Below are 72,089 nucleotides of genomic sequence, written 5' to 3'. Positions count from 1 at the left end.
TCTACTAAAAAAATGAGGCCGAGGTTGGGACCGAAGTGTGAGTTACTAAAAAATCAGAGGGTGATCCCTCCCCCCTTAACCCTCCCTCGTCGTTTCGAGCATTTCTTAAATATTTATAGCGATTATTTATTTTGGTCAAGAAATGCCATTTTGCGTACTTGTCATACTTGTTTCACCTATATTTCGTAATGCGCCATCTTTTTTGCATCATTAATAGTGATCGATGTTTTTTCTGTTGTAAGTAAATATTTTTATGTATTTATATAAAATCAATGAATAAGTTATTTTCATTTTTATAGAAACGTTTCAAGGATTTTCTATTATGCAATTTTTTAAATTTCAGAAAATTATTCTTAAATTTAAAAATTTAATTTGAACGTGTTTGTAAAGCTTCACAAAAGATTAAACAATCACATTTTTCAATATTATGTGTGCAAACATCAGATCAAGTAGTATATTTATTCAGTTATTAACTTGGTGTAAATATTGAGTTTAAAGAACCTCGCTCTTTTTATGACTATTTCTTTTTTCAGCAAAATGTATGTCACTGTTATAGCTTTTTATGAAAAATGTAAACTTTTCTTTTCATAAATTTTAAATAAGTGCAAAAATATTCCTATTATGATTTAATATTGCAATTTACCTGTTACCTTTTTTGCAATCTTTTCACTTTAATTGCGTAATTTGTTGACGGTTTCATAGTTTTATTCTTTTTTTTGAATGATTAAACAACATAATTTAATGTTTTTTAACTATTTTAGTGTACCTAAATCCATACATTATTACAATATTACTGAAATCTTAGTTACATGTTCAATTAAAAAAAAAGAAAAAAAAAATCAATTGGTTATTAAACAGTCTCTTTGTTTTTCTTCCTTTTTTTTTTGGCTGTTGTTCTTGCTCTTTCATCATACAGCAGCCAAAAAAAAAAAAAAAAAAGAAGCATACTACACCCTATACATATTGTACGTAGTACGATCCAAAAGCTCGGGGACAAGCTGTATAGAACCTTACCCAGAATAGTTCACATTACCGAAACACATCCACCTTTAAAAGGTCACCTTGAGGGACTATGTACTTCTGCGAGTGTTCATAAAACTTTTGGAATCACTCCTGGAAGCCATTTTTCGCTATCTTCTTTGATGCAGCTTTATCTTCACCTGACGGAAGAAAGCGGCGTCCATGCAAATGTTTTTTTGCTGGGAACAGGTAAAAGTCACACGGAGCTAACTTCGACGAAACGTTATTTTACTTGTTTGTCATATCAGAGTATTGACCAATCGAAACGTGCATCCTCAACATGAAAGTCGCCTTCTTTCCCACGATGAAGTTAAAAGCAGCAGCGCAAGAGGCCTTACAGGAGGTTGCGTCCAAGGTGACTATTTTGTATATAGATGTGCTTCGGTAATGTGAACTATGCAGGGTAAGGTTGTATACAATTTGTCCTGAACCTTTAGATCATACTACGTACGTATGTGTTTTCAACTTACTATTTCATAACGTTTTTGAGTGACGCAAGTTTACGCGCATGAAGACATCACAAGAGAATTTACGATAACTAACTGAGGAGGCATTCAAAATGGATATTTCGGTCATCTATATGTTCTTAAATACATATGCATGTACAAATGTGCCGGAAAAACTTGTGAACTTTAAACCGTAAACTAGAAGTTTAGTTCGAAATCTGTTTTTTTTTTTTTATGTGATTATACGATTCCTTATTCGTAGAAAGAAAGTAAAATGAAATGAATCAGCGATCCTTTAAATCCTTGATAATCTTATCAATTTATTTCTGTTTGATTTTTTTTTTTTTTTGCCATCGGCCGACGGCATCGGCCATCGGCAATCGGCCATTTGGAGGAAAACAATCGGCCATCGGCCATCGGCCGTCTTTGAACAATCGGCCAACAATCTGCATCGGCCCATCGGCCAAAAAATGCCATCGGTCGAGCTCTAGTATAAACCATGGTCCAAACGATCAGGATGTTATTCTCTCGTTACCTATTTACTACAACTCTACACCATTTCTTCTAAAGCATCCCATAATTATTTTTTTACTTCTGATCATTTTCGGGTTGAGCAGGGGAGGGGGGGGGGGGTGATCAAAAGCTAAGCCAATATGATCAAGTGACGAAGAGTTATCTTTTTTCTTTCCTTGCTTTTCCTTTCTGTCGATTGCCAACGATTTGTCCAATTAAAACCCGGTTTTACATTGATTGATCTTAATTTGCAAAATCGGTGGAAAACTTTAAAAAGTTGTTTTTTACCTTCTTTTTCTCTGCCTGACATTTTGTAGCCCTAATTACCCCTTGTAAGGCCTCAAAATGGGTTTTATATCTATTTTTCAAAATTCCTCCCCTGGGGAGAAATCCCAGGACCCCTAAAGACGAGGAGTTTTTAAACCTCACTTACAGAGAGACCTTCTATCACTCTCCTGAGGTAAATCCTTAAAGACATTTGGAACATTAAAAATGAAAAGGGGTGAGGGTGGGGGTATATCTATTTGCATCTGTATCAGTGAAAAAACAGTTACGCATAGCAAAATAAAAACCCCCTTAAAAAATAGCTTGTTTTGCCACAAACGTAAAGTTGTCCAAACTACAAAATGGGCACCATACCTGAAATAGCTTAGGGCTCTGTTAAATCTATATCTGGCCCTGCAGCTTATAGAGAAGGATATTTCGTATTTACCCGATAAAAGACACAGAATTTAAAAGTGCTGAACGAATGTTGGGACACGGCAGGATTTCAATTAATTAAATCCAGTTACCTTCATAAAAATGAGAATCACGAGAGATTTACGAAAAAAAAAGATTAAAAGAAAAATTTGTTTTAAAATGTCGTTAAGATTACTATTATCTTTTTAGGAGGAGTGCTCTGAAACATCAACGTAAAAAATGCCAGCATTATTAAACACGAAATGCAGTTTAGATAGATGGGCGTAATTTAATTTCGAAACTTTAATCTTTTCTAGCCAGAAACACGGGCGATAATGGATGCGACTTTTTATTTGAAAATTTTCAGAAATTACTACCTTCCTGCCCACTCTTTCTCTTTTATGTTTTTGATGGCGAATCTTGGAGAAAGGAGATTGTTTTCTGATGCATATCTGGAAATAATGTTCAGAAACTTCAGAAATGACAAACGGGGTGGTTTTTTTTCTGTGCAAAATGCAGTATTTCGAAACAAGCATGAGTTATTTATTAGCGCAAAGAAATTACAATACAAGTTCTTTTAATCTGCTAAGATGTTCTCACAACGACACGAAGTTGTTTATTTTGACAGAGAATCAGTTTTGCATTTTCTAAATATTAACCTTCCTTGATACTTCTTTTTTTTATGGATTTCAATAACAGCGCAGTATGACTTGTGGTTTGAGTGCAAAATAGCATTAAACGAATTTCACAATAATATTAAATTTAAAGATGTATGTAATTTGTTTCGAAAAGACTCTTTGATGACAAATACCTTTATCAAAGTCTTGTATCGTGTTTCCCCGAAAAAGTGATTTTTCTGGGTATAGTAGAACCTTGTTTATCCGGCTTTCGTTCATTCGGATCCCCGGTTTATTCGCATCAAATTTGTAGAATTTAAAATATAGATATTCACTTGAATAATAATTTTAAATTGTGATTGCAAGAACGGAACTATAAATACATCAAATATTCACTTTTTGTTCAAATTAAATATAGAGTTTCTGCATTGGTGGCACAATAAATTATTGAAATTAAAAATTACGCGTTTTACTTCGTAAAATATGCTTTTTCTAGCGGGTTTAGGGAATTGAACTTGAACTTTGCGCGCCTTGTAAAAAACTTCGTTTGGAGTATTTTTTTTAAAGATCTTTCCAACCGTATACAATTCGAAAAAAATTGGACCAGGCATTCTCGTAGAAAGTTCTATTTAGGACGAAAATGCCTTTTTAATTAATATCATCGTCAATTCTCGCCTGATTTCAAAAACTTTTATTGATGGCACTAAAACTCGGCAATAGCTACTAAACGAAAAAAAAAAAAAAAGGAATGAAGAAAATATGAAGAAAATCGGTTGAGGAGAAAACAGAGGAGAAAATGACACCGAAAGAAAACCCCTGGCCTATTAGTAGTTTAGTAGTATATAAAGATGAAACAACATGGCTTACTTTGGAGCGTCAGTCCGAGACCACTGCAGCTGAACTATACGTGATTAAGTGTTTGCAAGAAACGATCTCGTGTAATTTTCATGCAAAGCATTGTTTTTTGCTGTAATAAAAGATAAGTGTGATAAATAAATATCTTTGTGCAGACAAGTAAAGTAAGAAATAACAGCATCAAAAAGCATAGATACAAATTACTGCAGACACGTGTTTCGGCGTTATAAGGAACGCTTTTTTTCAATGTAAAAAGAAATGAACTTATGGATGAAAAGACATATGTCTTTTCATCCATAAGCTCATCCACCAAGGTAAAACAGGTTTGGGTATACACACATTGAATTCTGGTGATGAAAGGTATTGCTTTCTGTTTCATAAAATTCTTAAATATCTCACAGGACGTTTGTTTTCCATCCTGCGATACAGCAGTTACCTATAATTACACTTTTGCTTTTTTTCACGATGTCATTGTGAGTTCTTGAGCCTTTAAAGGACAGACCGACCTATCCGACATTTTGGTTCCAAGACGGCTTTGGATCCAACCTTGTTTAAAGTTACAACTTTTATTTGAAGGCTTTCATCTCATAACACGCCGAGTTTTCCGTCAAACGTTTTTAAACGTTCAGAATATTTGAAAGCATCATGAGAAACATAAAAATAAAATTTGAAGTTAAAACATTGAAAATTTGATGAAATATGAACGTTTATAGCAATAAAATTTTCAAAGCGCTTGCGTGAAAGATAGCAGTTTATAATCTTTATAATGCAAAGCGCAAGTAGATCCTGCAACTCATAATAAAATTCCAGCTCGAGATCTTTAAAATTTAAAAAGGTATCAGTAATCTTTGATGAGCTGAATTTCAATAATGGGGTCATTTCCAAAATTTTAAAAGTATTTTTTTTTGAAAGAACATGCTTAAAAACATAGGATCTAACCATTTTTTAAATAATTTGTTTAAGTTTAATATTTTAAAAAACTTACTTAAATCGGTGCGCTTTCATTGTTTACATTTCTTACCGATGACGTCACAAATGATGAAATGCCATTCTGTGTTGCAATTCACAGAGCAAAATATTTAATTCGCATCTTTACTCACGGATATTGGCAACGATATGGTTGATAGCAAGCGTAGAGCCAATTTTAATTCGCTTCTTGATTATCATAACGTGGAAACGCGGTACAAAATGCGCCAAAGAGCATCATTTGTGCACGCCTTGTTTGCAAAATCGGACATTTAAAAAAATTAATTAAAAAATAATTGTTGGGAAAATGAAAGAATTTTCTGGGTCCATGTTATTATTATTATTTTTTTTTTTGCTTCTTCTATCAATTTCAGTGACTAAAAGTACTACTTTTGACTGAAGGAAACAACCCCATTATTTTATAGGCAACGAATCGTAAGGGGTTGCTTGAAACTAGCAACACTTTCCTGTTTTCGTGCAGAGTGATTTATGATAAAACGGGTAATTTGCGAACGATCCCTCACAATTCGTCGCCTATCCAAGAATTATAGAAATTCGGCGCATTAGATCGCTGATAACTTTTTAATATTTAAAGATATCAGGCTGGAATTTTATTATGAGTTGCAAGATTATTCTGGGCTTTGGTTGATGAAGGTTATAAATTGCTATCTTTCGCGCATGCGCAGTAAAAAATTAATTGCTTTAAAACCTTCATATTTCATTAAATTTTTAATGTTTGAATTTTAAATTTTATTTTTCATTTTCTTCAGTGTCAAATATCCTGAAAGTTAAGAAACGTTTAACGGAAAACACTGCGTGTTATGAGTCTATGAGCCGAAAACTTTCAATTAAAATTTGTATTTTTGAAAGAAATGCTTATATCATCGTGGGTATAAGAGATACTTTCACGAAAATCTTTATACATAAAGGGCTAATCTCTGTCCGGATGTCCGGGGTAAACTTCAAAACTACTGGAGGGATTTTAACCATTTTTTCACCATAGATAGCTACATAATCGGGGAACAACTTAGGCTATAATATATCACTAAAAAACTTAGTTTAAGAAGGTCGTGATCGAAAACAGTAAATGTCCTGTAATTTCCACATCAAATGATTAGAGATTAAACCCATTGTTTCGAAAATTCGTTGCCTAACAACAGCAATATTAAAAGTAATCATAATGTAAATTTTGAAACAAGGCCTCTGTGGAGCAAGTATGACATTGCTTTCTTAGGAATTGCATCCTCATCTTTATACATAAAGGGCTAATCTCTGTCCGGATGTCCGGGATAAACTTCAAAACTACTGGCGGGATTTTAACCATTTTTTCACTATAGATAGCTACATAATCGGGGAACAACTTAGGCTATAATTTATCACTAAAAAACTTAGTTTAAGAAGATCGTGATCGAAAACAGTAAATGTCCTTTGATTTCCACATCAAATGATTAGAGATTAAATCCATTGTTTCGAAAATTCGTTGCCTAACAACAGCAATATTAAAAGTAATCATGATGTAAATTTTGAAACAAGGCCTCTCTGGAGCAAGTATGACATTAAAATTTACCTTAAAGAAAACTCGTGGAATGGAATATTTTACCTTTTTCTTCAGTATTGGTAATCACCGCAATTTAGCGTATTCGAGCTTTGAAGTTGCGAATATAAAACCCATTGTTACAAAAATTCGTTGCCTAACAACAGCAATAATAAAAGTAATCATAATGAAATTTTTGAATCAAGGCTTCTCCGGAGCAGACATGAGTTTAAAGTCGTTTAAACATTTGGAAACTCTACTTTTTGCATCCTTAAAGAAACATAGTAGAGAGCTTTTTTTTCTTTTGAGTGTGTACTATTTAATTAAATAAAGAGCACGGTTTTTTCTGTGATCTTTGTTTTTGTCATTTCATAATTTGGAAATTCTTCAAATGTTTATATGCTTAAATTTGTGCTTTCGTTTCTAAATGTATATTCGTTCATTCTTTATAGTTATTGCTATTTTACTTTAATGGGTAAGGAAGAAGCTCGATTTTTAATCGCGTCAAAGTGATATGTTTTGAGTTCTTTCAGTTAAAACAGAAAACGAAAGGAAGTAGCGATTGTTTCTTACATTTATTTCTGACCCAGGCAACGCCGGGTATTTTTGCTAGTATAAAAATAAATCCTGCATAGTTTGTTAATTTATTTCTGAAACGTATTGCTCATTCCCAGCTGTTTTCAGTGAAGGGTGATCAAAAAACTATTTTTGTTTTCTCAATTTTTTGCTGATCCTGATTTCATTTTTATTGGAAAATGAGAGCTGGAGTATGCCTTTTATGTGAAAAAGATTACAGAGCAAATGGTCTCTTATTTCTCAAGAAATCTGAAAAAAAAATGTCACTTTTTGAAAGTTTCCCAATACCTTTGGTCATATAGTGTATTTCTATTTAGAATTAGTGCATTATTCGCAAGTTCAATTTTGCAAATTTTCTGACGTCAAGAGAAGTTTATTTATTTTCTTTGTATTGCAAAATTTAATAATGTAATTGCGTGAAATTTTGAAATGTATCTTGCGATTTTTGGAATGGAAAACATATCTTAATATTCAGAAGCTGAGAAATATCTTACAAGATGAAATATAATTGCTTTATACATCTAAACCTTAAGAAAAAAAAATTGATTCATTTTTGATAGGCATATTTTCTTATTTTTAGAGGATTTCAGCTATTTTCCCTTCAAAGAATATTACTGATCAATTGATACTTTTCGAATAGACGTGAGTACGTCGTGTAGAGAGATCACCTGCAACTTTTTGAAATGAACGAGTTGAATGAACGGATCAAAAGAATGAACGATGCTAAGATGAACGGATCATTAAAAGGAACGACATTGCTCACCTCTAGTTTAGGGTGTTTATAAAATGACGTGAGGCGCTCAGAGCTCTCTAGCAAATGAAGTATTGGACGAAACATTACCAAATTTCATTGGCGTACATAGCAGACCATGGAATTTCGATTTTTACAATAAAAAGAAGTGCCAATGGTTCCCTCGAAGAGGAATTTTAACGCTGTAAAAGTATTATTTGAGAATATTGAAGAATTAAATGCCAAAAAAAAAAAAAAAAAAAATGCAGTACCAACCAACGAACCAAGTTTTGAACTGAAAATTTTTGTTGCTTTCCAGTGAGGTTCAATAAAATCATCAATTTGTAACAAGAGAATAACAATACCAAAAGTCGTCATGAAGAAATTTTGGCGCAGTAGCAAGGATTTCTTTCGTGAATAATATTCATGTAGGATGGTGCACCACCCCACGTTATGCTTTAGGTACTGAGTGTATATCGGCAACATTGTTTTGATAGCAGTTTTATTAGTCATGCATTTCCTACGTTATGGCCACCGTGGTCGTACTATCTTTCACCATGTAACGCTTGGACATGGGGATTTCTTAACGGTGTTGTGTGTCTACGACATGTTCCTGATATCTCAACTTTGATAACCCGAATATAGTAACAGGTAGGAGAAATTAATTCCCACCCCGCCCTGAATGTATGGAAAACATTGAGCATTGTATGCAGTACCTGGAAAATCTCGATTTTAGCGATTGAACTTTATTTGTAAGTAAACATCGTATTTTGTGAATATAATAGATGCATGTTTTGTTATTTACCATTTAATCCTTCAACATTAACAATAATACACATTATCAATTTCAAAATTTCCTCTGGTGCGATTTTTGGTATTATATATTTTTTTATTTCAGAAATCCGAATCCCATGGTCTGCTATGTACGTCCATGAAATTAGGCAATATTTCGTCCAATACTTCACTCGCTAGAGGGCTCTGAACACCCCATGTTATTTTATAACCACCTTGTATATTTAATAATGTCATAATGATGATTGTGTTCGGCAAGTATTACATTTCTAAAAGTACTGCAAACATATATTTAGGCACCTGTCATAAAACTTGGAAAGCAGTTAAAAACCAATGCAACAGATTTCTCACATAAATAGCAAGTAATCATTCTAAATCATGAATGCGAAAATTTAGTTGACAGACTTAAACTTTCAGTATAAATTGATTGAATCGAAAATTGTAAGTTAATTTCTGTATACTTAAAGGTGAAGAAAACAGCTTTATTATTGAAAACATTTTTGTTGTAATCGGTTAAACATAATACTAAGGGGATCCTCCTCTTGCTCGTTTCGCTCGCCAACACCCGTTCACCACCTGCGGTGGCTCAATGCCACCTGCAGCGGGTGACAGTTGATGGTTTAAGGCAGAGGTTCCCAACCGGTGGTTCGAGAACCCCCAGGGGTTCGCGAGGTGCAGGAAGGGGGTTCGCGAAAATTTCGGTGCAATGGCGGATTTTTCCTAGTTTGGTAAAAAATTATAAAATATTCAATTTGCACACATAGTTACTAAATTTTTTTTTTTTAAATTTGAAAACGCGCCAGACTCTTGTATTAAGCTCAAAAAAAAAAAAAAAAAATCTTTCAGCGGTTTTATAATCTTGGTTAAAAAGCAATTTTCTCATTTTTTTTTCGATAGACAACAAAAAGGGATATCCTTCCTTCTTTATTGCGAGGCGCCATGCAGAAACGTTGTATTAAGCGGTGGCGGGGATCACGATGACCTTAAAAAGGCGCCATCGCGTGGAGTCAATCAAACAATATACATAATATACATATTTCGAAAAAAATAAAGAATTCTCAAACAATGCATCATAGGGGTATTATTTCTAATCTGGTTGAAATATAACTCGGGAATTTCCATCGAATTCAGTCATCGAATGCAGACATGACAGCAAAAGGCTCCAAACTTAGAATTTATTACTGGATTTTACCCATCTGTTCGTTTTCAAAAATATATAACATCAGCATGCTCATAGTTCTGGGGAAATAGTTGTTAACAGACGTATTTAGCGATACTTTAGAGATGCTTGAAAACAAGTGATTTTGTTTGCAATTGGTTTTGCTACGTGAACTTGCTACTCTGTTTGTGAAGTTATAATCGTGTTGGTAATTTTTATGATTTAATAACTTTCTGCTGTTATGGATCGATGGTTGAAAACTGGTAGTTTGGTTGAGCGACAAATGGACAAGCAGTCAATCGATAAACCCTCAACATCAGCAGTAACTTTCGAATCAACACAGGATATTGAAATAGATAGCTGTAATGAACTGCCGCCTCCCCCGACTAAACAGAAAAGTGAACAAGGGGAGAAAAAAGGAAAAAAGCGAAAATATGACAGTGACTATTTACAAATGGGCTTTTATTTTACTGGAGAAGAGTCTGAACCTAGACCGCTTTGTCTTCTCTGCAACGAAGTTCTAGCGAACAGCAGTTTGAAACCGTCACTTCTGAGAAGACACCTCGAAACAAAGCATCCGACACACAAGGACAAACCTATCGAATATTTTAAAAGAAAAATGGAATATAATAAAAAGTGTAGCGTCTCTACGTTCCTGTTAGAATCCAACGAAGATAGTAAAATGGTCCTTGAAGCTTCATATCGAGTCAGTTATAGAATTGCAAGATCTGGACAGCCACATACAATTGCAGAAAATTTAATTGGACCGTGTGCTAAAGATATTGCTAAGTGTATGCTGGGAGAAAAGTCAGCAAAAAAAAAAAAGACCTGGTTCCGCTATCAAACAACACAGTATCACGCAGAATTACTGATTTGGCAAGTAATGTGGAGAAAGAACTTGTGAATAGAATAAAAGAGAATAATTTTGCGATCCAGCTTGATGAGTCGACTGATGTAGCAAACGCTGAAATATTACTTGTCTATGTTAGGTATATTTTTAACGATACAATTAAAGAAGATGTACTATTTGCAAAACCTTTGAAAACCAACACAACTGGAGAAGCAATTTTCGAACTGGTCAACAGTTACTTTGAAGAAAATGGAATAGATTGTTCTTTGTGTGTGGGTGTGTGCACGGATGGTGCAAAATCAATGACAGGAAAATTTGTTGGCTTTGTGGTGCGAGTAAAGAAGATCAACGAGAAAATTGAATGGACTTATTGCTGCATTCATAGGCAAGCATTAGCATGTAAGCGTATTCCCGCAGAATTATCCGCTACTTTGAATGATGCGGTAAAAATTGTAAATTTCATAAAATCACGTGCCACAAACTGCCGTCTATTTCACGCGCTTTGTGAGGAATTGAGAAGCCTTCATGTTACTTTACTTCTTCACACAGAAGTTAGATGGCTTTCCCGTGGCAAAATTTTGACACGCTTATTTGAATTGAAGTCAGAAGTCCAAGCATTTTTTGTTGATCATCCATTTCATTTGTCCACTTGCATATTCGATCCTCTTTGGATGCAAAGGCTTGCATATTTAGCTGACATCTTTTCAAAATTAAATGAATTAAATCTATCCTTGCAAGGTGCAGTTGTTAATATTTTCGTTGTATATGATAAAATTGAAGCTATGGTAAAAAATTGAATTTCTGGATCCAATGCCTGGAAATGGGTGAGTTTTCTTGTTTCACTTCTTTTAGTAGTTTTTTATCAGAAAACTCAATGAAACTTGATGAAAGCGTTAAAAGAAATGTAGTGAACATCTGCAACATCTTGAACTAACTTTTGACGAGTATTTTCCTAATAGGCGTAACGTCCCTCTCTTAAACAACTGGATACGCAATCCTTTTGAAGGAAATCCATGCTTAGAGAACACCCTGACATTACCTGAAAAGGAAATGTTCATCGAGTTATCCTGTGATAATTCATTGAAAACTACCTTTAAAGAGCTCTCGTTCATTGACTTCTGGCTCAGTGTAAGAAATGACTATGCCGTTTTGTCCAAAAAAGCAATTCGAATTTTATTACCATTTTGTACAACATATCTGTGCGAGAAAGGATTTTCCTCCTATACTTATCTCAAAGATAAGTACCGAATCAGATTGAATGCAGTGCCTGATTTAAGACTCAAACTGTCAGACATTGAACCAAACTTTCAGTTTCTTTGTTCCGTCAAACAGCCACAAATATCGCATTAAGGATTTTTTCCCCAATTTAAAGTATGCTTAAAAAAATAGTTGGTTTATAAAACTTCTTGTTTATAATTTTTTTTGTAGATGTAGTTTTAACTTTTTATTAATGTTTGCACTTAATGATACTTTACAATTATATTTTTGTTTATTGCAATCAAATGCTGCAAAAAATGGAAAGCAAACATGCTGTTCTTTTATTGTTTCTTACATGTTACTAATTTCAACATCAGGGGGTTCACGAACTTTTTTGCCTGTTCCAAGGGGTTCGGAAAGAGAAAAAGGTTGGGAACCGCTGGTTTAAGGGGTCAGGACATAATTGGCTATCCTAAGGACATCCTTAGACTGGATGGCCGGCCCGTTAAGGTTTAGAGCAATGAGACAGGAAGAAATGGCTTTTCCTGGATATCCTGTGCCCAATGGTGCCAATGCTGACCTGGTAGATATTGCCAGTCCGGAGATATATTGTTACACACAGAAGTGCACAGAAATTTATAGCACATATTAAAAACATTCTGAATGATCTCAAGGAATGTTCAGTTTAATGCCCTAATTGTATGAATTAATTTCACTGAAAAATTCATTAACATTTTTGTTTCTTTCGTATTCTTTTCTTTTTTTTTGTCACAGAAAAAAAAATGTATTTTATTACGAACTTATCTCATTCGTTACGCAAATAAATAAATACATAAAATAAAGGAATAAATGAAACGTTTTCTGAGTATTTGAAATAAAAGTTCTTTTTTCGAGTTTATTCTGTCCGCTCCTAAATCTCTTGGGCGAAAAAGTTTCTGGAAAAGTGAATTCTCTAGAGGGGACTCTTCTCTTCTTTTGTCGTCTGGATTAAAATCCCCATTTCTCTTCCCTTTGTTCTTTTCGTTGCCTTTAGTCGAGTTTCTTCATCAAAGAGCTGCTGTGAGTGCAGGACAAGTGGTCCTTGCTCCACTGCACGGAGAAAATGTATGGCCTGTTGGGATGAGGGAAAAAATCATACATAAAAAAAGCACAACCCCTCTTAAGTCAAAATTGCCATTATTACAGTCCTTTTTTCCCCTTCAAATAATGAGTGGTTCTTGATACGATGGATTTTTATTTTCATACAAAAATACCTGTGAGATAAAGGACATTATGTGTTTTTTGAAATGATACATAAAAATTTCAAATTTTAATGACTGCTACCATAAAATATTAAAAGGCAAATGTCTATAAGAAACATTTTTATCTCTACTAATAACAAAGCTGAAAGTCTCTCTGTCTGGATGTCTGGATCTCTGTGACGCGCATAGCGCCTAGACTGTTCGGCCGATTTTCATGAAATTTGGCAAAGTTAGTTTGTAGCATGGAGGTGTGCACCTCGAAGCAATTTTTCAAAAACTCGATGTGGTTCTTTTTCTGTTTCAATTTTAAGAACAAAATTATCATAAGATGGACGAGTAAATTACGAAATTATCATAACGTGGATCCGTAACATAGGCACAAGCCAATTGGTAAAATACGAAATTATCATAACGTGGAACTGTAACATGGGTACAAGCCATTTGGCGAGAAAATTCACCATATATTATTTACGAAATTATCATAAAGTGGACCCGTAACATGGGTACAAGCCAATTGGCGAGATACGAAATTATCATAACGTGGAACCGTAACATGGGTACAAGCCAATTGGCGAGAAAATTCACCATACATTATTTGTAAATATACAGGTGAACCAAAAGACCTTTTAATTTTTCTATTACGGGCAAAGCTGTGCGGGTACCACTAGTTTTAAATAGTACAATGTTTCTTGAGAGTTTCCATACCATTTTGATCAGCTGATTCCGAATCGGGTGAATGCCAAACGCTGAACTTTTCGTCAATATCCGAGATGACTACCATAAATCATGTGGAATAAAATAAGGAAAATGTACATACAATAAAATATTGGAAATTTAGAAATGACAGTACAACCAAATCTGTTTTTATGCGGTCTTTTTTTAAAGCAATTTTTTTGTGCGATTGATTTGTGCAATTTTTTTTTGTGCGATTTGTTTTTGTGCGGTATGTTAAAATTTCAATCAGATTGGGATTCAATTAATCACTGTAAAAAATTCCGAAACGTTACTGGGTATTTCCGTGTTACGTTTCGGGATTTTAATGGTTTTTATCCACTTTCTGGAAAAATCCAATATTATTGTCAAAATGTTTCCTGAATTGCTACAAGTTGGATGAATGCAGACTTTTCACTGTTGTGAAAAATATTCTTAGCTCCCAGTTTAAAAATTAACTGAGCGTATTTATTAAGTGTATCGGCTTCATTGAAATTACGGCCCGTCCATGCTAATTAAGTCCCAAAGGGAGCGAATGAGTATGAACTACGTTGCTTTGCATTAATTGCAGGCAGAGTTGGGCAAATTTTAATTGCATTGACAATTAAAGATTAACAATTGATTAATTGGTAAACGTAACCACAACAACTAACAATTTATCAATTGTAATTGTGGAAAATTACAATTAACATTTAATTGTTAATTGTAGTTTACTACAGTTAACAATTAATTAATTGTTAGTTGTAGTTCACCACAGTTAACGATTAATTAATTGTTAATTGTAGTTTACTACAATTAACAGTTGTCGATTGTTCTGTGAATTTTAACTAAAACTAACTCTCAAAAAAATTACTGGTTTTGTACAATATATTTTACAGACGACAGGTCTACCTGGGACGTGGACGCTAAACGAGTACCATATTACTATCTAACTATTTAAATACACATGTTGGCAACAAATAAAATATCAGTAACTTTCAGTAAATTACCGCCTAATAGCCAGGGCTAAAGCAAAAATATATGAAATACTCGAGTTGAACCGAACCATTGCTTCGGTCACTCGTCTGATCTGCGCTAATTCTATATTAGCTACCAGTTTGTTTGGCACTCTTGACTTCCTTAAGAGGTTTTCCATCTGCAGCTCAGTTCCTATGCCGGGCTGATGCGTGCAAATAAGCACGAAACTGCAGTCCTCGGCTGGAAATGACTGAGCTGGCGGTGTATTTCATGAATCAGTAACTCTTATTACGAGCAATAAATTATTTACTGCAGCATATGACTTTTCTCAAAAAATCTTATGGCTCCAGCAAAATACCCTCGAAAAAGGTATATTTCAATTAAAAATTAAAAAAAAAGTTTTCCGTACTAGTAAAAGTCTGAAGAACATCTGAGGGAAATTACAGGAATGCATCTGAATTACACGATTTAAAAAAAAGAAAAGAAAATTGAACAGAGCGGTCTCTGAGATCTTTCGTCCCCTATTATGTCCTTCTTTCTGATTTCCCCTGTTACAGGTTAAACTATAAAACCATGATTTGCACAACTTTAAAACACTTAATTAAAACACAAACATTTACGTGTGGAAAAAACCTTGCCAAGACGAGAATAGTTCAGGGGGTGAGCGAGGAATCAACACTGAGAACGAAAATAAGAATTCGAATAATACTCTGAACTCGGTACGCTGCGCTGTACCTACTGATACATTAAGTTAATTATTAGTTTTAATAGTTTCATAAAACAATTAAAAAAATTAATTGCAATTATTTTAATTGTGAAAAGCGATTAACGTACATTAATCTAATTAAATTAATTGCATAGTACAATTAATAGTTTAATTGCAATTGATTTAATTGCAATTAAATTAATTGCAATTAATTTAATTGCAATTACTTTTTTAATCAATTGACAAAGCAATTGAAAAAATAATTAATTAATGCCCAACACTGATTGCAGGCGAGTAAAATTCTCGTTACTTACCTGCAATTCTGGCTTAACTTCGGCCGTGTCTGCATTAATGCTCTTGGAACGTCCTTGATGAATCAAAAAGATGCCAAGCCATTTTATTATACCTTTCTAAGTTTGGTCCAGTTTTCCAGAGACACGACTGGCTTTTAACAGCAAGATTTCTGAATTTTTCAGGAGGCTTCCAGGATAATGTCAGGAAGGTTACTGAATTTTTACGGAAAACGTTCCGGGGTTTCGCAAGATATGTTACTGGCAGAAATTGGGCACATTAGCTGCCCATTATTTTCCAGGAACGTTTCTGAATCGTTTTTGCAGTGATGAAATTATCTTTAAAACCATTGCGACGTAGTATCTTCAAGTGACGACACAGGCATCTCGATGGGAAGTCCCTGTAACCTCCCAAAAATTTCCTTATTCGGGAAATTTTGTCCGAGTACTCGGCAAAAAATATCATCACTTGGTTTATTTTGATTTCATTTAAAGATTAAAATTTTGTAAGTTTTTGAGTTATTTTCCATGTGAGACTTTTTTTATGCGGTTCCTATCCATCGTATAAAAAAAAATTTTTTTTAACTGTTGCGAAAACATTATTTTTAATCTACTAGTGAAGATTCGAACAGCTTTTTAAGCGATTTTTTTTTTCAATGCGGACCCTATCCACCGCATAAAACCATGTTTGGGTGAATGTTTTTTTGCCAAAACAGCCTGTATACTAAAATAAATAAATAAAAAAACTTACAAAAGGCGTGCTATTTTTAAAACCACGCTGAAACGCAGTTACTTGATTGCCAGATACCTCATCTCATCCCACTTAAAATACATTTTGAACGTAAACTCTAATTTTTCTTCTTACTACCTCTCTTATTGTAGTGTATTTATCGTATGTTATGTATCTGCAAGACGAAATATAAACCTGATGATTTATGCATCCTTATATATTATTTCTGTAGCCTGTTTTTGGTTTCTACGCGAGATTTTCCTCAATTCTTGATCGATTTCTTTGATTTACATCCTTATATATTATTTCTGTAGCCTGTTTTTGGTTTCTACGCGAGATTTTCCTCAATTCTTGATCGATTTTTTTGATTTACACCTTATTTTAAAGCTTATCGTGCAGGCTACTGACGAAAAATAGACCCAAGGTCTAAAAATTGCTTTTTCGGGCAAAAAACCTGTTTTAAAAAAGCAGAATGAGGTTTTCGGTTAAATTTATAACTTTAACTTGCACTGTTACCGACAGAGCTGAATAGCTTGATTGGCAGAGCGTTCAATTGGTAACCAGGAGAATGCGTGTTCGGGCCCACGTCTGGACAATCTGCATCAAAAAATTAGAAAAATATCGCGCATTACATGAATAATGAATAACAAATATGAGGGAATACATGAGGTAGAAAAGCTCCTAACTGTTATGAAAACTTTGATGCAACACGGAGCTAAATTGATACTCAATTATAAGGGATTTTTTTTTTAAGCTTTGGCTCCGGGAAGAAAATTAAAGCATAATGTAAGCGAAAATATAAGTGTCAGGTTTAAGATTTCAGACTACACATTGGAACTGTTTTTTGTTCAGTAAAATATAATAAATCGTATGTTGAAATATAGATTCTTCTAATGAGTTTTTGACTATTTGTACAAATAAAAAAAATACTACCTCAATTTAAAGGGTAATATATACATTTTTCTTCTTTTTGCAAAAAAACAAAAAACAAATAGCGTATCACATATTTACTACATTTGAAAAGCTACGCTTAAAAAAGAACTTAGTTCAAATTAAATTGTATTTTAACCGTGCTGTTAAATGATGAACACGTGCTGCCATCTAAGTCATAACTGTTCAAACAGCCTGCGATAACAAATTGTAAAAATTTTCAAAAATAAAAAAAAAACTCGGCAAGAAAAAAATTTTAAAATTACCTGTGGGTTTTTTTCGGTAGAGCGTTCGGCTATAAACTGTCTGAACTTCGGGCCAGTTCGGGCTGTCCGACATAATAGCAAATTTACAGTAATATTACGCATTACATGTACTCATAACATACAACAGATAACACACGTAATAAAATAAATGCAGTGGGAATGCTATTTGGTGTTTCGACTCCTTTATGCAGGCTACAGTTATTATTCAGATAAGTTGATTACTAATCGAAGGGTGTTCTTCCCCCCCTTTTTTTAAAGCTTTGACTCCGTCCAGACCACTGAGTAGAATGTAAGCATATATTAGATATACTTCAAGGAAATCCTTTTTGTGCAGAAAAACATTTTCATTGTATGCTGAAATGTAGATTTTTCTAATAGCAGTGTTCGAACTTTTGTACAAATGAAAAAATACTACGCCAAATTAAAACTACGAGTTACAACCAGTAAATCTTTAATTATTTATTCGAATACGATATAAAACATTAAAATTTTTATCAACTTCATTAGTAAGAAATCATTTTCTACTCCTCAGCTTTCGGCTGAAAAAAAAAAAAAAACATTTTGTCTACGTTCGAAAAATTACACTTAAAAAACGGACTCAGTTCAACTGGTTTTGGTTTTGAATTTTAAGTGTTCGATTAAAAGAAAAACAAGTGCGGGCTTTTAAACCGAACAGGTTAAAGAAGCCTGCTATGGGAAATTGTTGAATATTCAAAAATAAAAACACTTATTTTTTCAACCGAATTTATTACTTCTCTAGAATGTTCGTTTCAATCGCTACGTGACATCTTCCTCATTCTTTAATCAAATTCCATTTTTTACGAATAATTTTAAATCGTATCATGCTAGCTAATGACAAAACATAGACGCATGATCTTATTATATTTTTTTCAGCGAAAAACTTTTTTACTGTGTTTTATTACGCATTCCTTCAATGAACAGCATTCGAAAAGGAAGGCACAGTTGCTAGGTTTGTTGGAGCGTGGTACTCTTAATCAGAATGGCGCCAGTTCGAATCCGTGCCACTAAATATCTCTTTAATGTTTCTTTTTTCCGTCAGATGCTCACATGGGCAGGACTGTATTTGCCACAACCTGTTTTTTCACATGCCAAATTACTGATTTTTCACGTGTCTTTCAGCCATACTTTTAATGATATTTATATTTGCAATGAAAATGCGTACAACCAAAAGGGGAGCGATGGTCAAATTATCACAACGTTGTATTTAACGAGATTTTGTTACTGATGTTTTCAAATTACATGCCTTCTCTTGTGCGCTTACTTTTTTCGGTTTTTCTTCATAATATTCTTTCTTTGAAATTTTTAAAGAGCGAAATACCTTATGAAACGGTTCGAAGTACAGTGCGGAGTTCCACACGGGTCGACTAGTTCAATTTTAATGTAGGCGTGCACATTCCAATTCTGAAGTCATTGATTTAATAAATGAAGGGAATCGTACGCATGCTTCGTCGGTTCTTTTTTCTGAAGCAGATGTGCCAATATCGTAACCACAACCATGTCCAGTGTTTCGAATACGTGTTTAGAATAAAATGACTTGATTGGTTCTATTGGGTTTCATGACGCAAGAGCCTTGATAGACTATACTGCGCAAATAAATGATTTGACCACATAAAATTGGTTTTCAATCACTACGTAAAATTTGAGCTTAGCAGTATTTAAAGTTTTGAGAGCCTTACCGAAAATGTTCTTTAAGGTTATCATCATTCAAACGCTATTCATAGCATTTTGAAGTAGATCTTTGTAAAGTTATATGTTTATATCTTTAATATATAGCTTATTAGAAATCACCCGTAGTGTAAATTATATAAAATGCCTGTCATTCTAGAAATTTTTCGTTAAATTTGAAGTGCTTGAATAAATTTTTGGTAACCAAATGTTTAGCATTGATTTAAAGCACATAAATTAAACGTATGTATTATGTATGGATTCTTTTTTAACTTTGATTATTTACATATTTCTTCGTTTAAAAATAATTCGGTAAGAAACATGCCATACATAATAGTTCACCATTATGTATGCATAGTTCAATAACCGGAAAGTACAGTAGCCATGACAGTCTCAGCTAGTTTTACGCAATTTTGTGACTCCAATTTTCCAATAGTTTGGAATCTTCGTTAATTTTAAAAATCCACCACTATGAATTCCTGAACATCACATCATTTACACACCAAGTTTGACGGAAGTACGAATCCGTATAAGGTACGGACACGCAAGCATGCAAACACTCATACATCGTTTTTGAAATGAATAGATAAACTATCCTCATATATCTTAGCCAATATGATCAAGTATTGCTCCTGACGTCCTCAAAAATGAAACTCGAGCCGATAATTTGATAATATGTTTTGGTAATGTTAAAAATACAGGGAAAGGCTTTATTGTGTCAAGGTTGAACTAGATACATTAACTCTACTAGTTTACTGTAAAGACTGTGTCATTTCAGGCGAATGAAGAAACGAAAGAATGGTCAATGAACGCTACCTACTGGAGTTGAGGGTTCATCCACTGGAGTGAAAGTTGAAATATCAACTAGCAAAATATCACCAAAAACAAGCAATTGCTTCGTTCAAATGTAGAAGCTATTTTCACCCGTCATATCTTGACGGACGATTTTCTAGTTTCCTAATAAGTAGTATCTCAGAGCGTCGCAAAGTTTTCTGAAGAAAAAGTCTGGAAAAGACTCGCGTGATCACTTTCTTAATAAGCTGGTAAACATTTTTTTGAGAAACAGTTTTAGTGTCTCGATATAGATAAATGGTACAGTAGCCTCTCGTTATATCGTGCTTTTCGGGAGACAATAAAAACGCGATATATCCAAAAACGCGATATAATAGAGGTAATTAAAAACAGCGATCCCTTCAACCTTCAAGTAACCTTTATGTGTATCTAAAATTAATCCAGCCTATTCCTATATTAAGCTGAATTTCTGAGCAAAAACAGTAAAGGAAAATTATCAAATTATCTTACCAAATGCTTAGCAAACAAAATTATATATCTAAAATATTTCAATTGTTCTTTTGGTGAAATAAGAATTCAAGTAATTATTTCTTTAAATGAAGATAACTCAAAATAGAATACGATGCTGTTTCATTATTTCCTGAAAAAGGAAGAGGAAAATATTTCTTTGAAATATAATAATTGTACCACTTAAAATTTTTCACTTTAAGCTGAGTTTTATTTTATTTATTTTTTCGGGAGCTGGACGAAAAGCGTGATATACCCGAATGCGCGATATAACAAGGTGTGGTATAACGAGAGCGTTAATGGATTTCTTTCTTTGAAGTTAACGAAGAAAATATTAGGTTTTTAAATAAAGAATAACAATTTGTGTGTTTATTTTTTTTTTATTTTCGGGTTTTAATCGATAAAAGCTGCAGCAGAACCCCCTACGCCAGACAGTTTATATAGTAATTCGTTTCGGAATAGAGAACCTAACGGGAAACTACTTTTCTGGAATGCTCCTGAAGTGTCTGACATGAATTTGCGAATTGATCAAGACTGAGTCAGGAAATATATCAAGCGTCCTGACAACTGCTAACTTCATCGTTTCTCAAAGAGTACAAAGACTTTTTGGTTCAAAAACATTAGCTATTGCTATAAGCAAATATAAATTTCAGATCCGAACAAAGTCGGAGTTTATTAATAAAATCCGATTTTGTAAGTGTTATATAAATTTGAAATGAAAACCCCACTCACATATATTCAGTAAGCTACCGCCCTATAGCCAGGGCTAAGGCAGAAATACATGAAATACACCGCCAGCTCAGTCAATTCCAGTCAAGGAATGCAGTTTCGTGCTTATTAGCACTCATCAGCCCGGCATAGGAGTGACTGAGATGGAGGTTTATTCTCATTAAAAATTACATCGTTGGAAAGAAAAAATGTTTCTCTTTTTTTTTTATACATAATCGTCATCTTTTTCTGCGCATTATTGTCGACGGTGCCCTAATTTCTGTATTGAGTGTCACAGAATTCCTCCGTCAACCCGTTGAGGAAGCGTTTCACCCCTTTTTTGACTTCGTCTTCACTCCGGAAACGTTGCCTATCAAAGCGTTCCTTAAACTTAGGAAACAAGTGGCAGTCACTAGACTCGATCTCCGAACTGCAATCAAGGACGGAGTGGTTTGTTGACTGTCATGTCCCACTCTGGCGGTGGAATTCTGTGACATTCGATACAGAAGTTAAGGCACCGTCGAAAATAATGCACACAAAAAGATGGCGATTATGTATAAAAATAGAGAAACTTTTTTCTTTCCAACAATGCAAATTCAATGAGAATAGACAGCGCTGTATATTTATAAAATTGGTGGGAACCTTGCGTTTGAATTGATCCTCGAATAAATGTATTAGTACATTGGTTTTTAAACTGTTTGCAAGCATCTAATTTAATTTTGTTATGAGTCATGATATGACTATCTGAAAAAATTTTCGTATAAATTTTACTGCTCAATAAATACTCAAAAACTAGAAGAAATACTTCGATCAAATACCCTAAAGGTCTTCATGAATACTTGAAAGAGCATCGTTTGTTTTTCTGAAACAAGTGTGGCACAAAGTACACAATATCTTTCTCTATTTCTCCCAATACAACTTCACCATGCTGGACAGAAAATAGTTTGTTTTTCGAAAGTTTATAAGTTTGTTCTATTTGTTTAAGGGTATTGTAAAATAAATGCACGCACACTATTTCGGAAACCAAATCGTTAAGTATTCACCACTTTAACCTCTTTCAGAAGTTCTTGGGCCAAGTGTATATTTTTCAATTTCTACCGGGAATCTATTTTTGATTTTTACTAAGCAGACGATATCGATTGGTTGAGAAGTGAGGTAGGGGGTTTTCACTCTTGATTAATTCCAAGATTTGTTGTTATTTTAAGCAGTCTCTTCTGCTGATTAAATGAATGAATTTTGCCGTCGTGTACATGTTTCAAGATAAAAATCAGTGAAGTCTCGTTTCAACGCTGACATAGTTACTAGAGAAAACCGAAGTCAAAGTTTTATATGTTATTAGTTTCTGCATCAGAGAGTGAACCACTATCTTTAGGAGCACTGGAAAGTAATGTTTTTTTAAATTTTTTTTTTAAGTTTTATTTTTGCTTAGTGATGTAATTGCCTTCTTTATCGACTACCTTTTGAAATCTTCTGTACAAATTTTGAATTCTAAATTGACAAAAATCATTTGGTGTTGGAGCAAAATATCTGAAAACTGCATTTTGGATATAAGTCAAACTTTCAATTTTTTTTGATATATATATATATATATATAGCTATCTAGCTGCCGGAATAAAGGGAACGGGGTGGAGCAATGCCAGATGATACTAGTAAGGGAAGCAACCCACTGAAATTCATTAGTTTCCCATTTTTTTAAATTTATTTTATTATTTTTTTTGAGCCCTGTTGTCTTGCGTAGCCATGTTTCAGAACCACGTCTTTCGTGTTGAAAATCACTGAAATGTATTCGCTTGGCATTGCACCATCTAATTTCTTTTTTCTTTTGATACCTCAACACTTTCTGTGAGGCAAAAACTTAAAAACATGCTGATATCCAAAATGCCATCTCCAGATATTTTGCTCCAAAGTTGATAGATTTTTATCGATTCGTGATTGAAATTTTGCATACTAGAGGGGAAAAGGATGTTGATGCAGCAGTAATTGAATCATAGATTAAAAAAGAATATTTAAAAAAATATTTCTGTTTGGAAAAACAAGAATACTTTCCGGTCCCTATAATGTAATGTGTAAAAGGTAAACGCTAACATGAGACAAAATAAAAAGTTTTAGAGGTGGTTCGTAAAATAAAACCATTGTCTGTATAATATAGGATTTTTTAAAAAAAGTACAGAAATGAAAAAAAGGTAATTAAGTGCTTTTCTGAGGACAATTACCATCCCTTCTTGGTTGCTATCTGAGCCACTCTCGTAAAAACAGTCATTTTGAGCTTATTAAGTTAGCAAAATTCAAGTGGGTGGAATTAGATGAAACATTTTATAGAGATAGATATACTGGGTGATCCAAAAGTCAGGACCAACTTTAAAAATGAATAATTCGAAAATGAATAAAGATAGAAAGATCCAGTTTGCACTAAACGGACAGAAAAGAAGCCGGAGTTTGTCAACGAACCAAATCTAGTTTTGTTGGCGACCAACAGATGACGCTGTCGGATATCAGATCCAGAATCATGCTCAGCAACAAACGATATAAAAAGGAGCAACGGCAGCAGGTCATGGTAGTCGAAGCTAATATACATCGAAATGCTGTCTTTAGTTGAGAAAGTTCATTCAGTTAAACTGTATGAAAAGAATTATGGAGAAATAAAAACATATATCGCCATCTGTTGGTCAAAAACAGAAATATTTTGCGTCATTGCCGCACAAAACCCGGCTTCTTTTCGATTCGTTCAGTGTAAACCGCCTCTTTTCATCTTCATTCGTTTGAGAAATATTCATTTTTTGGATCACCCTGTATGTAACGGCTTTATGGAAAAAAAATGGTCCTGTAAAACAAAATTACTTTTTGAATAGCATCATACCCTCATCATTGCGAATTCATTAAAATTTGATTCTAGTAGTTATGTCTAACTGATATTTGAGTTAACTTGAATACAAATATTCTCAAACGAGGAAGTAATTTATGATTATTCAGTTTTCATGCATCCTTTTGTTTTATTTTTCTGTAGAAACAGATGTGAGGGAATGACGGATGCAAAAAATCTTACCTGGATTTATACTTTAATATAGGTTCCAAGAAAACAATTTCGACAAATTAAAGACGTAAAAGTGCTGCAATATTTTTCTGGGTTTCTAGCAGTAAATTACTGCACTTTTTGCTAAAAAAGAAAAAATATTTCGTATTGATTCTGGGATGGAAATTGACTATTGTGAGGAAATGACAATAATCGCTGGGGAGAAACTTAAAATTATTACGTGAACTAAACGAACTTACGTGATTTCGTTTTCAATGAAAATATAATTTTAAACGTTTTTCTTTACACTGTAAAAACGATTCAGAAACGTTCCTGGAAAATAATAGGCAGCTGATATGCCCAATATCTGCCAGTAACATATCTTACAAAAACCAGGAACGTTTTCCGATAAAAATCAGTAATCTTTCTGAAACATTAAATCTCTCCTATTAAAGCCAGTCGTGAACCTTCTAGAAAAATTAAATAGGTTAAATTTATTAAATTAGAACCTTCCAGATTTACCAGGAAAGCTCCAGAAATATTAGAGCAACCACGGCCAAGCTACGCGAAAATCGCAAGCAAGAACCAAGCATATTCCTTGCCTGCAATTCCTGCCACGCAAAACTGTAGCTATCCAGTGACTTATTTGCTCCCATTGGAAGCTTAGTCAATCCGGACAAGCCATCAACAATCTAAAGCCGATACACTTAATAAACACGCTCCATCAATATTTAAACTGGTAGCAAAAAATATTTTTCACATCAGTACAAGGTCTGCATTCGTGCATCTTTTAGGAATTCAGGAAACTTTTTTGCGAAGATACTTGATTTTTTGGGGAAATAGGTGAAAACCTCTGTAATTACGAAATGTTCCACGGAAATAACCAGTAACGTTTCGGAATTTTTTTACAGTGTACTTAAATTCCTCAATATCCTTATATAAATAATAGCCGATATGATCGAGTAACTCGTGTGATTCAACAATGAAACTCGCGCCACGGCATGATAATTTGATAATATGTTTTAGTAATGTTTAACATGCAGGGTAAGGCTTTATTGTATCAAGGCTGAACTCGATCCGATAACTTAATTGTTTTACTGGCAAGACTGTGTCATTTCAGGAGAATGAAGAAACGAAAAAATGGTCAACAATGAACGATACCTACAGTAGTTTAGGATTAATCCCCTAGAAATAGGGTTACAATGTCAAGTATCAAAATATCACCAAACAGGCAATGACTTCGTTCAAATGTAGAAGCAATTTTCACCCGTCATACCTTGACGATCGACTTTCTAGTTTCGAAATAAAAATTACAAAAAGGCTAACTTATTGTTTGTTTGCTTAGAAATAATTTTTGCTTATTTTTTACTAACAGTGATGACAACACTGTAAAAACGATTCAGAAACGTTCCTGGAAAATAATGGGCAGCTGATATGCCCAATTTCTGCCAGTAACATATCTTGAAAAATCCAGGAACGTTTTCCACTAAAATTGAGTAACCTTCCTGATATTATCCTGGAATCTTCCTGAAAAATTCAGAAATCGTCCCGTTAATAGCCAGACGCGTCTTTGGAAAATTAGAGTGAACTTACGAAAGTATAGTATAATAGCTTGGCATCTTCCCGATTTATCAAGGAAGTTCCAAGAGCATTATTGCAAACATGGCCAAAGCCAAGCCAGAATTGCAAATAAATGACGATAATTTTACTCACCTGCAATTCTTGCAAAGCTACGTAGTCCATACTTATTTGCTCCCTTTGGGAACTTATTTAGCATGGATGGATCGTAATTGAACTGAAGACTACTCACTTTATAAATACGCTCAGTTAATATTTAAACTGGGAGCTAAAAATATTTTTCACAACAGTGAAAAGTCTGCATTCGCACAACTTGTAGCAATTCAGGAAACTTTTTTGACAATGATACTTGATTTTTCCAGGAAGTGGATAAAAACCAATAAATTCCCGAAACGTAACACGGAAATACCCAGTAACGTTTCGGAATTTTTTTCACAGTGAAGTGAGAGAATGACGTTTGAGTACTTTAGTATTACATAAGGGACATTTAAAATAATTTGTAGAAATTTTACTTTCAATTATCTCGTTAAACTTTATTCTGATTAAGTATTTAAACCCTCAAATATGTGTCAGAAACCATTCGTAAATTATACCAAAGACATGGAAATTACCGTTTCTGTGAGACTGACCCATGTACTTGTAGTCCATCATTCCACGGAAATTGGACATTTTGTCCTGCCCGTGACAGCTCATACATTTAATTAAAAGTAATAATTTAAAAGATTAATGAACAAAATGTTTTTACTTAAGAAATTGCAAACGTATGAGTGTTTTCTTAAGCAAAAAATTTTGCTCATTGCCCTTTAAAATTATTACTTTTTAGTGAAATATATGAACCGTCCCGTGCGGGACAAAATTTCTGCTTTTTCACGGAATGGCTTTTCTGAAGAAACTAGAAAATCGCCCGTCAAAGTTTGACGGGTGAAAACTGCTTCTACGTTTGAACGAAGCAATTGTCTGTTTGATGATATTTCGATAGCTGAAATTTTAACCACAACTTTTGGGAATTATAATCCAGTAGATATCGTTCATTTTTGACAAATTTTACGTCTCTTCATTATCCTAAAATGATAATCTTACCAGTAAAGCAGTCAAGTTACCGGATCCAGTTCAGCCCTGTCAAAAGAAAGTATTTTCCTGCCATGTCAAATATTATCAGAAAATGTTATCAAATTATCATGACGTGGTGCGAGTTTCATTATTGATGACGTCAGTGTTACTCGATCATTCGGTAATATATATATGAAGATGCTGCTCTATGTGATTGTTTTCAAAACGAATCCCAAGTTCTGGATACTTAGCAAACAAAATAGCTGCTCGCAACAATAAATATTTAGATACTTCCAAACGTGGAAATGATTTCATATGCAAATGTTCAAGTATTTTCAATCCTGACTGGCAAATATCTTCAAACATCAGGCACGTCCACTCCAATTAATTCTTCCTTCAAATTTGAATTGCACTGAATCTCGAAAAGCTATATTTGAAAATGCTTAGGTAGTGACTTTATAATTATTAAAATCAAAGATAATCAAAAAAGAAATTGTCGTGAAAATATTTTTATCTTCGAACCGTGTTTCAAATTCTGTTGTATTTTTGATTGTTGCAGTTTCACCTAAGCTTAATTTGTCGTCGTTGTATACCAGGAATTGCATCAAATCTTCTTTTTCCAGCTACTTTTGCAAAAATGGTAGTCTACATCAGAATACTTTACCTTTTTCACTTATACTTTATTAATGATCATACCCTTTTTTACAACGAAAAAGTTAAACCCTATAAGTATTTCGCTGTTTAAAGATGGCAATCAGAGTGCGTTAGAAAATTAGTTTGTTTTGTTTTTATAACTATTAAAAACTAATACAAATATTTCTCAAATATCAAAGCTATTTAACAATTTTCGAGCAGAACAATCAATGTACGTCAGTTTGGAAAGACAGGCTATATATTTTAATTTTATTTCAATTAAGAATCAGAAAATTGCAGAGTATTTAATCCTCGAGGTAAAATTAGACAGTCCTGGAACATTGATAACTTTTTTGATTCATGACAGCAAGAAGAATTACAGTGGTTAAGAAATTGCTCATTGTAAAAGTGTATTAAAAACAATAAAAAATGGCGAATGCTTATGAAGAAAAGTAGAATGGCAGTATTCAGAAAAAAGAACGTTACACGTACAGTTTTACGCTGGATAAGTTTTATAGAGAACATAAGAAGATTACAGAATATCTGCTATTTTTGTGTCAGTATTAAGTAGAGATCATAAATTTAAAAAGATGCCCCAAATTGGTTAGGAGAATAAAACTCCTGAGATAAAATACTTCTAGCGGAGAAAAGCTTGTGGTTACAAAGTTTTGAGATCCTTCGAAGCTCTTACCGCTCAGAACATCTTTGGAACGAAAATTTAGCCCAAAAGAAAAATGTAACGCGGATTGTAACCTCCCCCCCCCCCCCGAAGATTCTCTTCCTCCTTCGTTTCCGAGCTAACACGCCTGAAAGAAGATGTTTTTCTGAAAGATTAATTTTCCTTTTCTAGCCGTATTTTGTATCGATCATCTTTTCTCAGTATTGTACTATTGTTTGCTTATTAAGTTGTTTCACATAGCTTTTATGAATTTCTCATACTTAGATGTAGTCATTTGATCTTATCAGTATTATTAATATGTAGAAAACTTCTGAAATATCAAATTTTTAAAGACAATATAAGAAGAGAATTTGGTTTCTATCGCTCAAATTTCTTTAAAACTGTATCATTAATATGCCTGGCTGGTGGCGTGATGGTTACTCGTTGGCCATCTACTCCTGTGGACCCAGGTTCTGGCCTGGGGTGGCCAGTAGGTGGATTTTCGAGATGTAGAAAATCAGCAGCGTCCATGTTGTATGATTATACGGCATGTAAAATATCTCTTGAGTATTCGTTTATCTTCGAATTCCCTAGGCTAAATTAAATTCTTAGTGCGATTTCGCATTAAAAGAGAGCCCAGGTGCCTCCATGTGGTGGAAACTGGGCGTCCAAATTATCCGTGCCATTGACATCCTGAGCCTTAATGGTTTCACATGAAAGACTGGATGCAGTATCTGGGGATCGCACCTGCTAAAGGCTTAATAGCGTTAGAACGCAGCACTCATTAGAAAAAAAAATACATAAATATTAATTCTTAGAGTTTGGCACTAATAAACGCATCAAGGGGTTCCCCACTGTGAATGGCTATCTGCAAAAATAATCATCAACAGTTTTATTAGGGCCTATCTGTGTGCAGACTTTTGCTTTATTCTTTGCACGTATTTCTGTTTTTTTTTTTGAGATAGATCAGCTACACGTTAAAGGAGGAAGACGCTCCGCTGCTCTCCCTCCCCCCCGAGTAAATGACTCCAAAACTTCATCAGCACCAATTCTTATAAGGGATCTATATGTATGCAAGCTTTTGCTTTTTCTCCCAGTACTATTTCTTGATTTCTTGAAATGTAGCAGCTACACATACAAGGAGATTGACGTTGGGCTACCGTTCACCTGGATCAGCTGAAATTTATCAGCATCAGTTCTCATTAGAGCCCATATGTGTTCTCACTTTTGTTTCTAAATTTTCATGTATTCGTAGCACCCAAAGTCATAAATGCAAGGAAAATGCTATTTTGTGCCAAACTTTAGGAACAATAGTCCCCCAAAATTCACCAGCATCATTTTTCATCGGTGCCCGTATGTTTCGTTTTACTCTTTGAAGTTCTTCTCCTAAGAGAGAATGAATAAAAATTATTTGCATCAACTACATTTGTAGTTCACTTTCGTACAGAAATTTTGCTCGACTTCTCTCAATACTTTTTAAGCAAAGTGCTTACCATTAATCACACATATATTTTCTAGAAATGGTCAAAACGAGTTCAACACCTCTTAATACGTTAAAATCAAAAACATTAATATTTCCACAAAACTAAGGTTTTTCTCTTTAAGCTTAGGATCTAAAAGAAAGGACTAAAGTTAGTTTAATTGGGACACTCCATAGTGTGGAAGTTTATGAGAAAAGTTTCTAACTCAAATTCCAATCGCTTTGATGATATGAATTTAGTAGACGGTTTTGTTAATGATCTTTATAATGCTTTATTTTGGTGACTTGTATGGTCACATTACTCGCAGCAACGAGAAGTAATCACAGTGAGCCGTGATTCCATGAAACACCTTATAAAAAAAGAAAGGAAAAAGTATACTGTGTTCACAGGAAAGATGGACTAGATGTAAACAAAGAAATGCGCCATTTGGTGACGTCACTTACCTGTTTGGCGTGGACAAAATCAAGTTGGGGCCAAGCAGACAGCGAATGTGAATATCATAAGTTACATTTTTTTTTATTCCGGGCAAAATCCTAAAAAGTGGCATACTGGCAACCTGTTTGTTTACTCTCTATCTTTTCCGTGAACAGGTTATATTTGCAGCACGAAAGTCTAGCTGAGCAAAACGGTAACCTTAGTATGCCTCAAAATTAAAGTCATTTATAGCGAAAAACATCAATAAACAAAACAAAATGATCATGAAACGTTTGCAGAAAACAAAAACAACTGCACAATCGCAGAAAAGAATAGCCAAGTCCTAATCTCTAAAGAGAACTAAAGCTGAGTTGCTGAATTCATAATATATGTCATGCTTAGACAATGAAAAACTGAAGTATTGCTAGGAAAATAGTTGTTCGGATGCAAATAAAATCTTGAGCTCTTCTGGGAAAAAATTGTTAGACTTTAACGGAAGAAATTATTTCTATCACTTTTATTTTTTAGTGGGAATAAAAATGGTAAATGATAGTGGGTTTCTGAAATTTGTTTTTCTTTTTTTTTTAAATTAAGCGTTAAGGATATATATATATATATATATATATATTTTTTTTTTTTGAAAACTAATTTCAAATGCGCAAAAGAATTAAAATCTAGGATGGCGGGAATTTTAGTTCGAATTTTCGGAGAAAAGGGACTTTTCTCCGAAATTTTCTCAAAGATTTGTTAAAATTGTTAAAAATTAAAAAAAAAAAAAAAAAAAAAAAAAAAAAAAAAAAAAAAAAACTGGTATACCGATTAAGCTTCGAGGGGAAACTAATACCAACATTTTTTTTACGCCATTTACTAAGAGTTAGTGGGATAGGTATCTTATAAGTTTTTATTTTAAAAATATACATCGCCCCATCACACTACTTGACCGGTTGAAAGTTGATGTTATAGTGCAGGCAAAACGTAACTTTCCTCCTTTTTTGTACATTTACTTCTGTTCTAGGTTCGAGACTTGTTATGTTTTAATAACAGCAGTTTGCGCTTTGTAACGCTACTAGAGCTTTTCCACCAACGATCATTAGAAGTTATGTTAGCAAAGAGCACAAGCAAAAAACCGCCTAAACAAGACAGAAACATTGAGTTATTTTTTCTAATTTTCTGTACTATTATAGAATTCGGCTTCCGAGGTAATGCGTACGTGTATATGATTTGCTCCTACGATTTAAAAAAGAAAATAAAAATTATTTGCGGCAAATTGGTGAATTGAAACGAAGAAATTTACTTTTGGAATTATGGTTACATTTCCTTCATCGCTAGAACATCGATTATTAGGAAGACGTGCAACCAGCATAAGTCTTCATTCCTGACGTCATTTTTGTTCTGTAGGAGAAACAGTTCCAGGTGAGCATCGCCGTCAGAACTTTAAAGTTAACTATTTTCAAGAGCAAAGAAAAATCTCAGAAACTCGTTCTTGCAACATAAAGAATAATCATCAAACTAGTAGTTTTCGTCAGTTGGCGAACCAGTTTCAGTAATGAAGGTAAAAGAGATCAGGGTCAATGTGTGCGACTAAACATTTGCGAAAAAATGAGAATACCACGTTGAATACAATTAAATTTTTTTAAAACAGTGTGCCGTAAAGACACATGGCACATGTATGTAAAACTTTTATATTTTCTTTTCTATCTTGAATTCTAAATTCTCACATCACCCGCACGTTTGCTCTCGTGCTACGTTCTTGTTCTTTCTGCTTACTGGTTTGGTCATATTCACTACGAAATTGCAGTTTAATGAAGAAAATAGATTATAACTAACAAGTAAACAAAGTAATACCGCTTTTCAATTGTTGCCAAAAACTATAATCCGTTTTTGGGGCAAGAGATGGCAATTTCAGCCCTGGAAGGTACTACTATATAGTACGATGTAGAAAAACTTTTCAATGTAAGCCTACTTATGGTTTGAGCTTTACACGCGGTTTACTCAAAACCTTAAAAAATCCACTTACATCTCTTTACTTATCACTGCCTCAGTTCTCGTTTGATTTGTTTGTTCTCCTCTTGGTGTTGCATCAAGTAAATTCGAATCGAATCTAAATTGAACTTGTGAGCTTAAAAAAGAGTCCACGTTGTGCAAAAGACATGTACTATCGACTGTTGAAACAGCAATTATTTCGGCCCATTCCAGAATGCCTGCATTCGCGTATGCAAGAGTCATCTGCTGCGACACCTCGTTAAGTGTGTCCTATGGGGGGGGGGGGATGCTCCAGGTATCTATTCCACCTCATCAGTGCATCCGAATGCTTCTCCTCCAGCCCCCCTCCCGATTGGAGAGCGCTGCTGCGATTCATTCTAATGTAATTGGACTCTGCGGGGGCGAACAGCTGCGTACCGGTAACGTGTAATTGACTGCCAATTACAAAGCGCTACGTTATCAGTACGGAAGAAAATCTTTTTCAACATAACTTCAAAGGACTACTGCTATTTCATGGGTCTTTAGCTATTCGCAATTATGTTATTTTTGCTTGATCCTGATTCCTTGCCGCTTACGCCTTCGTGTGGTATAGAGCACCATTAAATTATTCAGTTTTAGCAGGATAATTTTCCACGGAATGTTGAGTGCACGAACTCGATCTTCAAACAAATGTAGGAAATAGAATCTTCTTAAGCTGAAACACGAAAGTGCGCAATTTTTCTTACTTAAATGATAATAAAAGTATTTTAACTGGACGTGAATTTTTACCTTCTTTCTTGATTTTATATTTTCGGAAAATAATTTTCGAGTAGAAGTGGTGATGTTACAAAATTGTATGTTCAGCAATTTATTGAGTTTTTTTTTTTATTTCTGAAATCTAAAGTTGTATTTTATCAAAAGTTGTAGGTAATTTGGTGGAATATGTCACTAGACAAAATGTAAAGGGAACGAATTGCAATTGGAACGTCGTAAGAAAAATACTTCTATGACGTCCATGAAGGGAGTGGGTGTTGCGTGCCGAACTAATGACAGATGTAAGATCTTGGCGGGTTTTAATCTGCAGACCTTTGGTTTATCAAACCAGTGCTTTACCACTAAGCCAAAAGGACTTAAAGAGTCAGGGCAAAATTGAACTGTCTGCTCTGTGAAGGTACTTCGCATAATTCAACCTTTAGTGATCGAGCGAAGAGCAACGTTCCAATCACATGGGGTGCCGAAATCATATGTTCCGGCTCAAGCAGAGAGGCCGTCAGTTGCTGGCTCTGTTTGTTGCTACTGTGGTTGCAGGGTTTGTTACCCTTTTGTTGCTAAGCTAGTTGCTCGTTTGTTGCTGAGCTATAGGGTGGCGCCTGCTAGTTGTGCCATAACCATCACAATGTTTACCTCTTTTTGGGGAGTTCAGTAAAAAAGGAGCGTGTTATTGGAGTGGATTTGTGTGGAATACTTCAGCAAACATACTGCGAAAGTAACCAAATTCAACGCAGACTACCCTTACCTACTACCCGAAAATGCGGGTAAATTATCAATCCCATACCTTATTAACAACTATTGTTGTTCTTCTTTGGCTGAGCTAGTTGCTCTTTTCTTTCTGAGATAGTTACTCCTTTGTTGTTGCTATATAAGATGCTCTTATGTTGTTGTATAAGTTACTATTTTGTTGTTGCTGTATTCACTTTCTTCTTGCTGAGATAGTAACTCTTATGCTTGCTGCGGCCGCAGTTGCTTTGGTGAGTGAGAGATGTGGTGCTATCTGTTAGGTTGCGCAGACGTGAAGCCATGAATTATGGAACGCAGGAAGCGAGTGAGCGATGCGTGCTGAGTCCGTGGCGGATATAAGGTCATGGTGGGTTTTGAAATGCAAACCCATGATATGCCAGTCTAGTGCTTTACCACTAAGCCAAAAGTACCTCAAGGCTCTGGGGCTAAGTCGGATTACATGCCCTCTGGTCTTATGTCACAATATGTATGATGGTTGTTTCTATACTGCTTATTTAGCACGCCGTCATGTTGCCAATCACTTATTCAATGGCACTTTTTATTCCATCAATAAACATTATTTTCGCCTAGAAGCCCATGGTTAGTTAATGGCCTGATAATCTAAGTTGCTTTTAAAGATTTGTCTACAATTTTTTTTTCGTTTCTTTTCTTTTTATGTTTTAACCAGATTTACGACTAACCAGCTGTTTTTTGGTTTCAATTAGTCCTACTCGTTAAGAGGAAGTCTATTGTATGTTGTGGCGTCACCTTGGGAAAAGTAAGAAATTAAGAAAAAAAAAACGTCAAATATTAAAATTCTAAAACAGTGACGTTTCCAAAAAGAGTTAAAAATAATTACTATGTTTCAAAAAAAAAAAAAAAAAGATTTTATTTGAGGCAAACTTTAAAGCCTGACACCAGAAATGAAAATACGTGAACATATGATACAGTATAGCTAGTAACAAGAAAGTCATTTCTTAAATTTAAACAAAAAATAAAAAAAAAAATAAAAATAAAAATTCTCTAAATAAAAGGAGGTAATAAAGTGAACTAGCGAGAAGTATTGTTGTCGCTTTGGGTCGTTTCACGCTTCTTCTCGTAAAAAAAGAATGCAGACGACACCGGAGGTGTGATGTTCTCCACCCCCATCCAACTTTTCGGCAGGAACCTTTTCTTTTCAGTAAGTATCGTCTCTCATTTGCCCGAACAAGGCTCAACATCTCGACTACATCGTTTGTCTGATTCCAGGAGAGGGGGAGGGAGGGTGGATGGAGTTCTTTCGGGCATCGTGCCAAACTGGAGAGGACCGAATCGATCCGGTAGTGGTCCGGCTACGGTGCTTCCTCCCCTTTTCCATTTCGGCGGCGGGACACCTTCCCTCGATTCCCCACTTTCCAGTCCGGCCTGAAACAGCAATGTAACAAAACTATAAATGAGTGTTTTTTTCATTTCTTGAAATTTATGCACTGGGGTAAGAAATAAACATCCTCTCCCATTTAACGTCCCACGAGGTGAAAACCGGCTACTTTCTCAGGGGAGGCATCAGAAAGTTTGAACCATCATTTTACAACCTAGTTTTGTCTTGTTTTCACATTTAGCTTCTAGGGAATAGCATTTTGAGTCCCTATGTTACCATGACAAAAAATAGGAGAATGTGAACTTTCATCGGTGATTCACTGGAAATATTCGGTCTTCTGCCGATGTCTTCGCCACGTGAATGTTGATATTCAGCATTTAGTGCCAACTGTTTCCCTATTTCGGACTTTCACAGTTACTGTTTTATCCTTTTGAGGAAACTATTCACAGGCAACTTTACATGCATTTCTCAACAAAAAAAAAAAAAAAAAAAAAAAAAAAAAAAAAAAAAAAAAGAAAGAAAGAAAGAGAGAAGATTAATGCTTTAAATTAATTCCAGTTTTAACTGACCTACCCAAATGCAGAAAAGTGTTCCTAAAATTTGATATATATCATCTCCTCCAAGCAATAGCAAGAAATCCTACTGTTATATCTGGGATTAGAAGTCTTACTGCTGGTCTGAGGCGATATATGTTATGATAACTGTTTGCTTTTCGTAGTCTAATTCAATAAAACACAGTCAAGTATGCCAAGTTCAAGTATGTGAGGGCTCCAAGTGATTTTTTTTTTAACATTATCTCATTTAGAAGAAAATTGTCCTTTTTTCCGTTCTCAGAAAAAGAAAACGTGTTCTTTTTTCAGCTTGCATATAACTTTTCTTGGACAAACGCAACACGAGGAGGGTGGGGGGTTCCAGGGGTGTGCGTCAATTCAACCCGCTTGTTGCTCCACTGACTGAACTAATTGCCAATACAATACTAATACTAATGCATAAAATGCTGATATATATTACAATAAACAGCCATTACTTTTCAACAAAACAATAAGCAGTCCTTGGGATTTTTAGAAGTCGGTGTTTCTGCTCATGTAGCTTCTCATTGTTCTAGCCAATTTTTACTATACCAATTTTAAAGACAAATTTGAATTTCAACTTGTCGTATCAGTTGATCATTAGGGTGGGCCAAAAAAAGAAAATTTTCGATTAGCAACTTCGAATTGCAAAAAAAAGTTGCGTTTTACCATCTTTATCTTTATCTTTTCTTTATCTCTATCTTTACTAATAATAAAGCTGAATGTCCCTCTGTCAGGATCTCTGTGACGCGCATTGCGCCTTGACCGTTCGGCCGATTTTCATGAAATTTGGCAAAGTTAGTTTGTAGCACCTAGAAGCGATTTTTCGAAAATTCGATGTGGTTCTTTTTCTATTCCAATTTTAAGAACAAAACTATCATAAGATGGACGAGTAAATTACGAAATTATCATAACGGGGAATCGTAACATGGGCACAAGCCAATTGGCGAGATACGAAATTATCATAACGTGGAACCGTAACATGGGTAAAAGCCAATTGTCGAGAAAATTCACCATTATTCGTAAATATACAGGCGAACCAAAAGAGCTTTTAATTTTTCTATTACGGGCAAAGCCGTGCGGGTACCACTAGTCCTGAATACAGGAAAAATAATTAAAAAAAATATTTATGTCTTCAGATTGCGCATTGGCAGCAAAATTTGAAAAAATGGTCAATTTTCACAAAATTTTATAAAACTTTAAATGTTAGTTTTTTTTGTTCTTATACCGTTTAAATGCTTTCTTTTAATAGTCTTTTCACATATCTTCTTTACTAATAATAAAGCTCAAAGTCTCTCTATCTGGATGTCTGTAGGATGTTTGTGACGCGCATAGAGCCTAGACAGTTCGGCCGATTTTCATGAAATTTGGCAAAGTTAGTTTGTAGCGTGGGAGTGTGCACCTCGAAGCGATTTTTCGAAAATTCGATTTTGTTCTTTTTCTATTTGAATTTTAAGAACGCTTTCCGGAGCAAAGTTATCATAAGATGGATACGTAAATTATAAAATTATCATGACGTGAAATGGGAGGGCGAATGAACATAGCCAATTGGCGAGAAATTCGTCATCCGTTATTTGTAAATATACAGACGAACCGAATGACCTTTTAATTTTCTACTACGGGCAAAGCCGTGCGGGTACCACTAATTCAAAATATTTGCATTCCTTTATAGTTTTTTGTTCGCGCATAGGCCGCAAATTTACGTGAAATTAGCCAAAAATCGACATTTTTAGCTTATTTTGCGCATTGCAGTATTCCTTCTTTTGGATCCCAGTTATATATATATATTTTTACAATAAATGTGCAGTATAGAGCTCTGTGCTGGAAATGTAATCATATTTTGTACCACTATCAACCCAGAATCTTTCGCCCTCTTCTTTGATCTCATATTTTTTTCTCTGTTGTGTTGCAGGTGGTTATTGTGATCTCTTTCTTTATTACTTTTTTCTGTCTTTACGTTTCCATTTCATGTTTTATTTTGTACTCGTTTAACTTTTTGTTGTTTTCCAACATCTTTCAGTTTTCCTGAAATATGTTTATTCTTCCTTTCGCTAAATGTGGCAGTTAATTTGAAGCCAAATTTTTTTTCGAACATAAAATTTATTGCTAATTTATTAATAAGCGGTTTCATTTTACAGCAAAATGCATTTTATGGGTCTTTTTACTGAAATGTATTGCTTAACGGTTTTCTCTAAGAAGGAATCATGTAATAAATTTCGACTTTGAGTGCCATTTTTTCCTGCTTTGCTTTTTTTCATTGCTTATTTTAATATTTAAGCTGTCTGCTGTACATTTTCATTGATTTTACTGGGTGTCTTTACATCCAGAAGCTCACACTTTTGAATTGAAAAAGGGGTTCCTTGAAACCCCGAAACACGTGTATTCTGTTATCTGTGTATTTGTGCTAAACTACGTTGGATATTTCCTGTTACCCAAGTAGGTGGTTTCCCTTTGTGTTCCACCCTGTAATTCCCGAAAAAGAGTAGTTACTTACAGGATTTATATATTTGTAAAGTAACTTACATTCACAATAACTATATTATTTTAAACAAGTTTCTTCGTTTCGATCAAGGTTTGAGGTTGGAATGGTGACTCAATTTTTCATATTGATGATCGCGAGCATAAAATGTTTCACATTAATACATATCTTGTCTCATGCCAAAATACCTAACCTACCGACTCACTAACCAGTTTAATAACCCTTTCTACAGCCAGAGTGTAAAAGAGGAACATTAACTGAATTATTGGTAAAGCTTCAACTGTTTTTTTTTTATAATTATATATTATTAACTTCGATAGAACTCGGTCGGACGAAATCGAACTTTTAAAAACTGACTTAAAAAGAGAGCAAAAGTATATTTGATGGATATTGTCACTATAATACAGAAACCAAAGTGCAAAATTGATCTCGCTCTCACAAAACCAAGAACTTTCAGTCATTATCATTCCTTAACACGTGCTAACGGAGTACTAGGGCTGTCTATTTTGCAAACTAAACTACTAAGCTCGTAAATTATATCCTTAAAAATTATGGTTCGGTAAAATTAAAACTTAAAGAAGAGAACAAACTTCCGTGAAACAACGGTTATTTAAAGTTAAAAAATCTACAAGTCAGGTTTCTGATGATCTTTAAACATCGTGGGTCCGGTGATTCAAAGAAATGCTTTCTTTGCCATTTTTGAGAAATTGTTATTCGTCATGGCAGTGGACTAGAGACGAAATACAAGGGGATTGGATTGCACTATGTCGTACAGTACAACGCAAAAGATTACCCACCAGGAAATGCATCTATAGCTATGAGAGAATTTCTTCCACCAATATTAGGATTTGAAGCTTCGAATTATAACAGTTAAAGAGTTAATTGATTGATCAACGTGTTCATACTTATCTCCACTTCAGTGATGAAGTGGAAAACAAGAGTATTTTATCACTTCTAGAAACTAAACATTTGCTTAATTATGCATTCTTCTCGGGCAATTGAAAGAATTGTGGAACTGGTCAGTGAATTTGCAGAAATTCATTTGAGGTATTAAAACACAAGAGATGGATCTGTATGAAAAACTTTATGTTCGCCAACATCAATACCCAAACTGAGTGTATGTTCAACTTTAAGCCTTGATCAAAAGTAGAAACTTGTTTAAAATATATAGTTATTGTGAATGTAAGTCACTTTACAAATATATCAGTCCTGTAAATAACTAGGGTAGGGGGCACGTTTACGCTGATTTTTTTCAATGAATTTTCTAATTTACATGTTTTAACTTAGGAAATTTTAGACATTGCGGTTTATGAAGCAGATAATGGAGTCAAAATTAGTATATTCAGTTGTTTCTCAGCTTGTGTTTTTAACCGTTAAAAACATTATTTTTGAGTCCAAGTCGGTTGCGTAAACATGCCCGGGACGCGGGGCACGTTTACGCATTTTGACACCTAACTGGGTTCTGTTAGTGTTTTGAATATAATGTCTTACCATCGCTAAAATAAAGCAAATTTATTACAGGCTAAGTCATGTATAAAGTTGAAGCTTAAAGGGCATGAAGACAGCACTCTATGATTGTAAACTGTAAGATACGAATGTGTAACTTAAATGAAAATTAAATGGTAATTTTCAAAACTAAATAGCCGGAAAATACTAAAAATGTTTGAGACAGTTTGAAGCGAAAAACACAAAGTAAGACACAGTAAAAAAGATCGTAAAGGTGCTCCAATGTTCAACGCGTAAACTTGACCCTTTGCCAAGTTTGGATTTATTTTTAACGTGCAAAAAAATGTAATAACATTTCAGTTCATACAAATATAATTCTCAAAAAAGGATAAAATTCTGGTAATTTTTATACATTTGTTTTTGTTTTTTATTATTTATTTACAATAAGCTTCAAAACGTTCAACACATAATTTACTCATCTTGGTAAAAAACAGATTATTCATTCTGCATGCTAGACCGAAGCTCGACTAATGCTAAAAAGCTTGGGAGAATATTTGCTAGGGAGTAGAATCTATCAGTTATGGCTGTTGGATCTGCAGTTATAATTCGTTTAAAAAAAAAGGGCACTGCGTAAACGTGCCCCATTCGTAAACGTGCCCCCGTCTACCCTACTCTTCTTGGGAATTGCAGGGTGGAACACAAAGTGCAGCCACCTTCTTAAGGAGGGTTCTGGATTATTAATGATATTAAATATATTTACATTTATAGCAAAGAGCTGTAGAGTGCACATTTATTGTTAAAAAAAATATAAGTGGGATCTAAAAGAAGAACTACTGCAATGTGCAAAATAAGCTAAAAATGTCGATTTTTGGTTGATTTTGTGTAACTTTGAGGCTAATGCTCGAACTAAAAAATGTAAAGGAATGTAAATATTTTCAAAGATATATGAAAATAGTCTGAAAAGGAAGCATTTAGGCGGTTTTTGAACAAAAATTTTGAACACTTGATTTTTTTTATAAATATTTGAAAATTAATAATTTTTTACCTTGTTTTCAAATTTTGCTGCCAATGCACGATCTGAAGACATTAATATTAATTTTTATTATTATTTTTCTCAAGTTTAGGATGGCAATACACAACTTTTTTTCTGCCATTAGAAGTTGCTTCTCAAAAATATCCTTCTTTCGACCCACCCTATTGATTATACTAGAGCCGCTATATAGGGGCCTTAGATCATACTATTTTTTCACTACGTCAATCGTATCCTTCAATGACAAATTTGATCTTCAATTTGGCGTATCAGATGATCATTTGAGGTAGTGAGAAGCAAAGGGATGTAAGTGGTAAAATTAAAAATTTGAAGATAACCAGTACAAATAGTGGGGGTACCTGGGGCAAGAGATGGTACTAGTAGCCCTGGTAGGTGCTGCTGTATAGCATGATTTAGAAAAAAAATTCAATGAATGCCTACCTAGGATGTTATGTTTAAACGCGTTTTACTCAAAACTTGAAAATGTCCACTTACATCCCTTTGCTTCTCACTACCTAATATATGATTCTTTTACTACGCCAATAGTATCTCTTAATGACAAATTTGATTTTCATGTTGGCGCATCAGTTGATGATACGGTTTTTTTTTTTACTGCTCCAATAGTGTCTCTTAAAGACAAATTTGGTTTCAAGTTGGCTTATCAGTTGATCAAACGATTTTTTACTACTCCAATAGTATCTCTTAATGACAAATTTGATTTTCAAGTTGGTATCTCAGTTGATCATACGATTGTTTTACTAGGTCAATGGTATCTTTTAAAGACAAATTTGATTTTTAACTTGGTGCATCAGTTGGCTATATACTTTCTGCCGTTTACTGTAATTCACCATTTCAAGAACGTGGCACAGGTGTTTCTGTTTCACAACGCGACGATCGAAAGTGAAACTCAATTCCTGTGGCGTTCCTCAGACGAATTCCTCCCTCCGTTAAACGTTCCAGCGTAAATGAAATCCCAGGCAACTTGTTAAGGTGATACTGCAATTCCGTTCGAATCTTAATGGTTCTTTAGAATGAAAGACGGCGTTAATGAGCTCCAGTCATCTTCGGAGAGAGTGGTTCTAAGTGGCTTTTATTGGCTGTTTAATAGCTTCTTCGAGGAATGTCGTAACACAAACTTGAAGTCGATTCATTAGAATTGGTGGTTATGAACGAATGAAATGTTTCCGAAAATACCAGTTGCCTTTTCAAATATTTTTATTTCGTTTTCAAGCAAAAATTACTAGCAATTTGAAACGTTTCTTTCTTTACTGAGACATTTTGCGTCATAAAATGAAGAAAAAAATCGATGGAAAGTCAATGTTAAAACTCTATCCAAGCATTTTTTTCTTCATTTGTCTCCATTAACTGTTCATTATGTGTCCTTTGCCCGAAGAGTACTGAAAATTATCGTATATGCAACAGATATAACTCTTCAACCTTCATACATGTAGAGAAAATTTCAGTCTAAGTTTACATCTAAGCTTCTGATTCTTTGCAAACACTAAAATACAAGGTCCGGGTTTTTGCTGGCTGAGTTTCCGTCACTTCAGCAAAGTTTGTGTTTAAAATGTTAATACATTACAAAAAGCATCAAACAGCTATCAAAAATATTTGTTTTAAAACGGTGATAAATCTATATTTATACTTCTTAAGGACTACTGGTCCAATCACTCGAATAACTGCAAAACTATTTAAAGAATAATCATACTCATTTATAGATTTACCAAAATAGGAATAAAAAATCTGATGACTACGCCACATTACTTCCTTTTACATCTATTAAATAATCCATGTTTTTTTAATAACTAAAATAATGGGTGCGTGCACTTAAGTACGCGCCAGTTAGAGGAAAGAGAAAAGACGAAAAAAGGATACTTTACCCCCAATAATGTCTTGGAGTAAGTAAGGAAAGAAACACTTTAAATATTTTCACCCCTAGTTTTTCGATGCAAAAAAGTGTTTTACAAAGATTAATTTGCCCCATATCGAAAATTTTAACGTTATTAAATGGATAACTCAAGGATAAATTTAGCGATATCTCGCCAAATGTTCGCTAAATTATAACATCAGTCGAGTTCGCATTGAAATTAACACTGATTTTCACTAAACAGGTGTACAAGACCCCTTTTGGAACATCCGAATGCAACCAAAAGAGGAGGTGCACAACTAGGCCCCACTAAGAGTCTACAAACCAAATTTCAACTTTTTAAGGCATACCGTTTTTGAGTCATGTGAGATACGTACATACGCACATGCGTAGGCACATACATACGTACACACAGACGTCACGAGACAACTCGTGGTAATTGACTGGGGGACCGTCGAAATGGGTATTTCGGAAGTCTATACGTTCTTAGGTACCGTAAAATGGTCCAACTATGGGCCACTTTTCGATGTTTTCAATGAAAATTTGGTGTATAGCTTTGATTTAGAAATTTGAGGACTTTAACAATGGTAGCTATACATCTCGTCTTTCGAATGAAATGTTAAAAAAAAAAATCTAAGTTGGAAAGAAGAGGAAGAGGAATTTTTTCCCCGTGGCCCATAGTTGTACCCCTACTTGGTACAACTATGGGCAAACTCATTTTAACCTAGAAAACACTGTGAAAACTTGATCATTCCTATTGTTGTCTGAGACTACATGTTGTCCTCTGCTTGAAACTATTAAGAATTTTTTTATTCCATTATTTACTTTTTTTCCTTTTTTAAAGACTTAATCATCATTTGTCGTTTTGACCGATTAATAAAGTTCAACATGGTAAACGTAGATAACGTTCTTCATTACCTGCCTAGGTTTTGACATGGAAACATTTGAAAACCAGAAAAATCTCACCAACTAAAGGCTACGTAACTATACATAGGTCTCAGAAAATACGTAGGTCTAACAAATTTTAAACGAGTTAAAAAAAAAAAAAAAAAAACTGAAAACTAAAATGCAAAATCACATTTTTTATTCCAAATTTCATCAAAATAAGTAATTTTTAAAATTATCTCAGTTTGTATTTGGTACGGCGTTCAGTCAGCACCTTCTTCAAAAACTCCTAGTACGAGCTCATGAGTACGGCTGATAGGGCGACCCCTAAGCCTTCTTGCCATTATTTACAATAAATAACACAAAATATGACGAAAGCATCCCTACAGAGAAGAAAATGAAGCTCTAAGCCACTAAAAACCGTGAAAAATAGGTGGCCCATTGTTGTATCTCAACATTCCCATTTTCGATAAATGTTGAGAGCTTGTGAAAACTACGAAACATTTTAAGTCAACAAGCGGCTTAATTCATTACTGACAAATTAGTAAAGCAAATCTGAACTTACCAGATCTCGGAAAACAGTTTTAGTGGTCTGCCCAAAGGATACTTTTGGCTCTTCCACGAGTGAGTCGAATCACCCACTTCGAACGACTAAATTATCTGAGGCATACAAAAACAATGGCAGTCTCTGATGAAGCGTCTTTAACTACCTAAATGGTTACACTACTTGGCGATTTTTTTTGAAGCTCGTAAGTTTAAAAAATGGGCCACTAGAGAGCAAAATCATCGTCATGGCAACAGTGACCCATTGTTGCCGCCCTTGGCACAAAGTTGTACCGTTTTACGGTACATATGCGCGCGTGGTCGAGCCCCCACCCCCCCCAAAAAAAACAACCCTGAACATTCATTCGGGAGTGAGCAAAATGAAAATTTAGGCTGATATTTGAGTGAAATTTTTTTTCTTTTTACTTCTTTTAATATGTAAAAAGAAATAAAAGAAACTGATTATAATGCCCATTTACAATTAAGGCAGTAAGAAGCAAAGGGATGTAAGTGGCAAAATTAAAAAAATTGGAGATGACCTGTGCACATGGTAGGTGAACCTCTCCAACTATGCAAAGAAAAATGGCGATTTATTTATGATAAGGAAATGCAAAGGTAAACTTATTCTCGATCTTGTCAAAAATAATTTCTTCTAAAGTAAATTTTGTAAACTATCGGTAAAGACATTTGGTGCATTGTATGCATATTTAAATCGCTGAAAGTCTTCTGGATACACGTCTAGCTTCCTTCAAAAGATTATATGGTTGACTAAACGCGAAAGTGACACAAAAGGAAGGTAATGTTATTCCACACATATTTGTTGCTATGGTAACACTAAATCTTTAAATACACGACTTAAACCTAACTTTAAGTCGTTCACTCCTAACCTAAAACTCAATTTGTGAAATTGGGAATTACCAGAAAGGCAGGAACGAGGTTTTAAAAAGTATTCGGAAAGCAATTTCATGGCGACACTTCTTATCCAACTACAGAATCGAATCGTTTAGAAGTAGAGACGTCATTAGCAGCTGTTCAGGATGTCAAACGATTTGTTCGAAACTGAACCGCATCTAAGCTTGAAGGAATTGGCGGTGTTTAGAAGGATTTTGCTTCACTTAGAAGACAGTGATCTTGGGAACTTTTATGTTTATTTTCTGTGAAAGTTGGCGAATTCTTTAAAATAAGAAGGTACTTTTTTGCTTTCTGCTTGTTGAATAGAAGGTAATTTGATTCATTGCTTGATGTATTGACATTGTTGAATAAAAACTCGAATTCAAAAGATGAAATACTCCAGCAGACATTACGCAATGCTAGGAGCTGGAATTAATAAAATTGCCATTTTTTTAAACAAAAAGACATTTATTTTGACTAGAACTACACGAAAAACCATACAGAGCCAAAGTATCTTCACAAAAAAATTCCTTTTCCAAACTTTCATTAATTTAGTTTTATTTCATACTAGTGGAACCCGCACGGCTTTACCCATAGTAGAAAATTAAAAAGACATTTGGTTCGCCGGTACAAATAATGGATGGAGAATTTCTCACCAATTTGCTCTCCCAAGTTATGGATCCTCGTTATAATAATTTGGTAATTTGCTCGTCCACGTTGTGATAATTTGCTCGGTAAAATGTTCTTAAAATTGGAATAGAAAAAGAACAAATTCGAATTTTTGCAAAATCGCTTGAAGGTGCACACCCCCATGCTACAAACTAATTTTGTGCCAAATTTTATGCAAATCGGCCGAAAGGTATAGGCGCTATGCGCGTCACAGAGATCCTGACGGACAGAGATCCAGACATTCAGAGAAAGATCCAGATATCCAGACAGAGAGATTTTCAGCTTAATTATTAGTAAAGAAAGGGTTTTGACAATTTCTCGTGTATGTCAATAGGGAATCTTTTCACTTCAGTTCCCAACAGACTTAGTTTAAAATACAGGGTGGACCAAAAGTATTGAGCGTATTTTATGTGTGAAATAAAAAAGAACAAATTGGTGTATGCACATGTTCTTTTTTCTTAATTTTAAAGACCAAATAAAAGTTTTTTCCAACAGTTTTAGACAACCTAGTTCCACATGAGCCCCGTTTGTCACAAGCAAAGTACTATTCAGTTTCAGGCAAAGTATTTTGCAACATTTCAGTAGATATACTCCCAATGACATGAATGACACATTGTTTTAGCTAATTGATGTATCCAGAACTGGAATTGCGTACACTCGGTTCTTAACAAACCCCTAAAAGACAGAAATCGAGGGTTTATGTCGAGTGATCTTATCGCCCATTTGCAGACTGACGCAAATTTACTCTTCAAACGTTGATAAAATTAATAGTGTTGAAATTTAGAATTTAATATTTTGTTTTTAAATAAAACAATCCATTGCATAAAACTAGTAGCTACATGAACATTTTACTTTTGAATAAATGTTAGATCTGTTTTAGCATTGAGAGACTTTAGAGAGCCATTAACAAACCTTATGAGCTGAGAAAACACAACAAGAATTCGGGAAAAATTAACTTTCATTGTTCACTCTAGAGAGCTTGATTCCCATTCCAAATCAATAACACGGGGGGGGGGGGGGGGTGCTGAATCAGTGGCTTGCTCAGTTCTTGGTCTGGATCAAAGCACAGAGCTCCCTCTAGGGCCTCACATAATTGGTTAAGCCCATAGATGTATTATAAATAGCCTACGTGGATGCAACGCTGTTTTCATTCCACCAGGCTACGGTGAAAGTTTTTTGGGTGTCTGTGGTAAGCCGCGCGCATGGGATATTTGCCGGTTTATACTATTGTCCGTTTTCCATAAGAAGGCACTTCGCCCCGCCTCCTCGAACCCAGACTTCAATTTTACATGGGAGTGATCGATAAACAAATCCCTGTACTTGTAAATGAGACAACCAGACATCATATACTTTGGCATGCATTTTAATGTGCAGAAAAGTCTTAGTGTCATTTACATCACTTGCTTCACTTGTCTGTTGCTACTTCCGTTATTTTTACATTTTGAATACTGCTGCTTTTACCACAAAATGCTATGATCTGAATATGCCTTCTGTCGAAAACAGCGAAATAGAATCATCGAATACCACGTGACGAAGGCGGAGTCAAGTACCTTCTCGTGAAAAACGGACAATACAAGGGCTCGTTGCCCACGGAACCGGTTTCTCGTCATGTATCTAATTAATATCTAGTTATCTGTGATTAAACCACATGTAGTTGAAGGAATGGGGGACCATGGAGTGTAATGTAACGTACTGTAGATAACTTGAAGGTCTAATAGTAATCCTGTTTTTGAATAAGAGAAAAAAATACCTATTCTGTGAAAGGTTTTCTCCACCATGAATTGCTTTGCACAGACATACGCAAAAAGGAAAAAAAAAAAAAACGCACAAAAGGATCTATAGAGATCTTCAACACATTTCTTCCAAACTATAACAAACCGTATTGTCTGCACTCGAAACGAAAGAATATTTCGTGACCAAAAGCCATTTCTGGAAACAAGCTGCACCGAGTATTTCTCAAGATAAAAAAAATATTTTTTTTTACATCAATATTTAAAACAAGCTTTTCATCTTTTGCGTGATGTTTCAACTGCAAGCGAGTACAGAAGATTCGCCTTGGAATACTACAGTTAGATATGGCATTGGTTGCATGTAGTTTCTTATGGAATTCTATGTCGCTTCGCAAGCTGTGATTTTTACTTCCTTGTGCGCAGGTTCGGTGCTCAGTGTTGACAATTTGAAACGTAATATATTTTTACTTCGTTCTGAACGCGTTTGAATTCCAAAATGCGAAATCCGTTAAACTTCCATTTCTACAAATTTATTAGTCAATTGTCAATTACTTCAACTTCAATGTAAATACTTGTATTTTCATATGTATTAGTGTTAATACATTTTTGTGAATGATCCTTCAACTTCTTTTTGGATCAGTGCAGTGAGGAATATCATTTACATGAAATACACCGCCAGCTCAGTCAATTCCAGCCGAGGACTGCAGTTTCGTGCTTATTAGCACTCATCAGCCCGGCATAGTATTAATCGAGCTGAAGGCGGAAAACCTCTTAAGTAAGCCAAGAGTGCCAAACAAACTGGTAGCTAATATAGAATTAGCACTGACCAGACGAGTGACCGAAACAATGGTTCGGTTCAACTCGAATATTGTATGCAAGGCAGGTATACTCAGTAAGTTACCGCCCCGGGGCGGTAGCTTACTGAATAGGAATATCATTTGTTGCATGTAGTTTCTTCTGGTATAATGTAATCTGGTGTAATTCTTCCTGATGTCATCGACAATAATACTCGCGCCACGGCATGATAATTTGATAATGCGTTTTGGTAATGTTTAAAATGCAGGGAAAGGCTTTGTTGTGACAAGGCTGAACTGGATCCGGTCACGTAACTGTTTTACTGGTAAGATTGTCATTTCAAGGGAATGAAGAAACGAAAAAGGGGTCAACAATAAATGCTATCTACTGGAGTTTAGAGTTAACTCACTGGAGTTAGAGTTGAAATTTCAACTATCAAACCATCATCAAACAGGCAAATGCTTCGTTCAAATGTAGAAGCAATTTTCACCCTTCTGTTCAGATGTCACAGAAGATTCTGTTCAGTGTTCAACATTTTATACATTCTGTATTTTTTTGCCTCGCTTAAAGCACATATGAATTCCAAAATGCAAAATCTGTTGAATTTGCAAGGATACAAACTTGTTATATGATTTTTATGGTTTTAATTTCGGTATACGTATACATATTTGATCATCCATTAGCAGTGCTGATATGATAATGGTTGTCAATAAACCTTGGTGAATTCTAGAAAAATATTTAGAAAATTCAATCTCTACATAGTATAAAATGAAGTCCCCAAAAAGCGTCTATGGGTTTGAACTCGCAAAACTCGAGAACTATCTGGCCGATTGCGCTGAAATTTTCACAGTTTGTTCCTTTAAGTCCTGAGAAGGTTTGCAAACCAGTTCGAATAAAATTCGATGAATAGTTCTTTTTTTATTCCAATTTACGTCCAATTTTCACATACATTCTCAATAATGGGGGTGAAAAATGACTTGCACATATTAATATTACATATCGTTAGAAAGGGTAGAATTTCCCGCGTTCTACGCAATTTGTTTCAATGCTCTAACTTTATTACGGCGGGAGTTATTTGCGTTTTTAGCTCGAATTTTTTTAGGCTTAGCTGAAATTCAGTCACTACTTTCTTAATTAAATAAATCAATAAAAAGTGAAGGAATTGTCCCACAGCTTTCTTTTTGACGCCATTGCCAAAAGCGACCTTTTTTACTCCAGATCTAACTCGACTTACGGTCGAAAAAATAAGCTTTTATCTCGAAAGGAAAAAAAGTTACAAGCCTTTTAAAATCAAGTTTAAGAAATCTCGATTCCATTCAAATTGCGAACCATTTTCTTTCGCATTTTCATTCCTTAAACTTATTTTATTTTGTGTTTCCACGGTTACGCATTTTAAATCCATCTTCCTGGATTTAATTTCCTAATAGTATTTTAATATCTGTCGTCATTGTTTGGAAAGGAAATCATGATTTTTTTTATTTATTTTTTAACCCTGATTGTTGAATATACTTCACTTGACACAATTTTTATTTTCTAGATGGACCGGGCAAAGCCGGGCAACGCAGCTAGTCATCTTATAAGAAGCTGTATTATCAATGCTTGAAAAATAGTTGGAATTTATCCCATTGATTCTATTTCAATCATTTTTTCCTGCACATTTAGCAGTACATAAAAAAAATCTTGACATCTTTTAAAATTTTCATCTTTTTAAAGCTACGACAAAACTCTGTACTGTGAAACTTGTTCGAAAGATTTGCGATCAATCAAACAAGATAATGCTGGTAACTTTTTGCTAAAGAATAAGTAGAAATTTAATCATAAATGCTCCTGATAAATTATGAAAATTTAATATAATCTCGTTTATTATTTAATCCTTATTCATAATTTCGGAAAAGTTAAACTTATGTAATTTTACTAAAGGAATGAATTAATGTGCGAAGTTTTTGATTAAAGTTTTAAAGGCAATCTTATTTCATATTTTTGAGTTTAAATTCTGCAATTTCGAATATTTCTGCAAAGACATTCGTATGCAATTCAAAGTAATCTTTTCTTTAGCTTATTACATTTTTAAATAACGGTTGTAAAACAAAATTGCGAATAAGTTTGTGTTTATTTAAGTTAAAGCTTTCTTTTTGGGTTGCATTTTATCGTTTCTTACAATTTCAATGTATGTAGTTACTATTAAGTTAAACATTTCAGTTTGTACGATCCACTTTCTTCATGCTAGGAATCAATATAAAGAAGTTGTGTGAAAGAAAAAAACACGTACACAATTAGATTGTCTTTTTGAATAAAATCGAAGCCTTTCTTTTTGTCTTGAAACCAAGGTTTCAAACATAACAAACACAGCGCTGGGATATCGTCCTAGTGTATATTTTTAGAACCATTTGTTTCTTTTATTGTATTGGAAAAACATTCTGTTTTATCACTTCTTTATTGGTGTTGGAATGTCATTCTTTTCCTACGTCATTCCGTCCGTGTGACAAAATATCAAGTTCTCAAGTAAATTCTTCATAAAGCGGAATTTCATTTATTTTTCTGTTTTTTTTTTCTTCGATTCTGGAACATTTTTTTTACTACGTTATTTTTTATGATATTGGAATAAATGGTTTAAACTTTAACAAAAGAAATTTTATGTATTTTTTGAACTTTTATTCGTGCGTAACCGTAGAGATTTTAGTAAAATTAATAGCAAAAACTATTTGTCTAGTCAATTAAGTGCTCCAAAAACTGCTATGAAGTATTCAAAATGAGGGATGTGTGTCAGTGTTCAAAAATCGTTGTCAAATAAAATCATAAAAGCATTTAAACCTTGTGCTAATCCAAATAAATGATATCAGAAGTGTTTTGAAAAAAGTTCCGAAAAATTGTGCTCCAAAGTGTTCTAAGAAAGGATATATGTGTCCGTGATCAAAAAGTGTAACTTGCTCAAAAAAGGTGCAGTTTTGCAGTGTGCATATGTTACAGTGAAAGTCTGAAATCTGGTATATGATGACATTATATATATATATATATATATATATATATATATATATATATATATATATATATATATATATATATATATATATATATATATATATATATATATATATATATATATATATATATATATATATATATATATATATATTAGGGTGGTCCTTATTTATATGGGAAATTTTTTTTTCGGAATTCAAAAAGTGACGTCCCCTAGTTTTGTGACACTATAATAAAAAATTACGTGTGTGAAATTTGAACTCGATCGGTCAATAATAACACGTGTCCCTAGGCCGTTGAACTTTAACACTTTTGATAATTTCCTCACAAATCTTCGAGTTTTTACTTCAGACTCAGTACATCGTTCCTCCTAGGTTTGCAAAATATTTTTACAGTGAGGTAGCACTAAAATTAACCTTTATAATTACTTTATATCATCTAAAGATTTTACGTTGAATAATAATGAAATAATGCTTTAGAAACTTTCCTTAATCGTACGCTTTTCTCAATGTATTTCGATAGTGTGTATTTGTTTTCGATAGTCTTGGACGGTCTGTAAAATAAATTGTTTTTGTGACTCATATTCGGTAAATTAGTTGCGAAATTCTTCGATTAACACTGTACTCCTCTTTCAGTTGTATCAGTCACAATTTTCAGTATTTTAACGGTCTTTTTTCATTATTTAACGGTCTCAGTATTCTAACGGTCCTTTAAAGAGTTTCCTTCATTTTGCCGTGAATCAGGATCAAATAGGAAAAATCTTTTAGTATTTGTAACTTATCAAACAGTTTCATTGACTCGTAATTGATTCTATGAAGAGGAAGATCTTTACCAAGAAAGTATTCCAAATCATCTACAGTTATCTGAAATTTGTTAAACCAGACACGTCTTCCTTACCACAAGCATTTTTTGGACTAGTGTTTTCCTATCTTCAAAGTTAATTCCTTCATCCAATACGGACAAAGCTACTACTTTATCCCCTAAATATCATAAGTGATTTATAAGTTTTCCAATCACTGCTTTGCTGCATGTTTGTCGTCATTTTGTACGCTGCTAGTTTTTCAGACATTTTATATTATTCAAAGGAGCCTCGATTGGGTTGCTGCGAAAAACCATATCTTCTTACAGCATTTAATTGTAAAACAGCATTGAAGAGCTTTCTTTTCATGTAAGGTCAATTAATATTGTTTCCTAAATATAAAAATTTTCAAACAAAAATTCCTTTTGCCACCTATGTGGCTCAGGTATAAGCTTCAGGTTGCCGAAAACAAATCCCTGCAGGAGGAAATTCACCAGGAAATATTATTACAAGTTATGATAATTATCTGTAATCTTTCTTAATTCCGCTTTTTACGAACAATAAATAATATGTCATCAACTTCGTCTTTTAGAATTTAAGTGGTATGTGTACTTGATTGAAATGTTATAAATTCTGAATGATAGAGATCTTTCCACAAAATTTTGAAGCGCTTAAATAATTGAATATCTGATCTAGAACTAAGAAAGGCTTGAACTTCTTTAAGGACTCTGCAGTACGATTTCATGTGCAAGATGATGGCAATCCTAATGTAATATATCACCGTTCAGTTTTTGCTCTAAAAAATTGCATGCACAACTCATTGGTATTGTTGTGTGACTTGGCCGTTAAAGGGTACACAAGGGTACAAAAACAGGTGCTCCATGACGCGATTGCACCAATCTGTCGCCAGAACCGTTACCCATTGACGATGAAAAATTGCCACTTGGAAAACGTGTAAACAAAATTGACTTGTACCTACTAACGTATAAAGAATGTTTAACGGCCAAGTCACACAACATTAACTATAACAATAAAGAAATTGCAGTAAGGAACCTTCGACTTGTCATGACTTTGTCTAGATTTCATTACTTTTTAGAGATAAACAAGCAGCTCCATTAAGACTTGGCTAGTTTTTTACAGAATGTTTTTAGTGGGATTCAAATTTACTGCATCTATATAGGCTGTAAATAAATGAACAACATCTTTATCCCTAATATGGCATTTGTCTAACAGTGATGAAAGGCGAGCAGATATCAATAGTTGTCAAGCTTTTTTGCATTGAGGTACACCAGTTGTAGAAAACAAAAGTTCAACAATTTAGGATAGGTATCCATTTCGGTTTCTAAATCTTGTGAATCGCAAGAATTTGATGATAATAAAGGACTATGTACTGAAGTAGAAGAAAATTAATTTAAAGTATAGATTTCTACATGTTCTGATCTGGATATTTTTTTAAAATTTATATTTTAGCTATGGAAAATGCAGTATATTTTTATGTTAGGAGTAATCAAGGATTTTTCGAAATTTATATTTTAAAAATTAAAAATTGTATAAGCATTTAGGTATGTTTATAACTAAATAACAGCGAATTAAAATATAATTGCAATTACTTATATTTATAGCATTGAAACCTTGCGACTCTATTTGCCACACCTATTACATACACAGGGAAATTTGTAAATCAACACCCCCAAATCCTGGAGGAGGCAATTTGTTGCTGTCAAAGATCATTCATTAATGGTCTAGGCCATTCATTAATGGCCTATGTAATCCCTTGTGTCTATCTTGGTGGGAAGAAATGTTCCCCTGCTGCTTGGTTGGAACAAGCTCAGAAGAGCGGTACGCTTGACCCAAGGCTATTGATGTACATGTACCCTCTGTAACATGTTAAATTTTACAGAATAAAGGTGAGAGAATGGTCGGTCTGGAAGTAGCAGCACCTATTGAGGTTCAAAATTACTTTAAATATAAAACGTTAGAATTAATTTTACATAAAAATGAGAAAATCCGCAATTTTTTCTTCGAAACTCAATAAAGGGGCCCTAGGGGCACGTGTTAATATTCATGGATTGACTTAAAATTTTGCAGGGATCATTTATTTGTATAATGGAACAAATTAAGGGGGCGTCGCGTAAAATATCTGCAACTTCAAAAATAAGGACCACCCTAATATATATATATATATATATATATATATATATATATATATATATATATATATATATATATATATATATATATATATATATATATATATATATATATATATATATATATATATATATATATATATATATATATATATATATATATATATATATATATATATATATATATATATATATATATATATATATATAGAGAGAGAGAGAGAGAGAGAGAGAGAGAGAGACAGTAAATATCCATATCCATATGCCAAATACATAGGCAAAAAAGCGAATATTTTCGGTGAATCACCGGTGAATGTCGATATTTTTCGTTTTTCACGGCAACATAAATATATTATTAAAGCTCAAAATCCTAACAATATACTCGTTGAAAAGGAGTTTGTTGAAAATTCCTCAGTTTTATTCCTGCTTGTATAAGAGTTTAAGTATGCATCCAAACAATATTTTAAAAGTAAATTCTTCAAGGTGTTTCCACCCACCCCTTTTATTTGAGATTTATGGCTTGCGATAGTGAGTGTCATCGCCCGGAATGGCATATCTCTTATTTATGAAGAATATTCATCATTCGCGCCATTGCTCTTCTTTCCTGGATACCGTTTTTAATGGAAATCACCGCGAGCGAACCACATCATTCTCCCACCCCACCTCGGAAGCTATATTTAATTTTCTACCACATAAATACTTCTGCCACGGATAGTTTTGAAAAAGGATGAAATATAACGAAACAAATAACAATTGTGGAAGGGAAACATTTTGAGTTATTCTCTCATAAACGTGGTCGTAGGCAAAATTGAATGTTTTGACAAATGGTATTTTAATCTTTTTGGTAATTTTTTTTCGGTCGGTTCAAAATCATTGGACGTTGACAATGTTAGAGAAGAATAAGAGTGATAGATGGTGTCTCGAAAATGGGTTTTCGGGTCTGTATAAAATGTATCAATGAGTCGCATTAAAGCTCATACAACACATGTTACGTATTCTGCTAATGATGTTTCCCAGGAGGTTAAAGCTCCGTGGCATTGTAGTAGGGTTGCAAATTTTTGCTTCGTTTCTCCTAGTTGTGGATGGATCTATTTTTCGGCTTTGTAGTTTGTTCATATGTTTAAAATTACATTATCATTTAAGTGTGTGCACTAGCGCAGCCTGAGATATATTCTGAAGAGGGGTTTTGATCAAAACTCTCTCTCTCTCTCTCTCTACCTTCTGGAGGGGTTTTTTTTGATCCAAAATACCTTCTGGAGGGTTTTGTTTTGATCAAAAATACCTTATGAATGTGATTTTTTGATCAAAAATGCCTTCTGAAAGGGTTTTCTTGATCAAAACACCCTTTTATATGCATAAACTACTGTATTAGAATTTGCATTTCTGTTGATATTAGTACGCCTCTGGGCGGTGCTTTTACCCGCCCTCCCTTCGCTGGCCCACTGAGTGTATGTAATTAATGTTGAGCATAGTGTTTCTAAACGAATGTCGGCTCGGACAATGGATAAACATATTTATTACATGGATATTACAACACAGCAACAGGAACATCAGACATAAAACAAAACTTAACTAAACCTCTTTCGAGCATCAGATTAACTGTTAACAGTTCACTATATAATGAGAAGTAATAAATCTTGTGGTTTTTGTTTATAACACAAAGTGCTTAGATAAATAATAATTTATTCTTCTTTCTAATAAGGCTGCGTTAAAGGCACTACCTTTTGCACACCTAGTGCGATTTCCCGATATACCATCCATTCCTAAATGTAGACTATTATCGGTGGATGCTATTAGCACGAGAATTTCGAAGTCCAGTTTCCCCACCAGATGTAGGCACCTGGGCTCTATTCGATGCAAAACTGCATTAAGAATTTAATTTAGACAAGAGCAGTCCCAGCCAAACAAGGGATATTTTTAATGCTGCTTAATTATACGACATGGACACCGTCGATTTTCTGCTTTTGTAAAACCCATCGATTGGAGCCGAGATCGAATTTGCGCCTTTGTGCTTAAGGCCAGCGTCTAACTACTACACCACTCTGTCGGGAAATCAGAATTTATGAATTTGACGGTCTGCATAGTTTAAATGTAACCTTTCTGCACGTTGAAGTCATGAACTATATCTACAGGTATCCTCATATATATAATAGCCAATGATCGAGTAACGCTCCTGACGTCATCAACAATAAAACTCGCGCCACGGCATTATTTTTTGATAATATGTGTTGGTAATGTTTAACATGCAGAGAAAGGCTTTGTTATGACAAGGCTGAACTTGATCCGGTATCTTAACTGTTTTACTGGTAATAGTGTCATTTTAGGAGAATAAAGAAACGAAATAGTGGTCAAAAGTGAACGCTATCTATTGGAGTTTGGGGTTAATTAACTGGAGTTAGGTTTAAAAACTTTAATTATCAAAATATCACCAAACAGGCTGTGGCTTCGTTCAAATGTAGGAAAAATTTTCACCCGGCATATCCTGACGGGCGACTTTCTAGTTTTTATAAAGAATAACTAAGTTGGTGTCACATTTTGTTGAAAAGAGCAACTAGGTGGTTACCTCCCGCAGAAGGAACAAGAGAGGTTTTTGTTTTGTGTTTGAAGTATTTGACTGTATAATATTTGACTGTATTTGACCAGTATAAAAGTCAGGTTTGTAAAGTCGAAAGAAAAAAGACGGCTTCAGCTCCGACTCCAGTAACTTTAGAGCCTTCTACTCCAAATTTTTAACTCCAAAATTGATCCAACTCTACGACTCCTAACCCGCAGCCAGAGTGGCGCGCTCGGAGGGAAAATGACAGACTTCGACTCGGAGTCTTGGAGTTTCAAGGCCTTCGACTTTAGACTTCCTTTACCTCCAAGTCAGCTCGACTACTACTCTAAATAAATAAATAAAAAAAAAAAAACTTTTAACCCAGGAGAACTCGCGTGGGGTCCTGAGTTACTCTAGTCACTTTAAATCTGCTCTATTCTAGTCGGCATTTTAACCGATATGAACCCGAACTTCAGTAGCTTAGTTTCTAAATATTTTCTTTCCATTGCACCTGCTAGTAGCTAGTGTTTTTCATTTGTTGAGAAACTGCCAAACGTTTCTGCAAGGCTATCTGCAACTAAAGGCCCAATCCAACTGGGGTCGAATGCAAAAAACCAAAATCTCTTGCATGTAATGTGAGCATTTTATTTGTAAAGTTCACTCCAATTATGTATCTGATAAATGCAGGTGAAATTTGATATGGATATGAACTGTCTTTTCAGTATTTTCAGTAAGTTACCGCCCTGGTAGTAAGTCTGGTTCAGTAAGTGTAGCAAGGGCTAAGGCAGAAATACATGAAATACACCGCCAGCTCAATCATTCCAGCCGAGAACTGCAGTTTCGTGCTTTACGTACTGATGAGTGCTAATCATCACGAAACTGCAGTTCCCGGCTGGAATGATTGAGCTGGCGGTGTATTTCATGTCTTTTCGGTACTTTTTGTTTCTTTTTTCTTTTTTTGAAACATAGTAAGTTTTTCTTAGCAACGTTGTAGTAATCAATTAAAGGTCTCTGAAACTGATACTTGTATGTAAAAATATCTGTTTTACAAATTGACAACCGGATTTTGTTAACATTTTCCTGCATAAATTACACTAAGCAAAAATTAATAAATAGGGTCGTACAGGTACCCTACGTGACCTTTTGTATGCTGTTTAGCAAGTGAGTTCAGCCGGGTTAAGGAGTACGCATATAGTGTGATTACTCTGGGATCCTGTAACATAAGACACGAAATTGACATGGGTATTCTTGAAAAGTTCGCAAAACTGATACTGGGATAGGAATCTTATTTTTAGTTCCAAATGTAGTCATAAATACCTTTTATGCCACGACCCAGCCCCGACATGCATTACATGTAATGTAAATCAAACAGTGTTGCATATTTTAAGTAACTGCCCAAATTTTAACCAAATACGTTTCAAATATTTTAATGATTTTAATCCATCTTTGAAGGAGTTGCTGGAAGACCCACCCCATTGCAATTTGTACTCCTTCCTCCGGGAGATTGGCTTCTCCCTTTTAATTTAGTGTTTGTTTCGTCAAAACGTGATTTTGTCCTTTTCTTGTTATACAAAGTTTTTGTTAACATATTGTTTCATACGTTATCTTAATGTTTGCATGTTTTTATTGCTTATTTTAAACTACTCATATTTATACCTTTCTTCTCAAAACACGCTTACTTTTAACATATCTTGACTATATACTTATGCATATAATTGGTACTTAAGAATTGTTTGGCGCACTATAGCCCTCAGAGGCTCTTGCGCCATTAAAAATAAACAAACCAAACCAACCAACCAACCAAACCATCCAAATGTAGCAATTTATAGCTAAATGGTCGGAAAATGTTCGCTAAGCTAAATAATTTCTAGATCTTTCTAAATCCATTCTAACATTATCAGATATCTTTTTTGGGATCCAAAACAGTTTTTATTTTTACTCAGTGCCTCAGCATTTCTGAAACCTGAGCTCGTAACAGTTGAAATTACCTCAAAGATGGCTGGCGCCAAAACAGTTTAAAAGAAAGAATTTCTCATCAGTTTTATAGTAACTAAAGAATCTCCTATAAAACGAATTTATATTTCTTCATAAGATAGTTGTAAGCGTGAAAAAATGTATATTTAAAATAATTTGAGGCCCATGAAGACTGGGGGAAAGATTTAGCTTATGTTAAAAAAAAATCTGAGTTGAATATAGTTAAATTGGTTCATTTAGTTCTGAACAAACTTCTCTTTCTTTGATGAAAAGTCTTACAATATTAGCTTCGAAATTGCTGTTTACATATTTCATCATTCTTTATATTGTCGTCATTTGGTCCATTAACTACGTTATGTCACATTGCTTCTAAACACTATGAAATACCTTATAATGTCAGAAAACAATGTCCGATTCAAAAAAGCATAAGTAGTCCTCGAATAGTGTACCATGAGTGCAGTCCTCAATTGCAGCATTATACATACAGTCTTCAATTATAGCATCATGAGTACAGACCTCTGGCACTTCGTTATCCCTGTTTATTACCTTCCCATGTGTTAACAAAGATCTATCCGTCTGAAGACAAAGAGACAATCAGACAGTCACATTCTCCGAACTCCTTCGGAACACCTGAGCCCCTGTTGTTCTCACTCCCAATCGATTCGAATGTTCGAAAGCTCCCTTAATACGAGGCTCTTCTAAATAAATGTCGTTGCCTATCCATGCGTGATTCCACGATCTTTTTTAATGTCGCTTTGCAAAACGTGTCTTGAATATACAAACGCCGCCGTCGCTTCCTGAAACAAAAAGACGATAATGTCAGGGTTTTAATGCAGATATTTTGTTAAATAGAGCTTTTCAGACATTTAAAGTTTCAAATATTTTATGAAATTCATCCTAATAAATGCAGAGAATTTATTTGCGGTTTCTGTGCCAATCATTTAATGATAATGTTATGTTTCAGAATCGTAATTTTTTTTTGCTCTGCTGAGCCGATGTTTTAATTTTTTTTCTTTCATTCTTTTATTTATATTTATTTATTTATTTCCATTCATTTATTTATTTATTTTTATTTATTTATTTTCTTTCATTTACTTATTTTTATTTATTTATTTTCTTTTATTTATTAATAAATTTGTTGTCTCGTATTTACTTTTTCAATTTGAACATTTATGTCCTTTTGTAAACTTATTGTTATTTAGTTATTTATCTTCTTTTGTTTATTCCTATTTATTTATTTATTTCCTTTCATTTATTTATTTTTATTTATTTATTTTCTTTCATTTACTTATTTTTATGTATTTATTTATTCTCCTTTATTTATTTATTTATTTTATTTACTTTCTTTTTTTATTTATAAATTTGTTGTCTCGTATTTACTTTTTTAATTTGAATATTTATGTCCCTTTATAAACTTATTTTTACTTAGTTATTTATCTTCTTTTGTTTATTCCTATTTCTTTACTTATTTTCCTTTATTTATGTATTTTTATTCATTTATTCTCTTTTATTTACTTATTTTTGTTTATTTATTTTCTTGTATCTACTCATTTATTTGTTTTCAATGCTTTCTTTATTTTGATATGAAACAAAAGAATTTTCTTCTCTATTGTTGGGTCAAACCTAACCTGGCAGCGTCATAATGCTGTGATCAGAATCTGCAAAGCCAGGGTATGCTAGGTTAGGTTTGCTTCAACTATAAAAATATAAGTAAAGTACACTAGGACAGTTATTTTAAAATGCCGACCCTAATGATTTCTAAACATACAAAAAGGTTAGGATAAGTTTATTCCAGTTCGTCTACTGACTACTACAAGTAAGTACACTGCAAATTTGTAAAAATAGAACGTTTCACTTTGCTGACAATTATTTTGCTCGAAGAAGACGTAAATACTTATAATTGAATACAATTTAGAAATCGTAGTTTACTAACATTTAAATCAAATTTTCATATTCCCCCCAAATTCACGATAAACATTCATTTGTTGTGTCTTCATTGAAGCAGAATGGAAAAAACTGAAATATAGTTACTTACTCGTATCATTCTTTCCACGAATTGACGGTGGAATCACTCAAGTTTTACAAAAACCTTCGTAGCAGTAAATCTTTAACGGGTGCCACTCTTTACAAATAGAGGAAAATATTATTTTTACTTGAAAACTGTCGATCATATGCGACTAATTAGCCGGGAAACGTTAGTTCTTGAAAAGCGCAAATTTCCTCTTAAACATCGCAGCCATTTCAAGAGCTGATACTCGAAGTTCTCGATTTATCCCAAGAACATTGATGATTGTGAAGTTTTAATGACACTAATTATTACATCAAAAACTTCTTTTACTCTCCAAAAATATTTTACCTAGTGTAATTAATTCTGATTCATCCACTGAACTTGGTCCTTGAATAATGGTGTCGTACTCATTTCATGAACAAAAATGTTCAAAAAAAAAAAAAAAAAAAAAGAAAGATCGTTTTTTTAAAGTCAAAAAACTATTATTTCTGTGGTGTGATTTTTTTTGTCATTTGGGATTTTGAAGCAAAAGCTCAGCCCAATGCAAAAAGAAAAAAAGAAAAGTGGCAACTGTTCTCCATTTTACGCAGTTTTTAAGCTCGTTTCCTTACTCATCAGTTGAAGATTTCACGGAAAAAATTCGAAATGTCATTTTTTTTTTGCTCCAGTTGAATTTAACATATTTATAGTGAGTGTTTATATGGTGTAAAATTCGTTGCTTTTATTAAAAAGGTACAGTAAGGAAATGGACCAAGACGAAAAATACAACAAAAGTTTAGTAAACAATGAAGAAAGGCTGCAGTTTTGAACTTCAAACGTGATTTTCTTGAACGTTGGATGGAAAGATTGACTTTTAGCCCTTCTTCTCTGTGCCCTTCAGTTTTTTTTTAATAGTACATTGCTGCAAATCAGGTGCCCAGTGAAGGGAGCTATCGGTCACAGGGTTGAACCCCAAACTCCTGGTTTTAACCCTTGTTGCCAAAAGTAGTATATCATACATTTATAGAATACGACCCCACCAAGAGAAAATTATGCCTTGTTATCACTGAAGCCCTTCCCAAAGAATAATACTGGATGCGTTAGTACAGTAAACTCCTGATTATCCATTGCCCTTCACACTTCAAAAAGAAAAAAAAAAGTGGTGATGATCAGATGAATGTAGATAAATGCACCAATTTTAAGTGCAAAATCTATTTTGTACAATCCCATTTCTTCCTTGCCCCTCTCTTTCAGTGACACTGTTAAATCTACATTACTTACTGCTTTAGATCTACACTACTCGTTGATCTTTAGATTTACAATACTCTTACTGAATTTTTGAACTACTCTACTGACGAGTGTGAACATTTAACCGGACCAGTCTGTTCGAAAAAATTTCCCGCCTCTCCCCTAAACGTTTTTGGTAAAATTTACTTGATCTGTTACAGTAAATCTGTCTGTTTGCTTTTATAAATATTTTTGACATAAACTGTTGCTACACACTTTAGCTGCAGATAAATGATTGCAAGTGCTATTGATTGTTTTAAGCTATTGCAATCACTAATATCGTTTCTTACCAAATTTTTAGACTATTCATGGTTGCCGTACCACTTTATTCCGCGAACAATCTAGAATTTATTGCAATTGAATATATATATCACATTAGATATGGCTAGAAATTGGTTGAGTTAGAGCCATACGTTGATATTGATTGGTGGATGCAAGGAGTCCGTTCAACGCCTCTTGCGGTCAAAATGGGCGACGTCCAATCAAAAATAAACCAACTTTGAAACTTGTCATTGATTGGTGGATGCACAGAGCAGATCATAGTTGCATCGGTTTAACACAGAAAAGTCTCAAATTGTCAAGGCCCGAAAGCGTCAGATCCATCTAGTGGGGTCATGGTTAGAGTGTTTCAGAATTTAATAAATCAAGGGAATTTTGGTCAATTTTAACGATCAAGATTTTAAAAAGAAATTTAATGACACTGCAACACGGTTTTCCGCTGATACACATAAATAAAGGAAACACTTGTTGAGACATACCGACCAACGTGAGTTAACTCCATCTTGAAAGCATTTTAAAAGTTTAAATAAGACTTTTTATTTTTCTCCGTCTATTCTTTGTTCATCGTAAACAGTTGTTGGTGCACTCTGTAAATATAATCAGAAAATTAAGAAGTCTTGTATGAAGCTAGAACTGCGAGCATTATCAGAGATTTATTTTATTTCTTGAAGTCCAAAGCGAGTTCATAAAGGTTTACGAATGTTTTGTGGGCGTAGTCTTAGGCGCATACTGACATAAAATATCTCCAACATTAGGATCATCATAGAACATCAACCGGAGACAAGTTCAACGCAGAAAACAACCTTGTTGAAAATCACTCCGGATTGAAATCTCCGTAAACCCAGTCAGCCATGTTTGAGCCCAAAATACAGATAGCATACTGAATTCCAATTCAGCCGATTTTTATCGGTGTTTTCCCTTAAATAAAAGAGGTGCTTCAAATCTTACTTAAACCGAAAACACTGGAGCTGAATTCTCTACGACAGCGGCGCTAAGTTTTTTTTTTAGCCCGAGGACCGCACCTCACATTAAAATCCTTCTCGCGGGCCCGGAAGTTTTTGTTATGTTCTAAACGTGGCTTCTAAATAACATGGGGATACATGGAAAAAGAAAGGAAAATTACATACAAACAGTTTTTGTTGTCATCGCTTGATGCTTATTTTATTAAAGGCATATTTTTCAAAAACCATTTTCTGACTGTTGGACTCTAAAATTTTGACATTGTCATTAATCGTAGTTTTCTATTTTTTACATAGAATGAAACAGGCCGCAGAGATCAACTTTGGTGGTCGTAAGTTGGGCACCACTGCTCTATGAGAAAGTTACATAGGTTATATGAAATTTCAAGTTTTAAAACCAACTCAATCCAGAGACAAAAAAAAAAAAAAAAAAAAAAAAAAAAGTTTTGTGCTTTCCCTATTTAATTTTTCGAAAAGGTCCCCCCCACCCCGAAATACATTCGGAGCACGACTTTATTCTTGTTTTCACCTTTAAATTAGTAGTATTCTTTAATTATTTATAAACAAAAATAATTTGTACCTTTCCTTTTTTTAAAATGGAGCTGCGTTAGGTTATTTAGCCTTTTTCAGACCTAGTGCGATCCCTCAATACGGCATCCTGCCTTTCATGTGCTGCTCGACGCGGATGGCAATGGCACAGATAATTTTGATGCAAAGTTTCCCACCAGATGGAGGCACTTGGGCTTTCTTTCATGCGAAACTACACTGGGGATTTAATTTTGCTGACAGAATTCAAAGCCAAACGAATAACCTAGCGATCTTTTACACGCCACTTAACTAGACGACATGAACGCTGACAATTTTCTGCGTCTCGAAAAATTCACGGACTGGCCATAGCGGGTCAGAACCCGAACACGGCGCAGGAGGTCAACTTTGGTCTTACCACCACTCCACCCAGCAGACATTGATACATTTATACTTAGGAAGGTTACTGAATTTTAGCGGAAAACGTTCCTGACTTTTTCGAAAAAATTTTCTGGCGGAAATTGGGCACATCAGCTGCCCATTGCTTTCCAGGAACGTTTCTAAATCGTTTTTACTGTGCGGCCACCAGGGACTTACAAATAGCATTATGCTATAAAAGTTTTAGCTTCTTACTCAAAAATTTAAGAGGGTGCTCAATGACCCCCTCAATTTAACATTAGCCGTAGCATAGAAAATGTCACTAACTTAGAAACATTTAATTTCATCAGCTATTTTTTTGTAAATAACTATTTTATTGCAATGTATATGCATATTACACTTGTTTTGTTTTTCGACAAGAATCTCACAACTTCAACTATGGCTGTAAATGAACAAGGGGGTCTATTTCTCTTGTATTCCTACCATATTTCCCTTGTATTATGGAAAATAAAATTTGATGTCATTACTGCCACGTGTTAATGAGAAATGGCATTTTGTGTATAGGTAATGGAGGTGAGAATTTATTGTGTGACATGACTTCTTGTCCTACTAAAACGAATTGAAACACAATATTAAAAAATGAAATATACTTAAACAATTAGTATTTGAGACTCTTGTGAAAGGAATAATCAATAAATAAGTATATACTTTTAATTAAACAAGTTATTAAGCAACATAAACAACCACACAAGGTGTGTGACATACCACGGGGGTGAGAATATTGTGAACCGAAAATATACTAAAATAAAATTATTATTAAAAAATTGGTGGCAGTAAAAAGCGTGAGACAGAAAAGTTACACTTTTTGAAAAATGACCCTTATACTATAAGCTTGACATAGTGTTTAAAGCTGTTTTATTAATTAAAAAAAAATTCTATGTCAGTGCTTGAAATGATTATCAAAGATCAAAAACAATTTTAGATAAGAGGTTTAAATTTTTTTAAATTGATTTTTATACAAGATTCTGAGCTGCTCTGCAAAATTTCAAAATGCTCCTCAAAATCACCACAGATATTCCTCAAATACTTTCTAGAAGGTTGGCAACCCTGAGTATTGAAAATAAAAGCCTCGTTAGAAATTGGTTACTTCCGGACAAATATGGCGCTTGCGAATTTGAGAATGACCCAGCTTTAGACTGAAGTTGTAGAACAGGAGATATTATGGTGGGAATGGAATGATCCTTACCCAGGATCGAAAAAAGACTCTGGGGGAAGGGATTATCATGTCGGGAAGGAAGGAAATTGACTCAAAAAAATAGAAAAGTATAGAATTTCGGAAAGACTCAAGAAACCTTGTTTTATCTGAGAATTCGTCGGTTCAGGCGGCATTGCTTACGAATTAGCTTTCCGTCATCAGGGAATATTTCACTCTTTTCTCTGACTCTTATACTCTTCTCCTGAAAAACGTTTTTGTAATAAAAAGGATGTTTAAAATATGAAAGGTCCAAGGGAATATAACGTTTATTTTTTAAATAGAATTGTTAGTACATCCAGAGGCGGTGATTGGGACTGTAAGGGGAGGGGGAAAAAAAGACAATTAAAAGCCATAGGATTTTTAGCGGCAGCAAAAAAATGACAGAAAAAAGAAAAGAGAAAAAAAGTACAAAATTTTGCTAAGACTAGTTTTTAGAGCATATGTGTGGTAATTGATGCAAATTCAACAGCTTAACTCACGTTTTTCTTAAGATTTTGATGAATTTTGTACACAATAACTTTCTCCAAAGAAACACATAGCCATGAATTAGACTTACATCATTTACCCCAAAGTATTTTGAGATGTTACAAACACTTGGCAATAATTTCATTAAGCAAGTATGGCTTGTTTAGGCAAAACAATTGACTTACTAGTATCTAAACAATGAACACATAAACTAAAAGTTACTGCTCGTGGTAAATAATGTTTCATAAACAGATATACAAAGTGAAACAAATAATTATGATCTGAAAGTTTTGACACTTCTGCTTTTTTTAAAAATAATTTCTAGCTTTGGTTTCCTAAATTGGAAAAGATAATAAATAAATGAATAAAAAATGCTCCCCCTCCCCGAATTGTCGCCACTGAGTACATCTGTAGGTCTTTAAAAAAGTACAATTTCTGGATAATTTTTACATGTTATTTTTAGTATGCTAAGCATTTTTTCTTCGACGAATTCGTAACTGCAGGGTTCCAGGTTCAATGCCAGTCAATCAAAGATCCACCGCTTTCGTTAATAATGACTGGGGCAGGCGTGTTCACAAATTTCTACAAGTTCCCATTTCAAACCAATACTTCTGAGGCGCTAAATCAGGAGTTGTTTGGCTTCTGTTTTAGATCAAAATTATCGACACGTTAATAGATGGTGCTTCCATCTATCACGAGCAGTCTGAGCTAAATCGGACTTCCACAATTTTCAATTTGTTATCCGTAAAATGCATGCGAACTGCGGAATCCTACATATGTAGTCTAAAACAACTTAAAAATAAAAATCATTCAAAAAGTTAAATGTTCTGCTGAATTTATGAAAAATGTTCCCAACGGTATAATTTACATCACTTTATCATCTTCTAAAAAACCCGGGAATAATTAAAAAATTAGTTGTTTCCACTTTCCTTACTTCCCCACGTCCTCTACATTCTTTGAAAGTAATGTACAAGATGTTCCAAAAATAACTAACACATTTGAAAAATCAATGAAAACTAAACGGGAAGCTATAGAAATATACCGTTTGTTGTATTATGCTTGGGACAACAGTAACTTTTCAGACAGGCAAACACTCAAAATGAGTTACAATGTTCCTCAACAGATGGCGTTGCAGGTATTTTAAAAGGTATAAAAGGAAACGCAGTCTGTAAGATCGCCAAAATGACCGGTATATTTGAAAAATCAATAAAAACTAAACGAGGCAGCATTGATTTTTAAATATACCGGTTATTTTGACGATCTTACAGACTGCGTTTTCTTTTATACCTTTTTAAAATACCTGCAGCGCCATCTGTTGAGGAACATTGCAACTAGTTTTGAAAGATTGTCTGTTTGAAAATTAATGTAACAAACGGGATATTTCTATCGCTGCCCGTTTAGTTTTTATTGATTTTACAAATGTATCAGTCATTTTTAGAACACCCTGTATTTGTTGTAACAGTTGCAGTGACCCAGAAGTCGGATCGTTGCGGGTACTTTCAAACCAAGGTAAGAAAATTCCCTAAAAACTAAAATCAGCGGATGCAGAATTTTAAACCCATTAAATACGGGGTATTCCATACTAGGTTCCAGTGAGATAGTTCAAAGGAGGAATAGTCAATTGCAGGTTGTATAATGTGAACAACTGCTATCTAAATTCCTTACTCTCACTAGTTAGTCATAAATCGGATCATTGCATTAACTTTGAGAACGCGCACTTTAAATTACGTACTATTGGGTATAGAGTAAAGCAGTTGTGTCCAACTTTTTTTTTTTTTTTTTTAATCCGAGCGCCGCACCTCACACTTGGAAGAATCTCGCTGGACAGAATATGTTTAAAATTAAAATATAGTAAATTCTTTCGGTAGGTACGGTAGTTTTCATCCGTTTTTTAGAAACAAATTTCTAATAGTACGAGATCCGGCTGCAAAATTCTGCAGTCATCGAGTATAAATTCAAAATAAAATTTTTATATTACATAATGCAAGGGGCAATGTGTTTTGGTTAGGTTTCCTAGCAAAAAGTGCCCGCAAGTATTTTTTTATCAAATTAATATTGTTTGACATTTTGGGGTAAAAATGACGCATTTGTTATTAAAATAAATTATACTCTATTCCAAAGAAATATACCTAAAGAGCTTGAAAAGTTATGGTTGCCGTTGCGCTGGCCGCAACCTATTCGCAGCCACATGTAAACGGGTACTATTGGTGCACATTTATGCACTCATAAAGTATAGTCATCAGCCTGTATAGCCTGGAGCAAAAGAGAGTCAGAGGGGACATGATTCAGTTATTTAAATTTATCAAAATGAAAGATGTAAATGGATTAAATTTTTGCGGGGAAAGCAGGACAAGGGGTCATTGTTTTAAGATATTTAAATCTCAGGCTAACTTAGAAATCAGGAAAAACTACTACTTTAGCAGGGTCGTGGGCACTTGGAATAGCTTACCGGAAGAGGCGGTAATGAGCAAGGGAGTGGATAGCTTTAAGAGGGCCATTGATCTTCATTGGGGACTAATTAATTGACTAGGACTAGCCTAGCTGGGCCCAGAGCCTGTTGCTGGTCGTCACATTTGTATTTGTATTTGTATTTATATATCAAATTAAAGCTATTTTTTTCTGAACATGATAAACTAAGCTTGCCTATGCAAAAATGGCCGCAAGTGAGGGTGTCTAGCTGTTGAAGATTGCTTAGCGGTTTACAATATTCGTTCGACAGGGATGGCGATAGCCAGCTCTACGCATAGCGTATTCAGAGGGGAACAAGGTTTAGCAGCTCCCCCCCCCAACTTCAAAAAAAAAAAAAAATTTAGAATTAAAAAAAATTAATTGACGGTTTGTTTCAATTTCTAAATTTACCAAAGAGCTCAGATGTAGTAACTTGTTCCTGAGTTTAAAAATGTACACATCTTCTTTGGGAGCCTATTGAAAAGGGAAAGTAATTGGTGTTTAGTTGGGTTAATACCGCACTCATTTTAGAATTTCATTTCTTCCAAAATCTTGGAATAAAAAAGTGTGTGCGTGGGGGGAGGAGGTGCTAAAAAACAGTCTCCTAACTTCCCAAATGATGGGACTTTTCAGGTGCGCCCCGAACTTCAAATCTTATCAGGGTGGAAACTCTCAATGGGCCGAATGGAATTCCAAATTTCCCCGAATGGTTATAATTCGCCTAATGGAACTCCAAATTTTGCCAAATGATGTTTTTATCACATCGTCAAACAAAAATTTCCGAATGGTGATATTTTTGCCATATCGTGAAACAAAATTTGCCGAATTTGCCCATCAGGGCTCCCCTACGGCTGCCCCCTCTCCTTTCATGGTTCAGCTGGATACGATCTTGGCTGTACGAGTTTTTAGTCATCGCGCATGTGTCAATTGTTAGTGTTCTCAACCAACGGTGCAAACAGTGGTAGAAACAAATTTCAAATGTTCCAAAAGAAATAAAGTTAATAAATTTTTGCTGGTTACATTTGAAATCCCATATACATATAACACGTATTCCTCAATAAAAGGTAAAATGTCTTTCATCCATAAAATAAGAATAAAAGATTAATATTTGTGAAGGAATATAACCCCAATTATTCATGATAAGACAGTTATATTATACAGAAAACGTTTCCGAAAAACAAGAAACTTATTTAAATATTTTTACAATACAAATTAATTTTACCTTTTATTGAGGAATACATATTATATGTATATGGGATTTTAAATGTAACCACACAAAAATTTATTAATTTTATTTCTTTGGAGCATTTGAAATTTGTTTCTACTACTGTTTGTACCGCTGGTTTAGAACACTAACAATTGACGCATTCGCGATGACTTGAAAACCTCGTACCACCATGGGCGTATCCAGCTCAACAATGAAAGAAGAGGGGAGTCCTGATGGGAGGTCACAGCGACCTCCCAAAGAGTTTCTTATTCGGCAAATTTTGTTTGACGATAGGTCAAAAATATCATCATTCGGAAAGTTTTGCTTGACGATATGATAAAAATATCATTCGGCAAAATTTGGAGTTCCATTAGGCGAATTATCATCATTCGGAGAAATTTGGAGTTCCATTCGGCCCATTGAGAATTTCCACCCTGGTAAAATTTTAAGTTCGGAGCGCACTGAAAAGTTTCATCATTTGGGAAGTTAGAAGACTGGTTTTTAGCCCCCCCCCCCCACCTTTTTCATTTCAAGATTTTGGAAGCAATGAAATTCTAAAATGAGTGCGGTATTAACCCAACTAAACAGCAATTACTTTCCCTTTTCAATAAGCTCCCAAAAAATATGTATACACTTTCAAACTCAGAAACAAGTTGCTACATATGAACTCTTTGATAAATTTAAAAATTGAAGCAACCGTCAATTTAATTTTTTTTAAATTCTAAACATTTTTTATTTTCGAAGCTGGGGGGGGGGGAGCTGCCCAACCTTGTCCCCTTCTGGATACGCTCATGCGTAGAGCTGGCTATCGCCTTCCCTGTCGAACAAATATTGCAAAGCGCTAACTCTTTCATTCTAAGCAATCTTAAACAGCTGCAACCCCCACTTGCGGCCATTTTTGCATAGGCAACCTTAGTTTATCACGTTAAGAAAACAAAAATTAGCTTTAATTTGATATATAATAGATGACTATACTTTATGAGTGCATCAATGTGCACCAATAGTACCCGTTTACATGTGACTGCGAATAGGTTGTGGCCAGTTGCGCAACGGCAACCATAACTTTTCAAGTTCTTTAGGTATATTTCTTTGAAGTAGAGTATAGTTTATTTCAATGAAACAAATGCGTCATTTTTACCCCAAAATATCATACAATATTAATTTGATAAAAAATACTTGCGGGCACTTCTTACTAGGCAACCTAGCCAAAACACATTGCTCCTTTTATTATGTAATATAATTTTTTTTTTTACTTTATACTCGATGAGTGCAAAATTTTGCAGCCGGATCTTAGACTATATCTACTTTTCTTCAAATTTTCAACAATCATTCGTTATTTCGAATACAGGTTATCTGTTGTTTTGGAGAGTTGCAGAATATATATTTTCTATTCGTGAAGATAAACATAAAAATAGGCCACAGGGATCGGCTTCGTGGGCCGCAGCCGACCTGCAAGCTGTAGGTTGCGCACCACTGGAGTAGAGGAACAAGCTAACTTCAGTGAGTGGTGCTTATATCATGTGAACTACTGCACATTTCTAGCGATATAAACATAGATTTGCTTCACCTGAACCGAGATTTAAATCAGAAATTCGAAGAGGAGACTGCATGTTTGCTTAATGTCTCTTGTTGAATGGATGCAATCTTAAAGCTGTTATGTAAACAAAATGCTATAGATGCAACTGGTAGCTAGTTGAATATATGCTAATGAGCAATACTCACACTTTAGTTCATATTACGTATAAGCACTTAGCCGTTTATTGATTTTTGAGTTTGAGTTTTTCGTTAACTGAAATATTTTTTCAAATCCAAACAGCAATTTTTTATTTAAAAAACGAATTATTAGTGGCATTAGTGTAACAAGCAGGCTTGGAGTCAATCACGAGAAAATGTAATCGATTACGAATATGATTACGAGACTGAAAAATAAGAGCTTACAATTACGATTACGATTAGAATCCTCTGCTAAAAGGTAATTACGATTACAGCTACGATTAGATTATGTGAAAAATGTAATTGATTACAATGATAATTTGCCAATTACGATTATGATTACGATTACAGGCTTGTGGGTGAAAAAATACACACACACACACACACACACACACACATATATATATATATATATATATATATATATATATATATATATATATACAGAAGGTGCCCAAATTATTATACTCAAACAAACTTTTCTGTATTTTTATTGTTGTTACAGTTTTACTTTTTGAACACATTTTAAAATTTATTTAAAACATGAATTAAACATATTAAACGTAAAGTACCTGCTAATCGATTCTACAACTAAGTAAATAAATAATTATTTGTATGTTTGGTAACTCCGCCTTTTTCTGCTATCACGGCTTGGATACAGGGTGGCATGCTTTCAATGCATGATATAGCAACTTGAATTACCCCCCTCCCCTCTAGTATTAATGTAAAAGCGCCAGCTTTTACCAAAAACCGATACACTTAATAAATATGCTCAGTTAATCTTTAAACTGGAAGCTAAAAATATTTCTCACTACAGTGAAAAGTGTATTCGTGCAATTTGTAGCAATTCAGAAAACCTTTTGACAGTGATATGCTTGATTTTTCCAGGAAGTAGATAAAAACGATTGAAACGTAACACGGAAATAGTCAGTAATGATTCGAAACTTTTTCACAGTGTGCCTCGAGTACCTGACGAGTTAGTTGACTGTCGCGTGAAGCATGCCGGGCGATTCCATCACGTTTCTACTTGGTTTACATGTCCTGATAACCGCCCGTTCGAAAGTTAATTCAATTAAGTTGCCTCGTGAGAAAAAGGCTTATAGAATGTAGGAGTTTAAACATGCGAAATATTTTGAAAAGGAACGAC

Source organism: Uloborus diversus, chromosome 8 (genome assembly GCF_026930045.1).
Source record: "Uloborus diversus isolate 005 chromosome 8, Udiv.v.3.1, whole genome shotgun sequence".
Taxonomy (NCBI): Eukaryota; Metazoa; Arthropoda; class Arachnida; order Araneae; family Uloboridae; genus Uloborus; species Uloborus diversus.
This window is presented reverse-complemented; position numbering follows the sequence as displayed.